Raw genomic sequence first — 70968 nt, forward strand, 5'->3', positions numbered from 1 at the left:
AGTTGCGAGTGGCCGACGGTGTTAGGGTCCTGAGTGGAGGTCCATCTAGGTATGGGACTGGGTTAGACATAGCCTTGTACAGTACATGTTTAAAGGGCCTTGCCTAATACGCTCCATTAGGCCTGGGGCTTTTGGCGTATTGATAAAGTACCTAACACTTGGTATCAGAGCAGCCATCGCGTCCCGTGTTTGAGTCACGGAAAGGGTGACCTGTGGAGAGGACTACCTGGAAAGGGGTACCTGGTAAAAAGCTAGGGTGAAAGTCGTTAAAGTGAAGTTGCCACATAATGGGCCATCGCGAAAGGGGCGACCTGTGGAAAGGGCTACCTTGAAAAAAAGGCAAGCGTGAAAACCGTCATAGAGTCGGTCGCCGAGGACTGCGGATTCAGAAGTGTTGTGGTATGTTACGGTCCTGAGTGGAGGCCCACCTAGGTATATGACTGGGTCAGACCCAACCTTGTATGGGACATGTTTATAGGGCCTTGCATAAAGTGTACCTTATAGGCGGAGATTCGAAAGAGTAGCACTCTTTCGAAAATACCTGAGGAGCCAATACATGATATTTTATATGGGGTCGCCCTAATAGTCAACTTTATTGACCACAACGAAAATAGGTTGTGCCCCATAAATCATTTTCATAAGACTATCCCAACCCTCTAATCAATAGGGGTTTCCACAGTTCCTCTATGGATCGGAGGGCTAGGATCATCCAGTGGAATTGATTTTTTTGGACACAACCTGTTTACGTTGTGGCCCATCGAATGGATGCGTTCGATCATCCTATAGTCAAGCCCCACAATACATTTGGAAAATACTGGATTGTGCGACATTACACCATGTAAAACAAGCCAATACAGTGTGAAATCAAGGGCAGCCTGCCAGAAAGCGCTTGACTAGGGGTACAACTCAGGTGAACCCGTCGGGTTCAACCTGAAAACAAAAAGTTGGCTTGGGTTGGGTTCAAGTTGAGTTTTCCCAATTCGAGTTGGAAATTGGGTCGGGTTGCCGGTTGAGGGTTTGGGGCAACCTGACCCGAGTGAAACCCGACATTTTTAATCAATTTTTTTTTTTTTGTAAGCTTAAAAACTCAGGTTGGGTCGGGTTGGGAAAAAAGCTCCCTTGGTTCGGGTCGGGTCGGGTCAGGTCAAGTCGAAGCTCACCGGGTTGGAAATCGGGTTCGGGATGGAAAATGGGTTCCTTGGACCCAACCCAACCCGAGTTGCATGCAAAACAGGTCCCTAGGGGTGCAAATCGGTCGGGTTGCGGCCAACCCTAACCCAACCCGAGATAGCATTTCCTCAACCCTAACCTAACCCAACTTCCTCGTCAACCCTAACCCAATCTCCATCCAAATTGGGTTGGATTGGGTTCGGGTTGAGTCGGGTTCATCTAGGGCCAAACAAAAAAACACAAGAAAACAAATATAATCTTAAGAAAATCATGAAAAAAGATGAGGGAGGTCGGGTCGGGTCGGATTGCCAAGGCCTCAACCCTAACCCAACCTGATAATAAATCGGGTTGGTTTTCCCCAACCCAACCCAACCCAAACCGAGCCAAAATCGGGTTGAACCCGTCGGGTTCCGGTTGAGCCAGAGCCAAGTTGCACCCCTAGGCGGTCCCTATAAATAGTAACTGCTCTTCTCATTCTCTAGTCTGGGCGTGTGGCGTGTGGCGTGTGGCGTGTTCGCAACCACTATAAAACGTTTATATCCTGTTTACCGCTTTCCCCCGTGGAAACGAACTACAAACTCTCTTCTGCATCTCACTGCAAACTCTCTTCGACATCTCGCCGGTTGATGAAGCATCGTCCTTCATACTTGATGATGCTCGTATCCCTGCCCGTCTCACCATCTCATCTCCGTCTTTTCAAACCTATCTAAACCCTAGCTTTAGTATTCGTCTCTCTGACGCAAAAGCCAAATCTTTTATCAGTCCTTTCTGTTATTTCTAGGGTTTTAATCGAATCCTTTCTCTTCCATGGCGGAAGAGACTGAATCTAGGGTTTTTGAAGAGGCATCGGCCTCTTGCACTGCGGATGCCGAAAGAGAGGTCGAGATAGAGGACGGGGATGAAGAAGATGACGAGGAAGAAGAGGAGGATCTAGATGAAGGAGAATACACTCTACGATTCGAAGGTGAAATGGATCCCTTAGATTTCGCACAGGACGATGCTTATCAACAATTCGAGCGTCTCGAGTACGAAGCTCTGGCCGAGAGAAAGCGCAAAGCAATTAAGGAGCGCAACCGGTAATATTCTGCCCGTTAATTTATTCAATTCATTTTTTTTTTTCAAATTCTGCTTTGTCGAGATTGGGATTCAAATGCAAAACCTAATGAGAGAGCCACAGTGCTTTTAAATGTTACTCTATGTTACTCAACCAAGGAAATCATCATCATCATCATCATCATTCTTGGATTTCATTCTGTGTCTTCGATGTTGCTGGAAAAGTGGCTATGTATCCATGGATTTTGAATTTTTGAAACAACCAATTACTCAAAAAGCTTAAGCTGTTGGAGATGGTGTTATTTAATCTTTTATACTTCAACACTCCCCCTCACGTGTGGCCCCTCCTTTTAGGGTTGGCCTACACATGGCACATGTGATGTGGCCCCTCTTTTGGGTTGGCCATTACATGTGGATCAAGGAGTTGTGACCCAGGACCTTTACTCTGATACCATGTGATACCATGTGAAACAACCAATTACTCCAAAAGCTTAAGCTGTTGGAGCTGGTGTTATTTAATTGTTTACACTTCAACACTTTCCCTCATGTGTGGCCCCTCTTTTTTGGGTTGGCCTTACATGTGGACTTTTAATATCATGGAGTTGTGAGTTTTAAACCTAGAACCTGTAGCTCTAGCTCGGATACCAAGTGAAACAACCAATTACTCCAAAAACTTAAGCTGTTTTAGATGGCGTTATTTAATCTTTTATACTTTAACAGAATTGGATCTTCTCTCTCTCTCTCTCTCTCTCTCTCTCTCCATGTTTTTTTTATTGAGACGCTGAAGGTGAATGCTGTATTAAGGGAATAATTCTCTTGATTCCCAAAGATCTTCTGATTCTGTAAATTGATGACTCATGTCTAAATAGAAGTCAACACTCTTGACAGAAAGAAAACACCTTGTAAAAGGTGTAAATATAGAGGTGGTCTAAGTTCCTTTGCACTGGAGATCTATTGCAGCAGAATCAAGTATTCAGTTTATGTGAGAGGCTGAAATTAGCATCGAAGAACAGATATGGCTGTCATCAGCTACACAAACTAGAATACCAACTACAAGTTCTGAACTTAGTTCAAACCCAAAATAAACCCAAGCACCTACCTTAACGAATGAAAGAAGGGGACTAGGATATAAATATGATGCCACCAGCCACCTTAAAGAGAAAAAAACAGAGAAAAGAGTAAAACTCCTTGCATTAACTTTGAATTTTCTTATCTAATCAGAAGTCAGAACTACCCCAAAAGAGTGCAGCATACAAATATGTATTTTTTCACCTCCAAAACACGTTCGTTAATTGACACAACTATCCTATACATTTCTTACACACTTTCTGACTTGCTAGAATTATTTCATACCAAAAATAGAAAATTCCCAAATAAGACAAAATCAAACCCCTCTAATCACTTTCTATCTTAATTTGTTTCTAATTATAGACCACTCTTAATTCAACCTTTCTACTTTAACTTTAACATCCTAAGTTCAAAATAGAAGCCCTGGAAGCTTCAACAAACTTCTTTTTCTCCCAAAACATGGACTTTCTAAACCTAACTAAAGTATTTAGAAAATTTAAATAGAATCACCAAAATTCGTAAAAAATTCTTTGTTCAAACATCCTTCTTTATCCAAAATTTGGTCCAAAGAACATATGGATTTGCATTGCATCATTGATTCCCTGGCTTTTCTTCTTATTTCTTATTACTATTGATAAATTTTTTAGATATGCTTTAGTTTCATAAAATAGGAAGGGAAATGATTTTAGCACCCCACTCTTTTGATATGTCGTGAAAGCTCCTTGTCTTTTACTTTTTAATTGGTGTTGTCAGAGCTTTTTGGGAAATGTAAATAACCTTTTCACAGCCCTTTAAACGCTATAAGACAAGAAGCTTTCGCTACATATCAAAAGAGTGGAGTGCTAAAATCATTTGCCAATGGGAATTCTGTTTTTGATGGAGTTTCTTGATGTATTTAGATTGGTAAGGTGACTAACTAGTTGAGTTGCTTGGGCAGTGATGAGTCTGCAAAAAAGCCGAGACAAGAAGATGTTTTCGGCGCAAGCATTTGTGAAATAATGGAAGTGATGAACTTTGGTTCAAGGAGAAAATCCCGAAAGGTAAGGTTCATATTTGAGATCTCTCTTATTTGTTTCTTTGGGTATCTTGTGCTATGCTTATTTTTAGTTTGCGAAGCCAAAAGAAAAAGGAAAAAAATATCTTGTGTCACGCTTATCACCTTGAGCACATGTTGGACTCCCTCGGAATAGAATTCTCAGTAGCGCTTTTCTACTTGAAGCATTAGAGGCTAGTATCCCTTTTGTGGCAGTACTTAATTGGTTTGCATGTCACTTTTGAATTTGTGTGTAATAGGTTGAGATTTTGGGAGGATTAAGTGGATAGGAATGTGTTCCCTTTGCAAAGCTTTCCTGGTCCTCTATAGGCCAGTTATGAATAGAGGTAATTGTGTCTAGCTTTTATGAGAGTGGGGGGAAGGTTGGTTTTGGGTTGGGTTTTTCGTTGTATATTTGAGATGAAGAGCTTATTTCTGTTCTTAACCTTATATTATATGCCACTTAGAAGATGCGTTTGTATAGCAGATAGAACAGATTGAAAACTAGGGAATCAGATTGCTATTAAAAAGCACAATGGTGAAGTTATGCTGTACAAAGCACAAAATGATGAAGTTATGTCAATTAGAAGATGCGTTTGTATCGCAGGTAGAATAGATAGAAAACCAGGGAATTGGATTTCTATTAAAAATCACAAAATGATGAAGTTATGCCTTGCAAAGTACAATGGAACTCATAAGGAGTTGCTATTGACTGCTGACTCCACAACTTTATTATTTTTCTACGTTAATACATGGTTGATAAAATATGAGAAAATCAATTTAGAAGTCCATCAGTCTTGCGACTTGCTTCCCGATGTATGTGAGATATCCACTGAATGTTTTAAAAACGTGGATACAGCGCGGAACGCAGCCGGAAAAAATCATAGCCGACTTGGCATGATGAGGTCGAGTACTCGGTTGATGCGGTTGAGTACTTGGTTGACGCGGTCATAATTCGAGAGAGTCAAAGGAGTTTTTATCGACACTGTAGGGCAAAACGTGCGGCTGAGTCATACTCGGTTGATGCGGTCATAATTCGAGATAGGCAGAGGAATTTTTATCGACTCTTTAGGGCAAAATGTGGAACAGGGTCGCAAAACATAGAACACAGCCATGGTAAAAGGGAGTCGACTCGGGGGAGTTCACGCTGACGTGGGGGAGGTTTAAATCTATGATCTACTCCATCAACACGCAAGAAAGAAAATGCTAAACTTTTAAAATCTTGTGAAGTGCCAAGGGGTGGTGGATTTTCCTTAAGCTATTAATGAATTTTAAAGTTACTTAATGTCCAAAATGTCGGCCAACGAACTTTTGGTTCAAAGAAATCTCCACCTTAGGTATTGTCTTGGTCCCACTTTGGCTTGTTGAGACTGGAATTACTTGTCTCTTCTTGCTAGAGGGTCTAATCCCACATTGCCCATTTCACTTGTTGAACTCCATCTGAATAGAATTCTTTACCCTTTTCTACTTGAGGTATTAGCGGCTAGTATCCATTTTGTGGCAGTACTTAATTGGTTTGCAGGTAGGGGTGAAACTTGGGTCGGGTTGAGGCCAACCCGACCCAAGCCGAGGAACCCATTTTTCTAACCCAACCTGACCCAACCTGAGTTCCAACCCGGCGGGGTTCAACCCGACCCAACCTGAGGAACAATTTCCTCAACCCGACCCGACCCATCCCGACCCGATTTCCATATTGAATCATGTTTTAGACCATCTAAATATGTTGGCCCCACTTGTACTTCTTCTGCCAGTATTTTTCCTCAGAAAATATGCACGGATGTCATATAAGTCATCTAATTAAGACACTAATGGATCCAATATTGAAAGTTAGAAATGAAGGGTCAATGATATAGTGATGCACTAGTTTCTAGTGAAGACACTAATGGATCTAGTATAGAAAGTCAGAAATTAGGTGCATAAATGTAGATTGACCAGAATCATTTTATAGAAAGTCAGAAAGTAGGTGCATAAATGTAGAAAGTCAGAAAATGGTTGGGTTACAATTCGGGTCGGGTTGCCCGATACCCCAACCCGACCCAACCCGATTTTCAGTCAGGTTATAAATTCCCAACCCGCAACCCAACCCAACCCGAAAAAATTCAACCCAACCTGCCCAAAAATCGAAGAATCCAAATTGGAATGAATGTAGACTCTATATATGCAATCCGTACGAAATTAGCAACTTGATGTACTTTCTAAAGTTGACTTATAAACTGCTAGAACTCTCTCTAATTCAAAAGAAATCCTTTTAGACTTGACCTTACTTAGAACCATCTTCAATCATGCTGATTATATTCAAATATCCCAACTTCCCTCAGTGTAAACTTCCTTTCCAAATTGGAAAAGCTCTAGGTCCTCCAATTTATTGGACCATTATCTATCCTAAGTGGGCTCTTTCCAAACCCATTAAAATTGCCTTAAATGTTTTAAATTTCAGTTTCGGTTGGCATGAAGACAGAAATATTTTAGTTTTGGTGGAAATTTCGGTAGAAATCTTGTAAAATCATGAAAACGTATGGAAACTTTGCAAATGATGAAAGTTTAAGATGGCACTTTGGTAAAATCTAGAATACGCACAGATACATACTTAGAAACTATCGCTTAAAGCAAGAAAGCCACCCATAATGTCTTAATCACATCGAACTAGTGACATGCGTTGTTGCACATGTCTGGAACATTTCCAGTAAATTCAATAAAGAAGTACAATGTAATGAAGTATAAGAAAGTACAATGACCTGTCTCCCCCCTAAGGATCCCAACTCTATGATAATACCACATAGAGATTGGGCTGATCTGGCCCTCCCAATGAGATTGACTGATATGTTGGATTGCTGGTTCTTTGCACCGTGGCGGAGAGCCGGAGAGAAGGTAAAACCTATGACACGCCTGGGAACGCTATCATATGCTTTCTCTAAATCAATGAAAACCATATGAAGTTCCTTTTTATTTTCTCTAAATCTCTCCATTAACCGCCTAATCAAGAAGATAGCTTCCATAGTTGATCATTCAGGCATGAAGCCAAACTGATTCTCTGACACCTTAGTCTCTTTTCGTAGTCTATGCTTAATTACCCTCTCCGAAAGCTTCATGGTGTGATTCATTAGCTTAATTCCCAGGCAATTGGTGCAACTCCGACTACTCCAACTTCATGGTGTGAGTCATTCTCTCCAGACCACCTGCTCCTATTACTCCATCATTCCCATCATCACCAACCTCAGTGCATCATACTCCTCCAACGCTTCAAAGTACTTCATTGGAGTTCGCACAAATGCGCGTCTTTAGAAGGCACGAGGAAAGAGGGCACGAAAATTAAGATGATTAGAAAATTACTGCTTTTTTTATGTACTTACATTTTGGAAGATATATATGAAGATGGGTTAGACATTACTATTTTTTGATATACTTTAATTTTGAAAGACATATAAAGAAAATATTACATAAACGTTCCTATGGTGCTCCCAACCTTAGACTTTTCTAAACCTCACGCTTCCGCTTCTCCTCTCTTGCACCCATGCTGGGTTATCGCATTTAGCGGGAGTGGAACCTATAGATGAGACTCCTCAAGAAGGTCTCGAACTCATCTATTTTTATTTTTTTATGACATAGGGTAAGGTCTCGAACTCATCTTGTTCTTTAAATTTAATTGAAATTGAAAAGAAAAGAAAAATACAACTAAAATAAACTAGTAAAAAAGGACGGCCCATTGCACGAGGCCCCAGGCATTGTGGGGTCTGGGGAGGGCTAGATGTACGCAGCCTTACCCCTGCTTTGCAGAGAGGCTGCTTCCGTGACTCAAACCCATGACCACTAGGTCACAATGGAGCAACCTTACCGTTTTGCCAGAAAATAATAAGATCCAAATGGTCAAAAAATAAAAATAGTTGCTAGTGGTATTTTTGTCAATTTTAGAATATACATTTTCTGGCGAAATAGGGCGAACACTCTATTTTGTCTGAAACAAACGAATCAGAAGGAAATAGTCCGGTACACAACTAAATCCGGATCAGAATGTTTCATTCTTGTCATCTGTACAAGTTTGCTTATTGGTACGAATCATTTCTTCCATTTCTGATGAAACGAAACAATATTGACAAGTATGATATGTAACTTCATAACACTTTCATAATTCTTCGGATGTTTTTATTTTGTGTGTGTGTATATATATATATATTAGTTAATTAAATATAATGAATTAATAGATGAATCATGGATAGTTATTTTAGATTTGAGAATTTGATGACATGTATTGACATGTCATTTAGAATTTCGGATGTATATATATCTTTCATTTTTTTTTCAGATGTATAGATTGCAATACATGTCATTTAGAATTTTGGCATAGACCGAGTCACGCTTGTTATTTATATTGACATTTTTCTTTCGTTTGTGTATGTGATTGTTGAATATTATTTCTATGTGCAGCTTAAGAAAAGGGGAAGAAGGAAAGGATCAAAAAATAAACTTAGCCCTGAAGTCACTAGGAAACTTGGGGATGCTACTCTACATTATGCATTTGGCCGCTATGATGAGGTGAGATATTTAAGTAATTATTATTCTTTTTTCTTATTAATACGAATCTTATGATTCTAAGTTGGATAAACCTTCTTATCATATTTTCCATTAAATTATGTTGCTCCTATTTTCCATTTTGGTTAGTCTAGTTGTTTTTTAGAATTAAAAGTTCCTGTGGATAGCTGTGTGAGTTTGTTGGTTTGGGCTGGATCAGTCAGCTCTTGCCTTTTAATTGGCCCCATATAAATAAGGAAAAGAGGAAATATTAAAGTAGAAAGTTTCAAACATGGTAATTTCTAATTTTAGAGAAACTGTAATACTAAAATTGTGGTTTTCTAGAAAGTAATTACTACATGAAGTAGACAGTCTCGAACGTAAACATAAACAAGGAAAGGAAGAAAGAATGACAACTTATTTAAAACAATATTATCTAGAAGATAAGAATGGTCATAGAACTATACATAGGTTAATTTAATAATAGAAATCCACAACACCGGGGGGCGAGGGGAACCATTGGGCATCTGCTTTATATGATAGTACGGAGTCCGTAGGATGACAACCTATTGGCACTTACAGGAACAGCTAGGTGTCAGTATATTTTAGACACGAAAATGGTTTTTCTAAATCCTGTATTTATCTAAGGGTGGGTTTGCTTTACATGTTAGTATATATCATATACTTATGTTATATCCAATTAAGTCAGAACTAATACATATATTCTATTATGGCTGGCCTAGCGCTCCTCTTCATTTTCTGCTGGCTTAAAAGGTTGAACTCTGTTCTTCCCCATTTGCTGGTTGTTCAAGCTCCAACCTAATTCAGCCTGAGCTTGAACATAAAATCCGATTGTGTTACCTTCCCATTTGCAAATTTGACATTTTTTTTTGTGGTACTTATCAATAAAGTTGTCCAACAGCAATGAGTAAAGTTAACTACTTATAGCATAAGGAGTGTAGTTGAGACTTGTGAGGATCTACTACTCTGTGAATGCGAAATGGGGGGAATTTTGGCAACTAACAGTCTAACCCTTTTCTAGGTTATTAGGGATATGCCTTCGACCATAGGGAGCACGGCTTCTAGAGTTTCTGCATTTAAGCATAGTATCGAGTGTGATGAGATGAATGGTATTTGCTAAATTAATTATGTGATTTATATTTCTCTCAAGCTAATGCACTGTGATGGAACTTTCTAGAATTGTCTTTTTATATGATGCCACCAGGACTCCTTGTAGGCTTCATTCTGAGGATCACAATAGTGATGTTTCAGAAAGGTGTTGATATCTACGGTTAATTTGGCAGTTTTTAGGGACGACTAATAGGTGTAGAAAAGGTTCCATCCAACACCTTCTCCATGTTTGGTTACTCTTTTGGAACTTGGGAGGTTCTTAATGGTTGGAGGCCTCACCAGGCCTGCCACTTTTTTTGGGTTATATATCGCTACCAAATTTTCTAACTAACATTAACGGGAAGTATAAATTAGTTAGAGAGATCTCCTTTTCACTTTCTTAAGCATCCTCCCAAGGATAACGAGTAGATACTATTTAGATGTTGCTGAGACATGCAACCTTTGTCTTAAGACAATTTTTGGGCAAAAAAGGTCACCTCTTTTTTCCTGGCTCAGTCAGTAAGGCCATGAAATATTTCAACTTTTTTTGATCTCGTTTTTTACACTTAATGGATTTACGTGGACCAATAAATGATATTCTTTTAGTCTTTCTGGGATCAGGTCTTATATTATATTAGGAGAACTAACAGATAATACATGGCTGCTTTTGTCTTTTCCATGAGAATGTTGGTTTTGAAGCACAAATGTAGATTATACTCTTTCTTAATCGATAAGGCCTCTCCTATATACAGAAGAAACACAACTAGTTTGATGACCAAAATGCCTCTTGGGCATTTTTTTTGAATGGTGAAGCACTTTATTGAAAAATAAGAGCAAAAGAAAAACCCCAAAGGAGATTGTCAAATACAAAATACAATGTAGGAACAAAATCAAAACAGGCCAAAGACTCCCCTCAAGGGGGAAGATGATCATATACAACCGAAGAATCTTTATCAGCCACACTATGAGCTAGAGAATCCACCTCTCCATTAACCGAGTATAAAATGTACTGAAACGAGACCAAGCACTCCTCCACAACATTCAAAACCTCCTCTAAAGCATCCACTAATCTCCAAAGACATCCTCGCTGTTCGTGACCTAATATTTGACAGTAAGGGAGTCCCTTCCACCACAAGAGAATCAAGAAGAGCTCGGTAAACCAAAAAAATCCCGTTCTAGAGAGCATCTCCACCTCATTGGAGTCAGCCTAGGAAGCACGGGCACTCTCCCGGGGCTCCCGCACCCGCACCCGCACCCGACACGTATGGGGTGCGGGTACGTCCGGGGTACGTACCCCCTTTTGTTTTTAAAAGAAGCAGGCCGTGTGTCTTTACTATTTTATTGTCCATTTACTTAAAATTTACATGTAAATAACGGAATACCCCCCTTTTGGATTTATTAAAAATAGTTTCAACACCCAAATCTAAAAGGAAAGAAAGTCAACTCTCCAGTTCTAGTACAAAATTCAAAGAAAAAGGGTCGGGTCAAAATTTTAACTTTCTTAACTTCCAAACGGTGGGGTATTTTTCAAATTTTAAAAATTCATAAAGTCTATTTTGTCCAAACATTATTAAACCCCAAAAGTCCGGTAAAAAAAATCTCATAATTTGGTGTCTAAAAATTATTCATCTTGTCAGGCACTGGTCAACACACTGGTGACAGACTTTTTTTTTCTAATGAATGATGTATTGATGCCTCATGTTATGAAATATGGAACTTAATCACTTATGAAATGAAGAGTAATATTAGAATTTTCCATTTTGGTGTTGTTATTGTTATTTGATTGCTCTACAATTTTATTTTTTTAATTTTTATAAATATATAATAAAATATTAAAATATATTATTATATTCGGCGTACCCGAACGTACTCGCACCCGGTTTTTTTGGCAAATCACGTACCCACGTACCCGTGTCGTGTCGTACCCGTGCTTCATAGGAGTCAGCCACCCCAATGGGCCCAGAGCAGGGCTGCATGATAGCGCTGTCCGTACATCTATGAATGCCCCCAATACAAGTAGGACCGGGATTCCCTAAGCTAGAACCGTCAAAGTCAAGCTTAAGGAATCCAAGACGAGGAGGGGGGGCCATCTAGTAGATGTCCTTCCTTGGAGGCCACACTCAATCGGATCATATTTCAAGAAAAGTGAAGAGCCAACTTGGAGATGCCATTGAACTCAGCCAAATCAATCACCCAATTGGTCACGAAAGAGAAAATCTATTTTTGGGCTTGCACATTCAAGAAAAGCGAAGAACTGACTTGGAGATGCCATTGAACCTAGCCAAAGCAATCACCTACCTGATCGCGAACTTAGAAGAAGGAATCTTCCCTCATGGGTGCTGCTCCCGCCTCGGAACCGTGATTCGACACTCCTTATGAAGGAGCTTCTAGGGAGCGCTACCCCGAAGAAACGGAAATCGCACCCATGACGCTCCCAACCTGCTCAAATTACTCCATCAGTCCCACGATCACCAACTTTCTTGAATCAAACTTTTTTTTTCTTGAATCAAAACTCCTCCAACTCTTTAAAGTACTTCATTGGAGCAAGCACAAAGTCATATTCAGAAGGCACGGGGAAAGAGGGTACGAAAGTGATGTACTTAAATTTTGAAAGATATATATGAAGATGGTTCGAAATTACTATATTTTGATGTACTTGAATTTCGAAAGATATATAAAGAAAATATTACACACAAGCTCCCATGGCATTCCCAAACTTAGACTCTTCTATACCCCCTCGCTTCCCCGCCCCTGCCCGTGCTTCTAAGATTGCAAAAGAGAAAGTCTAATTTTCGGCATGCTCAATTTTCGCTGACCCTTAAAAATCCTACGATTCCTCTCCTGAACCAATGTGATTACATGAGAGAATTTTCTGAAGTCTATGAAATTTATATTTTTTCAAAGTTAAATGGGCTGCGATGAATCTTTCTAGAATTGTATGTCTACATATCACCATGACTCTTTGGAGGCTTCATATGAGGGTCACAGTACGACTGTGTATCAGGATTGAGGTGTGATTCTGATGTTCTCCAAGGTTAATTTGGTAGTTTTTAGGGTGAATTGGGACGGGTATAAAAGGTTCAATCCAACGCCGTATCCATGTTTGGTTACTTTGTTAAAACTTAGGAGGTGCTTAATGGGATTGATACTGTTTTTGTGTCTATGGTGGAGCATATTTTGTCATTTGGTTATATATTGTTACCAAATTGTAGAACTAGCTATATGGGAAGTAGATAGTGGTTAAATAGATGTCCTTTTCACATTTTTAGCATCCCACTAAGGAGAATGAATAGATGTTAACGAGACATGCAACCTTTGTCTTAAGCTAAGATTTGATCTCAAGTAATAGTTAATACATTCCTGCTTTTGTGCTTTTAACAATAATGTTGATTTTGTAGCACAAATGTCCGCATAAATGCCATTGATACTCTTTCTTAATCATGCATACCTCCCACACACACACACACACACACACACACACACACGCACACACACACACACACACACACACACACACACACAAGTGCAATTACTTAAGTGACTAAAATTCCTCCTGGGCAATTGTTTTTTTTTGAATGGTGAAGCACTTTATTAAAAAAAGAGAGAAAAAGAAAACCTCAACCAATTTTGAGCTAAGTTTTGTTCCAAAAAATGAAAAAGTAGTGTACTTTGGAAAAAACAAAATTGGTTGCACACCTATGATGAAGTTAAAAAGGAGATCTCTAAATACAAGGAAACATAACTCAACTAATTCAACTCAACTAAGCCTTTGTCCCAAACTAGTTGGGGTCGGCTGAAAAAACCTAAAAAAAAGCCTTTAATAAAAAGAAAAAAGTAGCTGAAAAACCTAGGGCCTCCCATCCTCGAAGTGAAGAAAGAGGATGACAAAAGTTAAGGGGAATCCTACATTTAAATAAAAGTAAAAGGTTTTAAAGAAACTTTTGCGTGGGAAAAGAAATGAGCCATCTCTATTTCATAAAAGGAAAGCTATGTAACTTCCAATGAAGGAGAAAGTGGAGGGACAAGGATCTAAAAGTAAGGGAGCTGGTGACAATAGCCAACTAAAAAATTCTATAAATAGGAAGGGGGGTCTTTTCAGCGACTAGATCTTAAAAGAAAGGCTACGTCTAAGTTGAGGAAGAAGAGAAAGTAGAATCAAATAAAGAAAAGGTGAGAAAAGATTTTGGCTAACTTGTTTTGAAGTCTTCACACATAGAGACTCTTCTCTCCTGTGGGAGATGCAAGAAGGAAAAGGACTTCGTTCGAGAAGAAGATATGTTGGACTTCCTCCAGGAAAAAAGGAGATATATCCTTAAAGTTTTATCCTCTAGAAAATTCAAAAGAAGAGATCTAAAAGAAGGGCTTCCCTTGATTTTCAAAAAACAAAAAAAAAGAAAAAGAAAAAAAAGAAAAAAAAGAAAAAAGAAGGGCTTCCCTTGGGAACAAGGCATGTTCTCAAAATTTCTCACCTTCGGAAGATGCATGAAAAAAGAGATTTTCTCCAAGCAAAAGGAAATATTTTCTAAAAAGGCGACAAGGATTTCCTCCGAAAAGATCTTGGAAGATGGATATTTACGACATTATTTCTCTTCAGAATAATATCTCAAATGAATTTTTCTGCAGACACTCTAAGCAATTTCTGACTTGCTTCAGCGGGTTTTCATGTAGTCATTTCTACAAAACAATGGATGCCAATCACGTTGCAAGTCCACACACGGAGTGACTTCTAGATCATCACACCATAAGATGTGCGTGTGATCTCGCCAATAGAAGGCCAAATCGCTACCTCGATCAATCTTCATATTGTTTAAACGGTAGACACTCAATCGATCGCTATGTCGTCACAACTCACGACGAGATCCTAAAGATGGATTAGCAAAGATTCTCCTATGAAAACAGATATTGAAAGAGTCTTTCCACAAGGATTCTAAAAATATAAGTGATCAAAATGACTCGAGGGGCTTCTTCTAGAAAAATTCCTTTACAAAATAGTGTCAAATTTGTCATATGACTCGAGATTTTCTTCTATGGGAATGCTCTTACAAAAAGGGAAAAATAAATGCTTGTTAGATTCTTTACAACTCAAAATAGTTCTTCCACCGAGAAGACCTTTTTACAAAATGAGTTTGTTAGAGAGATATTAACTTGTCAAAATAGTTCTTCTACCGAGAGATATTTACTTGTCAATTGCTTGTTTATATTTAGTTTGGGAATCTCTCGATGAATAATCGAAAGAGACTAAAAATAGAAGTGATCAAGATGACTCGAGGGGCTTCTTCTTGAAAAAAGTCCTTTACAAAAACAATGTCAAATTACTTGATGCTTTATAGATGTTTGCAAAGCTGTTTCTACCTAATAACTTTGTTCTTTTATTCTTTGGCTCTTAGATGTTCTTTTTGTTTTTTGAATGGTGGCTCTTAGATGTTCTTATATTTTAGAAAATTGCTTCTTAATGCTTTATATCCTCTGTTGCATCTTTTTAATTCTGCTTTCGTGGGGTTGGGTTGTGTAGCCTAGAGGGTAATATTCAAGAGTCTCAACTTTTGATATTCACCTTTGATCCCAGTTTATCCACTAAATAAACAAATTTACTTTTGTGATTTTTGTAATTTATTTTAATTTATTTTTTGCTTCAGGCGATACAAGTACTGAAAGAGGTTGTGCAGCTTGCACCAAATTTGCCAGATCCATACCATACCCTTGGTCTCGTTTATAATGCAATTGGGGATAAAAAAAAAGCTCTAAATTTTTATATGATTGCCGCACATTTGACTCCAAAAGATCCATCTCTGTGGAAACTCCTTGTAACCTGGTCCATGTGAGCTTTATCGATTTTGTTGGTCTTCAGTCTTGTAGCTGATGCTTATGCATGAAATTATAGCTCTCAACATTTAGTCACATCATAGCTCTGAACATTTCAATAAAATTCTCTACCCTCTATCAGTTTTTTATCATTATTGGTATACTCTATACTAATGGTGCAATCAACTGTTAGTTTGTTTCTTTCAGTATGTGTTTTACAGTCAATTCTCAACATTTAGTCATATCATAGCTCTGAACATTTCAATAAAATGCTCTACCCTCTATCAGTTTTTTATCATTATTGGTATACTCTATGCTAATGGTGGCATCGACTGTTAGTTTCTTTCTTTCAGTATGTGTTTTACAGTCAATTGCTCAGTAATTTCATAGAATTGTGCTTTATATCACTTATATATCACACCCTATTCGAAAGAAAATTCAAGTTACAAAATGCAGCGTTGATAATCCTTCTTTTTTCTCTGAACAAGTTTGATAGTACTGTTTGTCTCTCTGTGTTCCGATTGGACAAATTTTACCTCTGATCTGTTGTCTGTAATGCCTGACAATTATAAAAAAAATCTTTGTTCCGATTGGGCAATTTTACCTCTGATCTATTTTCTGTAATGCCTGACAGTTATCAAAAAATTCTTTTTTTTTTGAAATGTTCCTCTGAACTGATGAACTTGTCTATTTCTTGGCTGAAACCACAAGTAAATACTGTTATCTGCAGTTTTAATGAATAATGATCTTAGTAGAATTCTCTTGGGAACCATTAAAAAATAAATAAAAAAAAGAGTAGAATTCTCTTGGGATTTTGTGGCCTGCTCATTGAAGATCATCTCTGCCTATGATACACCCCTTCAATACTTATTTTAAGAGGTCATCTATAGTTATTTGAATAGTCCTATGATCCAGCTGCTTTGTTCTAAAAAGACAGTACGACTGGTGGAATTTTTCTTTTTTTTAGATGAAAAATAAATTCAAGATTGGGTAGGGTTTTAGCCTTTAGGAATTAATGAAATTCTCAAAGTGAAAAAAATGAGGCGGTTTTGTTGTTTTTTAGCTCTCCTGTTTGTTTGGGAGAGTCAAAAGACATGAAATGCTCCTCAAGTGGCAATAAAATGATCACCAAAAAGGGGAAAGGTGGAATCTCAGAAAAATTGCTGCCGGAAACCCATTTCTGGGTTTTTTTTAACTGAACCCATTTCTGGGGTTTTTCCCCGAAAATTGGGCACTGGTGCAGGCAGAATTGACTGCTCCGGCCAGAACGGACTGAAATTCTTTCCATTCCGTTTGGTTTTGTGTTTTGTTTTCCATTCTAATCTGGATTGTTCCAACTGTTTAGGATGAAACAAAGCGACATTGATAACTCGACTTGGCTTCTTTTGGTGATTAATTGGTGTTCTGGACTCTCTTTTTGCAGTTCTTAGCCTGGGAAACATTTGACATCTTGGGTGAGCTGTCCCACGTGTATACCTAAAAATGGTATGCTGTGTCTAGGCTCAAACTTCCTTCCTGGATGGGAAATATCTAATTATCCATCCTGTGTTAAGCTGGGCAATTTTCTTTGGATAGAAGATAGGGAATTTTCCCTCTTTCTAATCATATAAGTCAACACTCTAATCATAGCATGACTGGATTAAAATAAATGATAGGAATGAGTTTCTTGTTTCAAAGATATATGCCTGTTTGGCTTTAAGGATCATGATTCAGAAATTTGTCATGGAACTCCAACCTTTAAAGGCGGGAAGACATTTTATCACGAAAATTTAGGTCGATGGAATGACCTTTGATGGCGAGATGAAGATGTTACAACTACTTATTCACTTTTGGGTGGCGAGCTTGTCCTTAGATTTATGGATTTTTTTTGTTCTTGCAGATTGAGGATAAGAATTTTTTTGAATGGTAACAAGATAAAACTGTCATAAAAGGGAAACTATCAAATAGAGTGTTTTTATCCTTCAAAAGGATCAAGTTTCTTTCCCTTATGGTTTCTTTGGTGTTTTATTCTGAGAATTATTGAAACTCACAGAGAAGTAAATATGGAAGTCATGGAGGAAGGATAATATTTATGTTAGCATTCTGCTAAATCTTTAAATGCATTTTCCATTACTTTTGATTCCTAAAGTTATAAGCCCAATGAATATTTAAGTATTTAGACCAATTGGTTTGTTAGGTGGAATGCATAAGATTATGTCTATGGTGTTGCCACTTAGAATCACGAGACCGTGGCTTTATCTTTGGGTGCCAATTTATGGCATAATTACTACTATTGAAGCTCTAAACTCGGTTAATAGGTATGGTTTAAGTGGCCTTTGACTATCTCGTCATTGTGTGAACTTTGCAGACAATGGGTTTTGGTTTGAAATGGTGAATGTGGAAGCATTGGTGTTTCGTGGTCTGATGTTTTGTCTGCAATACGTGGATGGGTTAATTATTTAAGCCTTTGTTTTTTTTTGAGGAATAGAAAATCAGTATTGGCATTCTAATTGCTTTAATTGAGGAATCCATCAAACAAAGAAATAATAGTGAAAAATCATCTCCAAGTGTGGAATAAGCATTGACAAGGAGCTTGAAACTACGATGGCCTATATTTGGGTTGCATGATCTCTCTTTCCCAATTAGATACTTTGGTCTCCCTCTAAAAGAGATTGACCTCATGGTGTGACTAGGATTAGACGGTGGAACGAATAGAGTCTAGGCTGGATTCTTGTAAATGAAAGTCTAAGCTGGATTCTTGGAAATGAAAATATCTTTCCTTCTTCATAGGACATTCTTCTTAAGGGTACCTTAGCCAACATCTCGAGGTTTTTTGTCTCCTTGTTTATAATTTCCCTTGTCAATCTGAAAAGTTAGGCAGGGATTTTCTTTGGAATGATGAGTGATGACTGTTCATATGGCTGACTCATCCCAAGTGTGCTAAATGATAACTAACTAAATGGTGGTGGAGACTCTTTCCCAGTCCCGAGGATCTTTGACCAAAATCCTTTCTACCAAATGCCACTGAAAGTCTATGGACCTCCGCATGGAGGGTGGATCTTCAAATGTTAGTCTGGATGGAATTTTTGTATGTGAGAGTTCAAAACTCCAGAGAAAGTTTTAGACATCAGTCTGGAGTTCGTTTGGCTTGTTAAGTGGTTTAGGGATGATACTCTTTTCGAGTATTATCCCAATGTATTTAGGAAGACAAAGACAAAGACTGATTTTTGACTAGAACTATGTGTTCCAGACATCGCTTTTCAAAGAGCCTCAGAAGGGATTGAATTTTCATTCGCTAATCTTCAAGAGTTTTTTATTTCCTGTGTTGCTACCAGATATAAATTTATTTTGCTATTGATAATATCTTAATATAGCAAATAGTTATGTGAAAGCGTTTAGTTCAAGTATAGGTCTCCTAGTCAAACTATGCTCTTCCCGTTTGTTTGGAACAATAAGTCATCACCTAGGGGTGTAATGTTCCTATGGCGTACCACCACTGGAAAAAAAAACCTTTTCTTTAAATGGCAGTGTCTTTTAGAAGAAATGAAAAGAAGAAACAAACTGCTCTCCGATCGATCTAATCACATGAATAGCAATACAATGCAGTGCTCACTTAAGGTGAATCAACAAAAAAACAATGGAAGTGACCATAGAGGATTTGGCGACCTTCTTTCTGGAGAGGGAGTCTGCATCCTCATTAATAGAGGGGCGAGTGGGTTGAAACATCACATGGTGCACACCCAAGTGGTTGATAATCCCTTCAAAGTATTCTATGTAGGGTGGACTCATTATCTTGGATCCTCTTGATCACTTTTGTGAATCATACTCTATGATCAGGTTATCAGAATCAATGGAAAAATCTTAATAGGTAACCAACTCAAGAAAAGAAGGATTTTCCAAACAAATGGCTGCAAATTATGTGGTCATTAGTTTGAGAATCCCATATATATTTCCTCTAGTATCTCTGATCTTCTCAAATTGTTTTTTTTTGGGCTCATTTAATGAATTATGGATGGCTTCAGTCTCAATAGTATTGGTTACTTATGGAAATGAACATGGACAATTGCAGATGCATAAGTCTTTGGTGATCCTCTTTCTTCTTGTGTTTGAGTTAATCTAGACATAAAGGATGCCTAGTCTTCTTTGGTACCTATTGCAGCCAAAACCCAAAAGGGGCTTCATCAGTTTTCAGTATATTTGAAGTCTTTGTAAGAGTTATTTATTTGGATTTATTTAAAGGAATTTCTTTTAATGTTCTATTTTGTGTTTGGGCATGAGTTTTCCCCATTGGAATTTGATTAGTGGTGCATGCCTTTCATTGGATATTTGAATTTGAATTTGCATTTATAATGGCACTGAAAAATGTAAAAGTAAAGAAATAATAAATGTGTATTGGTGATGTGGATCCAAGGACGGCGCCCTTGCGGCTGGTTTTTCAAGGGCACCCTTCAGTTTAGCATTTCTCATATATACACACACGCGTGCGCACACACACGCATACACACAAATGATCTCAGCACTCCCTTATTAGGTGACATGGATCCAAGGACGGCGCCCTTGCGGCTGGTTTTTCAAGGGCACCCTTCAGTTTGGCATTCCTCATATATACACACACGTGTGCGCACACGCACTCACACACATACACACAAATGATCTCAGCACTCCCTTATTAGGTGACATGGATCCAAGGACGGCGCCCTTGCGGCTGGTTTATCCAAGGGCACCCTTCAGTTTAGCATTCCTCATATACACACACACGCGCAAGTGATCTCAGCACTCCCTTATTCTTCAATAATAAATGTGTGTTGGTAACGTGGATCCAATGGAGGCGCCCTTGCGGCTGGTTTTTGCAAGGGTGCGCTTCAGTTTAGCATTCCTCATGTATATTATATGCAAATGATATCAGCACTCCCTTATTCTTCAATAATAAATGTGTGTTGGTGATGTGGATCCGATGAAGTCGCCCTTGCGACTCGTTTTTCAAGGGTGTCTTTCATTTAGCATTCCACACACACACACACACACACACACACACACATATATATATATATATATATATATATATATATTTGCAAATGATATCAGCACTCCCTTATTCTTCTAATCGTAATGGTCACTTTATAAAATATTTTTGATACACTGTTGATGGCGTTTTGGGAATTGTAACAACTTTTGACTCTTAGGAAAGTGTAAAATGGAGGGTTCCATTATTAAAACAATGGAATATGGATTCCATTTCTCTGTATAAATTATATTATATACGGGATGCTAACACTTTTATAACTTATAATGCTACTGGGAATAATGTGGTATTCCTTCTGACTTGTCTTATTTTCTTATGTAGAGAACAAGGAAATACTGGCCAGGTTATGTATTGTCTTTCTAAAGCAATAACAGCAGATCCAAAAGATATAAGCCTTAGGTTGGATCGCGCATCACTTTATATTGAGCTTGGGTCTTATCATAAGGCTCAAGAATCCTATGATCAAATATTAGGACTGTTTCCTGCAAATGTTGAAGCACGCATGATGGCAGCTAAGGTTTTGTTTTTATTTCTATTAAATTTTTTTTTGTAATCGCATTCTTTTCCATTGCTTATAACTTCGATTAATATGCGTCATGCACAGATTTTTTCTTATCTTCTTTCTGTGTATGTGGATGTGACATGTTGATTCTATCTTGTTCTTTTTTTATACTTTGCCTGAGCTAATAACCATGTTGTGAACTTCGTTCAAAGTAATAGTGAGCTTTTCTTATCAACTGAAAGCTAATCTTTTTCTCTGTTACAGATAGTTAAATTGGTTTGTAATTGTCAAACCCACAAGTTGTGGGTGGTTGGGGGGTTAGCACCATAATGCTGGAGTGCAACACTACAAACCTCAGCTCAAATTCTAAACATTGGCACTAGGGAAGATGGAATCAATGGGGCAAACTAGAAGGGAGCTTAGGCTATGGTTTCAATTACCGTCGAGGTTGGAGCTTGATAGAATGGGGAAAGATAAGAAGAGAAGAAAAGTGAAGAGAAGGAGAAGAGTTTGTGCGAGAATATTGTGTGTGGAACACCGCACACACGACGCATGTATTAAGGGATTTACAAAGAGAAATAAAAGAGTATAAGTACGCCCTTTATAAATAAAAGAAATAAACAAGTACAAGTATGACCTTGATACATAAACGAAATGACAAAATAGGTAATTATTAAGCTATCATAAATAAACGTGCACGCTTGAACCTTAACTCTATCACTCACCCTCAAGTTGCAGAATAGATATCTATCATACCCAGCTCGGATACAAGGTTACACATTTTGGCTTTTCCAAGGGCCTTTGTTAGGAGATTTGCCAATTGGTCTTGAGCCTTCATTTGGGTGGCAATAACTTTTGAAGCCACCTTGTCATAAATAAAGTGACAATCGAGTTTTATGTGCAATGGTAAACGCGGTTGTCTGTTTAGAAGTTTATTAGAAAGGGGAATTTAAATCCCTAACTCAGAGATAGTAAGGTGCAAATCCATAGCGCTTTACAAGTACCATTAGTCATAGCCCTATATTCTGCTTGGCAGTAGATCTAGCAACCGTATTCTGCTTCTTTCTCTTCTATGTAACCCAATTGCCACCTACAAAGACTAAATAACCGGTGATCAATATTCTATCATCAGGTGATCCCAGCCCAATCTGCATTTGTAAAGATCTCCACCTTTGAGTGATCATGATTATTGTATGCTATCCCCTTTCCCAGACTAGACTTTATATAGCAAGAAATCTTGTAACTCCTGTCAAGATTACTGATCCTAAGAGACTGCATGAACTGACTAACTATGCTGACTTCATAGGATATGTCTAGGTGAGTCATGGTCATGTAAATCGGTTTCCCATCAAGCTGATGATATATGCCTTTATTCTTAAGACTTCCACACTAAGATGATAATTTTGTTCCACAGGAGACACAACTTGTCTAGCCCCTAACATTTGAGTCTAATCTAGAAGGTCCAGAGTCTATTTTTTTTGAAAGTTGACTAGTTTCATTAATATTTAGAAAGCATTTGGGACCAGAAGTCCCATCCTGCAATACAAGATATTAACATGTTTTTGCATGGGCATACCCAAGAGTTAAGAGATAGCCAAAAAGATGAAGTACAACATTTCTTTCCGCTATTCCGTAGTATTCTCCTATCCAAATCCCATTATGATCTATCCCAAAATCAGCTACATATAGTTAAAGTGTCCTTTCAACAAGTCATAGCCAAGTTCTATACAAAGCCCCCGATGTTCTTACGTCTTGCTAAACCTACGAGCTTTGATCTCCTAACAAAAGCCTCCAAAATCAGGGGCATATGACTTCAGAAGCATCCAACCCAAAACCCTTATCACTGAATCCATTGTAAGAACCAATAGTGCGCTTTGGCCATGCATGGGTGGGCATCAACTCAACACCTCGGGTGGAAATGGCGATGAGTGGTTGTGGTGGGTGGAGTAGCAAAGTGGAGAGAGAGAGAGAGAGAGAGAGAGAGAGAGAGAGAGAGAGAGAGAGAGAGAGAGAGAGGATGTGTATCCTGATGAAACAATCTTTATCTTTTGGAGCGAGAAGAAGTAGCTCCAAAAAATAGACCCAAAAAATCAGGTTTGTTCTTTTGGATATGTTAGCAGAGTCGTAAAGAACGTGATACTGGAACAATATCCTTCCTACAGAGCGAAAAAACCGAAAATTAGTTCCGGAAAATATAGTTAAAGAACGTGCCCTTAATTACTGAATCACTTCCCCATGGCAATCTAGCAATGACAGACGGACTTAGAGTTTGGTTGTGTAGCACTGGTCGGTCATGATCCTTGATTAAGAAAGATTGGTTACAAGGAATTTTCCAGACAATAGAACTAGAAGTTCTTCTATTTTTACTTGCTCCCCCACTATGATCGAATGAGAATTGATAAGAGGCTCGTGGGATTGACGTGAGAGGGATTTTGAAAAGTGCTGATTTTCAAGAACGGGAATCTTATGATATGTTGGGAATCTCCTATGAAAATCATCAATGCCTGACATGTATCTTAATGCCTGAAAGTTGGATAGGCTCATTTCCTTACTGCTATTAGCAAAGAGCTGCATCTTGTACCTTACACCCGATGGCTAACTTTGCTTCTTGTAAAAGTATAAAAGAATAAATAACGCCTTCTCCAACAGCTGTTACAGCTTAAGCTTTTGGAGTAACTGTTGTTTCACTTGGCATCAAAGCAAAGGTCCTCGGTTCAAACCTCCTTGTTAGTAAAAATCCACATGCAATGGCCAACCCAAAAGTGGGACCGCATGTGCCACGTGTAGGCCAACCCAAAGAAAGAGGGGCCACAAGTGAGGGGAGTGTTAAAGTATAAAAGAATAAATGACGCCTTCTCCAACAGCTTAAGCTTTTGGAGTAACTGGTTGTTTCACACTTCTCATGCATTTGTATCACCATCTTATCATGCTTTTGTTGTGACCTTATAATTTGTAATTTCCAAGACTGTTATTACATCCTTGTCTGAGCCTTATAGAAAGTGCTCTTCAGAGTAATCACACACGGGATCTTATTACCCTCACTCCTAGAAAGAAGTTGCTTGGCTGTCGTTGGGTTTATATTGTCAAGGACTACTTCAGCGGGCATAATGACCACTATAAGGCCCGGTTGGTGGCGTGAGGGTTCACTCGAACCCATGATGTTCACTATCATTGCTAAGATGACTACTAATCACATATTTTGTAGATCACAATGAAGCATGAATCTCTACTCATAATGGGGAATCTCGATTCCCCGAAAATCTATTCAGAAATGGGAATCTTCTCGATTCCCCGATTTTTGGGAATCCTGATTCAGAAACGTGGGAAACATGATTCCCACTATGGGAAATTCGATTCCCACCCTATGGGAAGCATGTTTCCTATCTATGCTCCTTGTCTCCTGCTAGTCCTCTTCTTAGTATTTACATGTGAAGTTATTTAAGCACTTAAGATTTACATGTAAATAAGGGTAACCCCCATTTGAATCTATTAAAAATGGTTTCAAGACCCAAATCTAAAAGGATAAAAAGTCAACTTTCTGGTTCTAGTACAAATTTCGAAAAAAACGGGCTGGTTCAAATCTTAACTTCCAAACGATGGGGTATTTTTCCAATTTTAAAAATTCATAAATTCTATCATGTCCAAATATTATTAAATCTCAAAAGTCTGGTAAAAAATCTCATAATTTGGTTTCTAAAATTTTTTCTTGTCAGGCACTGGTCACTGCACTAATCAACAGACTGTGACCAGAGGCATTTCAGCTGAGAGTGATTTTCCTTTAAGTAAATGTTGGATCTTTTAATAAAAAGTATTTTTTAAATATTTGGTTATATTTTTTAGTAATTTTTAATTTTTTTTAAAAATATTTAACTATTAAAAAAATTCTCCGACCCTTCCCACTCCCCGCTTCCCACCTTCCTGAGAGCCTTCGCTTCCCGCTTTGGCAACCTTGGTTGATCAACATTCTTGGACTCTCCAACAACTCGATGTGAAGAATGCCTTCCTACATGGTGATTTCCATTAAGAGGTATATATGACCACCACCACTTTTCCCCCAGGTTTTCCTACCGAGGAGGGAAAAAGGTCTTGTTTGTAAGCTTCGGAAAGCTCTCTATGGTTTCAAACAATCACCAAGAGCTTGGTTTGAAAATTTGCACCACTATTCAAGCCATAGAGTATACCAAGAGCTCCTCGGATCATACATTCTTCGTTAGAAAGGGTGAGCTGATTACTATCCTTATTGCATATGTTGACGATATTGTTGTTACATGCAATGATCATCAAGAGATTGCCAAGCTAAAGCTCTACTTGAAGAAGGTTTTTGATATAGAAGATTTGTAGTAGTTGAAGTACTTTTTAGGCATTGAAGTTGTCATATCCAAGAAAGGGATCACTATATCACAACGAAAATAGACTCTAGACTAGCAGCTCAGGGCATAAATTAGGGTTTCACGTGAAAGGTTCTTCAGAAATGGGGTCATTGCAGAGGCAGGGGGACTGGTTTTGCCCTTCCTGCGCTTATCACAACTTCAAATGGAGGACAAGGTGTCGATGGTGCCCCCAGAGGAAGAAGATTTCATCACCCTCAGCCTATCGTCCTATGCTTAGGGTCTATTTTATATTTGGTGTAGAGACATGTTTCTAGGTTGCAAAGGATGGTAAGGAAGTGATGATACCTGCGATGGGGAGGACGGATGAGATCCCTCTCCATGGTTGACTGGGTGAGTCAACGAGTTAGCAACTACACATGTGCATTGGGCGTGTTGATCGGGATGAGTCAGAACCTGGTAGGGGTAGCAATGTGGCAGGGTGGGGCCGCCCCGTCCCCGCTTCGGGGATGGTCGGGAATCCTCGTCCCTACCACACAGGGAAAATCTAACCCCCGTCCCCGCGGGGAAATCTAAGATTCTTCTTCTTCTTTGAAACTAAGTTAGGGTTTTTTTCCTGATGGAAGGCAAAGCCGTGCAAACGAAATAAAAAAGAGATGCTTTTTTTATTTGAGGAGAGAAAAGGGTTTATATGGCTTATATAGGGGCCCACCTCTCAAAACAGAACATTATGTATTGAATGGTGGCAGGGCATGACGGGGCGGGGCCAGAGCCTTAACCATCCCTGCCCGTCCCCTCTTCGGGGAATTTTTTTAATCCCTTTCCCTGCCCCCGCTTAAATTGGGGAATCTCCGGACGGATCCCCATTTTTGTGGGGTTAATTACCAGCCCTAGAACCAGGATGGTTCGATGATGTGTAGCTGGTACTTCGGAAGGCTAGTGGTGGTTTGCGGTGACAACGGACCGGGGGAGACATCAAAGGAAAAATATTCAGGTGGCTGGGAAATAAGCCGGGGGGGGGGGGGATTTTTGGCAAAATTGCATGATTACCCACAATTTGTTGTGGGAAGGCAGAAAAAAAAGAAAGTTGATTTTTAGGTTCTACGTAAACCTAGCTACAAGGAGGCTCTCGGTTTTTTTCTTCAGAGTGTGGAGGCAGACTCATGGAGGGATAGAGAAAATGAGAGAGAGAGAGAGAGAGAAGAGAGAAGGGAAGAGAGAGAAAGAATTTCTCTTGTGTCTTTTTGCATTTTCTCGAGTTCCTATTGGATCTTATTCTCTTGGATTTTTTGTGGGGTTTTTCTTGTCTGTATCGTCTTGGTTGATAAGCAAGGAAAGGGTTTTGGATTTGTGGGTTTTGGGTTAATCCATTGTAATCCTTGTATATTGTTTTTCTCATAGTTGAAGATCGTGTTTCTCACTCGTGGACGTAGGTATCTTGGCCGAATCCCCTAAAATCTCAGTGTTCATCTTTTGTCTTGTGTTTTTTTTGAAAGATGACAAATTTTATTAATATTCAGATCGCAATCGGGACCAGGAGTCCCATCCTGCTTTACAGAATATTAACAAGTAGCGACCCAGGCATACCCGAGCCAATTCGAAATATTGAAACTGAAATAACCTAACCTACTACTCTCTTCCTTTCCATCACCTTTTGTCTTTACAACTCCCATAACGATTTTGTACTGTAACATCTGTAACTTTTTAAGACCTACCGGTAAAACAACTTTTCTGACATGGACCAAAGTTGCACCCTAAGCTTCTAAACTTCTAGATCTAGCGCAACCCTCCAGGAGGGACTAGTAACTAGGATATCCAGACAAGAAAGTCTAAGCGAAAGACAGAATCTCTCAAGCCATGACCTTTGAATATTGTTCTGGGAATAAGCAAATAATTTTCATTGCTATTAGACATATTAGCTAACTCGGGTGTTCGTTAACAGGATTTGCCATCTACGAATTTTATCAGTGACCTTCCATGCTTAGGATCTTTCGATGGATTCTACCCCCTCCCCTATTCCTCCTTTAAATCCTAATGCTCTGTTTGGTTGTCCATTTTGGGAGGATTGTAGGAGTTTCAAATGCTTGAGATCTTCCAAAGATCTCCCAAAAGCATGTTTGGTTGCCATTTAGAACTTTGACCACTAGACAACTTCTAGACATCATATTACATTTTATCCTACGTGGCGCCTACGTGGTGGAGATGTTCCCCCCTAATCTTCTCCCCAAATTTCATAGATCTCAAGAAGTTCTTGTCTCTCTCTCTCTCTCTCTCTCTCTCTCTCTCTCTCTCTCTCTCCCCCCCCCATTTTGCTAATGGCACCCCTACATCTTCCGCTAATTTTCTCGCGGATTGCTGCGCAACCAAACACACTCAGTCAATCTTCCACTATTCTTCTCCCAATCTAATCTTCTTATCTTCTCCCCTTTGACTTCTTCTTCTCCTAATCCCCCACCCAATTTCCAGCAACCAAACAGAGCATAACTGATCAAAACAACAATAATCCTCCTTGTAAACCTGAGCCCTCCTCATACGAGAGCTATTACTCATGCTTCGTCCCTAACTTTCTTCCCCGCCTCTTTTTCTCTAATCTCCTTTTCTTCGTTTTCTCTTTCCGCCATTGCAAGAAACATATCTTTGGTTGCTTCCAAGTTCTCGTTATAATTAATCTAAAAAATATCTCCCATTGATAAGAAATCAGCAAATTCATTTGGGACTGGTGCTTCATTCAATATTCTTCTGGATTAGCATCAACCCGCTTTTCTTTACCTTTGGGGACCCCACCAATCCTTTGAGGTTCCTCCGAGAGATGATCTTCTTTCTGCCCTACAAAGTCCGGGATAGGATCCGCCTGAGACTGGTTGATCTCCAGTTCCTTGATAATTTCTTCCCTCCTCCCATAGGCGCCGACGAGTGCGCCTTTCCTTTTCTAGTACTTTGCTAAACATGGGGAGCTCAACGAGGGGTAGGTGCAATTCCATATCACTCGTAGATTCATAGTGATTAAGATTGATCCTGGCAGAACTGGAAGAAGTTCTCTTTAGCTTAGCCCAACTCTTCTTTAGCGGACTAATTGAAGCCTCATAGGGGGTGGGAGATTTCTTCCTAGCTAGCTTTTCATTATAACGCAGATCCTTTAAAAGCTCAATATCTCCAGCCTCAAAAGAGAATTCCTGGGCACTAGGTGTATCTCCACCCCGACTCGGACCCTTTGCTGACATGGCAGGCGAAGAGATGTTATCAAAATTTCGGAGAAGCTTATGAGAGTCTTTGAGAAGTCTCCTCTTTATGTGATCCTCTTTCCTAAAAATGCCTTTCAATTTTCTTGTGAACACAGATAGACCACCTCGAGTTGCCAGCACCTGAGATTACGAAATAGTATTTTTACACGGTAGGCTACTTTTTCCTAAACGCGAGCGCTGTTCCTTAGGATTTTTACTTCCAGAATTAAATCTGTTTTTTATTTTTAGGGCTCTTTTCTCCTTAGTTGAATTTAGTATACAGCTGCCAGCGATATCTTTCCGAAGGGCCTTTCCTTTCACGCCTCGAGCTGCAACATTTAATGTATTCGGAGCTGATTTGCCTTCAGACTGATCCTACCTTCCGGATGCAACAACCACTCTGCTTTCTGACATTCTAGGCGACATGATGGATGCAGGGCCAGGCAAGGGTTTTTCAAAATTCAAACCTGGGCCCACCAGCGGCACCCTGGCCGTATCGCCAACCTCGGGATTATTGTTCGACACCATTTCCGGTGGGACTGCCCTCGCCGGAGACCGAATAACGGAACTCTGCTCAGGGCCCTCACAAACAACTAAATTATCCTTACTGCTGGACTCCCCCATTACCGACATCGCCTGACTATTAATGCTATCCTCAGTAATCACCTCAACTCCCACAGAGTAAATGCTGGATTCAACTCTTAGGTTAATGGATGAGGGGATAGACTTCCAAAGTGAAGTTAAGATCAGAGCCGAGGCGTAGGTCATACAATGATCATGATTACCCGAAAGTTGAGACTGAATCACCTGGCCCAGGTGCTGTCCAAGGGTCTCCACAGTTGTCAAAGACCATGCGTGAAGAGGGATGTCATAAAATCTGACCCTAATGGTTCTAGCACTCGTGTTATATGCCGGAAACCAGGGTTGAAGGGCATAAAGATACCCCTGCAAAGCATCGCCTCCACGCCTAAAAATGGCGGACGCTTACAACTCTGTCTCAAAGCAAAAGAGGATATCCACTGAGTTGATGGAGTAAGGCTTTGGCAGATCCTGAATGCCCTAACATTTTTTAGCCCACTCCCATACGTCTTCTAACAACCATGATCCAGTTTTCAAACTCCCAATAAGACATCTCTTAAGACTCTTCTTTCTCTCCTCCACTAGGGTAATCGGGACCACAAGTGCCAAAGGTTCTGCATGAATATCTGCTTGAGAGGGGCTGACATTAGGCTTCCAGACCATGGCCGGAGCCAGTTTGGTCTTAGGCTCCGAGCATTTTCTACAGACATCCCGCGAACCGAAGTTTTTGTATTGACATTTCATGCACATCCAATCGTTGCCATTGGAGTGCAAGTGTCTGTTAGATTCAATGGGACGATGACCAGGGATTCTTCTGGCCCCGAACTCCAACCGCCTTGTTCTAGTGTCCCTATCCTCGATGCTTCCCAGGGGCTTCGAGTGGGATCTGGGGGAAGCCCATTGGGGCCGATCCAAGTTATCTCCTTGCCCAACCAAACTTAAAGTCCTTCGACAGCAAATGTTGAGTATCCCTAGAGATTCAAATGTTTCTAAAGCGGGATATTTTGACTATAAAGTTAAAAAAATGAACTACTGTATGATCAAGGTTGGAACCACACGAGCATATAATAGGATCCCCCAGAAATCCAGAGCCAGCAGTCGCCGGAGGAAGAATCCGACGGCTTCTAAAAACATCTCTAATAGCCACCTTTTTTTTTCTATAACAGTCTCTCTCTACCAAAGCCCCTCGCCCTCAAACAACGGTCACCGGAGGAACCATGTTTCCTTCTAGTGGCTGTTTAGTGACATTGTTGAATTAGATCTCATGTTGGTTGAAGGAGAACTCTAGGTCACGGACCATCTTGTGTTTACTTTTATCTTTTCCGTTTATTTGTGCATGATCGGATTGGATATGCCCAGTGGATTTTCTCAACATATAGATTAATGCAATTGACATTATTTATGTCAATTGGCCTATATGCTTGAGCAGATTCTGTGGTAGCATGAAATCTCCATACAGCTTTTGTTTGTTGTATCTTTCAAAGCAAACTAGAGTTGACTACCGTTTTTTCAGAAATGCTAAACTGAGGATTAGAGTAATTAGACCCTATATGGGAAGTAAATTTCACTTAGTCTACATATCAACCATGGTATCATGATTCCCGAATTGTGATGTTTAATTTTCAATAGTTATGACCTGGTTGGCTAAATTTCAGCCTAGCTTGAGGGGGAATGTAACTTCTGGTTAAGTTTATGCATCTTTGCCTTTCTGAGACATTTCCTTTATTGCATGAGAAATTTTTTGTTTTTGTATATAAGGGTGTATAAAAGTGAACCGCCCTGTACCCGTGGTTTTTACTTTGTCTGCATGTGCAAATGTGTGCTGTTTTCCTTCATATCAGTGCAAATTGTTAGGAGTATGCCTTATAGAAATTAAGCCCTAGTATACTTCTCTAAGATATGACATGCAGTAGTTTTTTATTTTTAGTGTGACTAACCAGCAGTGAATTTTGTCTTGGCTTCTTTCAGATGTACCAAAAATGGGGCCAGGTTGAGCAGGCAATCAACATTCTGGAAGAATATATTAAAGATCACCAAGCAGATGCTGATTTGAGTGTAGTTAGTCTTGTAGCTTCCATGCACATGGAAAACAAATCATATATTAAAGCACTTGAGCACATTGAGAATGCACTCTCAACTTACTGCTCTGGTGAGGAATTGCCATTATATCTAACTATTAAGGCTGGAATTTGCCAAGCTCATCTTGGGAATATGGAAAAGGCCAAGGTTTGAGCCTCCTTTTTGTTTTTTATATGACTGCTATAACTAATTTGGTACCAGCACTGAATTTGCATTATTACCTTCTGCCTCTCTCGTGCTTATTTAACATTGTGATGTTGCTTGCCCAAGTGTCTCTATGTATAGATGGTGATGACATCAAAATGCTAAACTTGTGTTTGAAGAGTCATATTTTTTTAAGTATAAAACATTAAATAACGCCATCTCCAACAGCTTAAGCTTTTGGAGTAATTGGTTGCTTGACATGGTATCCGAGCAAAGGTCCTGGGTTGAAAACTCCTTGATATTAAAAATCCACATGTAATGGCCAACCCAAAAGAGGGGCCACATTTGCCTTGTGTACGGCACTACGCCAACCCTAAAATGAGGGGCCACATGTGAGGGGGAGTGTTAAAGTATAAAAGATTAAATACTGCCATCTCCAGTGGCTTACGCTTTTGGACTAATTGGTTGTTTGACAATATTTAATGCATTTCTACACATATTTTTTAGATATTCCTCAAACATTGCTAGCATTCATCCTTGATCATGCATTTACTTTCATGCGTTGCTGATTGCTTATGTTCTTGCGTGCTCAAGTGTGTCTACATTTTGATGATTAAGGACGTGAATATCTTAAAAATGATTGAAGAATTGGATTTTACTAAACAAGTGACTGAAGAATTGGATTTAAGGAAAACACTTTGAAAACGGGATTCCTTATTGAAAATAAAATCGGGAGTGACATCACCGTTGATGCCACCCTTTTCAAAGTGTATTTATTGCTTTTATGGGGATTTGAGCCTCCTACTTTGTCTTCTAGTGGACGTGGCACTAGTGGTTGATGCCCGTTTTTTTTCCCACAAAATGGGGTCCCGTTTTCCTAGCAGTGCTCTAGATTTAATATTGGATATTACTGCTGCATTGGTTTGTGAATGCTTTTTTCATTGTTAATGAACACTTCCAAATGTTTTCCAGATTCTCTTCACGGATTTGAAAATGGAGAAAGTTGAAGATCATGGGGACTTATTTATTGAAGTTGCGGATTCTTTTTTGAATCTTGGGCATTATGAATCTGCATTGAAGTATTATGTTATTTTAGAGGGGACTTCTGGACATGCCAATGTAAGGTGAATTCAGCATGTTTATTTTCTTTATGTTCCCCCTGAGGTGATAATATCACATAAATTATTGGAGATTTTCATCATTAGTAACCACAAACTTTTCTTTTTTAAAGTAGATTAATTTGTTCATTAAGGTCCATTTCTACATTTTTTTTGATGAAATCTATTATGCATATGTAGATAATAGACTGGTCAACACTGTCTTTTCGAAATGAAATCTGTTATGCATGGGTAGACAATAGAGAAGTCAACAGTCTCTTCTCGAAGTTGGTCTTTGTCTCAGATTTCCCATCGTAGGTGCTGCTTGTTGGATTATTCTTTAAGTTCATGCTAGGTATATCTGTTTGCCACAAAGCAAGATGTTTAGTGGATTATTTTTCAGATGACCTTGAAGCAACATATTATAGTATAACTGTCCATCTCCTTTCCTCTCATTTTCTTGATGGGAGAGGCAAGAGAATGTGAGGCATATATACTTCAAGACCTGCAGTGCTCACCTTTTTTTTTTTCCTAAATTAGGAGAGCCTCCAAAAGAACCGTTTTTCGAATGGAAAGAACCCTTTTTGTGAGGTTTTATGATGGCCATAGGGCCAATCACTCTTATATGGTTCTAATCTGTGGTGACCCACAAGATCAATGGTCCCAATCACTGGACCCACATGGCTAGTGTATTTTGGGCTCACGACTAGAGAAACTAAGCCTGTTTACTCAGCCAGGCTTAGTGATACTTCTGTATTTTTTTTTGAAAATTAATACCTCTTTAATTTTTGGCAAAGGTATTTCTTTTTTAGTTTCCTTTTTTATTGTATTTATGAATTTTAGGATTTTTTTCGAACTTCTAAAAATTTACCATGTTACTTAAAAGTTTGGTGCATTTCAACTTTGTCCAGGGCCTTTTACATATAAAGATCGCTCAGTGTTATTTATCTTTGAAGGAAAGATCAAAAGCTATTCCATTTTTCTATAAAGGTATTTTCCATTTAGTGACTGAGTCAACTTAGTTACTGCATTTGATGTTTTTGGACATGGTCTGCTCATTGCTGGAATTGGAAACGATTCTGATGGTTATAAATTTAAGCAAAATTGATTTCCTTTAATTTTATTTAAATGTATAACCATCGGAATCATATGTGGCAATAAACATTGTAGTTTGTACGGACTGTATGTATGCCAGTAGCTGTTTAAATGGGTTTTGTCGGAACGCGGTTTTGTGTTCTCTTAATTAGGTTCTGTAAATTCAACCATTGATTTTCATGTAACAAGTGTAGGGGAAAACCGATCTTCATTTGGAGGGTTTATAGTATTTTCCTTCTCCATTTGTGCATCATTTGTGTATGAAGTGTTTAATCCTGGTAGATGATAATGGACAGTAATCAAGATGATAAACATTGTAGTTTGTACAGTAATCAAGATGATAAGCATTGAATTTACAAAATCTCTTAATTAGGTTGTGTAAATTCAACCATTGACTTTCATGTAATGAGTGTAGGGGAAAACCGATCTTCATTTAGAGGGTGTATGGTATTTTCCTTCTCCATTTGTGCATCATTTGCGTATGATGTGTTTAATCCTAGTAGATGATAATGGATGGTAATCAAGATGATAAAATTAATTTCCGTTAATTTTATTTAAATGTTTAACCATCGGAATCATATGTGGCAATAAACATTGTAGTTTGTATGGACTGTATGCTAGTAACTGTTTAAAAGGGTTTTCCCCATCCTCGCATACTCTCTAATAATAGGAACGCGGTTTTGTGTTCTCTTAATTAGATTGTGTAAATTCAACCATTGACTTTCATGTAACGAGTGTAGGGGAAAAACGATCTTCATTTGGAGGGTGTATAGTATTTTCCTTTCCTTTTTACTTGTTGTGGTTATGTTATGTTCACACATATGCAGCTATCCATACAGGGATCTTTCTCTTGCAATAATGTTTCCTAGCCTTTCTTTGTTCTCCCTATTGTTCAATAACTATTGAAGTCTTGTTGTGGAGACTATCTGATTTTATGTTCTGCAATTTTCCACAGTGGAGAAACTGGCAACATTGTGAAAGGATTTTTTGAATTAATTTACGGTGTCAATGTGAGCTATTATTTGACTTATATTGTTCAGCAGTCTCTGGATCCTTCTTCTCGGGTATGATGCTCCAGGGAGTGGAGTGTCGAACGATGTTCCTCTGAGTTATCTGTGTTTGCGTTCCTTGATCAGTAATTAATCTATCATGGTGCTTCACTTGCATTATCATCTTGATTACTTTCCATTATCATCTACCAGGATTAAACACTTCATACACAATACCATCTTGGTTTTGTAATCAATCAGTGCGAGTTACCACCTCATCACCTAAAGGATCATCTGATAACGTCTTATATGTCATGGTGGTCAATATTGTGCGAATAGATTGGTTATATTTAACGAACTGTTCTTGTTCCATGCATGTAACACGCACGGATAATACAAATAACAACAATATATAAAAACATGAATCATAGTATACTTTCTCCAAAAATTAACATATGTGCAAACATCAATATGGAATGACTAAATGGCCATGCAAATGTTTATTAGCAGTTTTAGGTTCATGAACCTTCATCTATTTTAATGAAATAATTTTATGAGTGACAATCTTAGGGCTTCTATTAATTGGGGAGAGCTTTTTCACATTAAACACTTGGTATTTTAAAGTACCTTTTGGGCATTGAGATAGCAGGATCCAATAGAGGGAATCATTATTTTCGCAACACAATGATGTTCTTGACTTGCTTTGTGAGGCTGGTAAATTCGGGTGCAACCACTTTATACTCCAACGGAACAACAACATTGGCTTCATAGGTGGGAATGAACTTCTTAGAAGATGGGGTGATCTATTAGAGGGTTGTTTGTTTGTATTTATTTTCAAAAGGCGGATGGGGCCAAAATGCGGCCAAAGCAAATCCTAGTTGACTCCGGGTGACACGATTGAGTACTTGGTTGATGCGGTGAGTACTTGGTTGACACGGTCATAACTCGGGCTTTTGCACTGTGCTTAGTTGGTCAATTTGCTCGTGCTTCTTAGGATTCTCATCTTCAAACCATCCATAGAATTTTTAATGAACCTTAGAGCTTCTCCTATGTAGGTTTCTTATAATATGAGAATGTGCATTTGCTTGTGAAAACTTCCTGTAATGCAGATTATAAAAACTTATGTGTGGATATTCCACTGCTGTCTAAGTCATTCTTGCCACTTTAACAAGCAAGAAGCAAGCAATAGTCAACATGTGAAATGATTTGGTCGAGGATTCTATTGATTTAATTGGATTCTCAATGGAGTCCAATGAAATTATAATCTGATAATCAGATTGACGCTTGCCACTTCAAGGGAAAAGAAAAGGTGAAGGGGTGGATTCTCCGCCATTTTATCCGAATTGCACACATGTGGGTGAGATGTAGGAAGGACAAAAAGATGATCAATTAGAGAATGTTATTACAAAAAATACACTTGAATTACATATATATGAATAATACATTGCCCTGTTGGAAAGCGTTGTCGTCATTGGATCAGATCATGTCGTCGTGCATCTATGCAAGCTTTGGGACCTTTGTTAGTGACCTACCCCATGGTCATCGGGATCTTTGCTGCAGAAATGACATTGTCAAAAATTATGGCGGTCCGCTAGAGTGCCGGGAATGAGATGAAAATGATAAATAAAAAGACTAAGGTTAAAATGAGGTGGCTTATAAGTTCATCTTAGAACGATCTAATGAGATCCTTTTACCTGAAGAGGGAAGGCCTTTATAGAGGCAAAACCTTGTGTGTTGTCGCCTCTAACACGAGGCTTGAGGTGTTAGGAAAGCCTGTGTCACCTGAATGCAACCCACATTATTGGCAAGGAGTTTCCTTCTCTTGAGAATTGATGGCAGCGGGTTGGAGATGAGTGGGCCAGATGCAAATCGATCTCAAGGGCCTCTTCTAGTCCTCAATGTGTCAATTACAAGAAGAGAAGAGGAAGGAGCTAGGCCTAGCAATTGGGTTTGTACACATACATAGATTTTGATAAGCTTCCCAATGGAAATGTGGGCCCATAGCTCAAAACGGAGAGAAAATGGTGGACCCTCGTCTAAAGGATGCCTATGGTTCTTCATGCCCATGACTAGTTTTTTACATTCGTAAACACATTACTTCTAATTTTGTATCACGACTTCATGAGAGCGTGAAGCCCATCAAGGTTGATTCCCACTTTGTTAGGGAGGTGGCTGTGAAAAAGATAACTATGCCATATTATATCTTGGAGATCAAACTTCCAGACATTCTCACAAAGGCACTTGGCAAAGGAAGGCTTTATTGTCTTTTTCTAAGTTAGGCATGATGGATATCTATTCACCAGCTTGAGGAGAGTGTTGATAAGTAAATATTAACTACCTTTTCCCTAAATTATGATTTCTTCTTTTCGTCGTCTTGTTCTATTTCATCTCCAGTGCATCCCATTAACCTCCATGGCCGCTTTTAAGAACCTTGTTGAAGATTATATGATGTCTCCTAGTCCTTGGTTGCTTTTAAAAAACTTTCGCCAAACTAATATTTGAACTTCATTCACCTCTTTTGTTCATTTTAAAGTCCAACATGACTGTTCTCAAATATCAGTTCCTCTACTATTATTTTGATTCTCATGTAAAGGAACGCCATTTTAAAAACTGTTCAAGGAAAGCTAGAGCGGCGTAATTAACTTTTAGTCCGTTACCAATGCTTTTGCAATTTTAGAACTGATTTTTATTCATCTCAGCTTCATATTTAGCTACTAAATTTTTTTTAGTAGTCCTAGAAAGATTGCATCATTTTGAAGCTAACATATTTGTCCATCCAGCTTTATATTCAATGAAGGACAGCGTTGATACTCGTGTGACTCTTGCTTCTCTTCTTGTTGAAGAGGGAAAACAAGATGAAGCCATTTCCTTGTTATCTCCTCCTAAAAATTTAGGTATGTTGTTTTGAAGTTTTATATTTTGTTGGAACTTTAATGATTTTTATCAAAGAAGCTGTTTCTTTCTTTGCCATTTCTTTTTCCAGAATCAGCAACCGACTCACATTCTGTGGGACCTACATCATGGTGGCTAAGCGGAAAAGTTAGGATGCAACTTGCCCAAATATATCATTCTAAAGGCATGCTTGAGGACTTTGTTGATGCAATTTTTTCATCTGTTCGTGAGACTTTGTTTATTGAAAGCATGAACCAAAAGGTAATTGTACTGGGGAGATCATTATTAAGATTGATAGGTTTTTCACCGCCCTCTTTTCTCTCTCTCTCTCTCTCTCTCTCTCTCTCTCTCTCTTGTTACAACTTTGATCAAATATTATTTCATGTGTAATTTCTGGAAAATGTTAAGCATAGAAAAAATTTGACAGATTCATTAAAGTGCTGCTTTATCATATTCATTACAGTGCTCCTTCATTATATTCCTTACAGTGCTGCTTCCAATTTTAGCCAGTTTCCTATTTGTAGTCAACTACAGTTATTGAGAGAAAAGCTAAACTCTATATATAAACCATGGAAAGTCGATTGCTTCATGAACACTAACAGATCAAAATTATGTTGTAAATCACGAAATACCCATTCATTGACCAGGAACAAGTGTTTTTGTCATGCTCTTACATGAGTGGGGATGCAAACAAAAACGTTGCAGTCATTTCGTGTTGGTTTCAGTGGAATTTAAAACTATGTTGAGGATGTTGCTCCTCAAAACGTCGATATTATGTGGAATTGGATCAAAGTGGATGGTCTTCCCAAAATTTTTTGATCGAGGACAATCTTGAAGCACCCTTTATGCTGATTGTAGCCCCAATAAGAGGCATATTTGCTCATTTATTTCGATGTTATTTAGTTTTTAGGATTTTTATTTCCATGCTATTAGTTTTAGGGCTTTTATTTTCGATTTTATTTAGAGTTAGGGTATTTATTTATTTTCGATGGAATTTTATTTCAATTGCCTATGTATAAGCCTCATGTATTAGAGATTATTAGTTTTTGATGATTAACTAGATGCAGATTTTGGCAGGCAAGTAAAATAGTTACTCGACATGATGGCAGCCCATGGAAGTGTGGTCCTCACCGGAACAGTGTATGAGCAATATTGAATTAATCTAATCAAGCATGAATAACAATACTACATTTTATGTGTAAATAAAAAGAAAGATAATCCGATTAAAAAAAAATTACTAATTCCATTAAAAAATAAAAAAGAAAGATAATTAATATGTAATTTAAGTTACATTTATTTTTTTGAGCAATATTGAATTAATTTTATCAAGCATGAGTAGCAATGCTACATTTTATGTGTAAATAAAAAGATTGATAATTAAAATGTAGTTTAAGTTACATTGTCTTTCAGTCTAGATTTTTATAGACACTATGGTATCTAATCAATAAGTTGAGTTAGTTATCCAATGGATCATTAGTTCAAGTTACATATTGAACATAAATTGTTTCAGTAATACCAACTTATGTTCAAAAATATTATTAGACTAATTTCAAAAAAGAGTCCTCTGGTTGGACTATTCCAAAGTAAAGCCATCTATCGAGAGCTTGAATCAAAGTGTCCCACTTTTGAAAGGAATCTTTCAAAAAAATTTATAGTTTAAATGCTGTGACCTAAAGAGTCCCTCTCCTTGGATAAATGTCCAAAGTTCTGTGAACCAAAGAGTCCCACTTCTGGGAAGACTCTTCGCAAAGGTTCTATGATCAAATCTATGTAAATTACGGAGTGACTTGTTCTAGAAGACTCTTCCAAAAGGTTCCACAATCAAAGTTATGTCAATAGAAGAATCCCTCTTTTGGGAGAACTCTTCTCAAGGGTAATACAAAAATAACGTAGTTAGACAAAGAACCTATTTTCATAGTTGGGTGTATAATTTGATGATGCATACATTCCTGGTTTGGGTTGAGGCATCCTAATTTAAATTTCTCTGTCTTATTATTTTCAAATTTGAGCATTTCTTTATCTGCTTGGAGGCAAATACACTTGCTAGAGAAGGTATAATTAGATCAGAAGTTTCCATCGGGCAATCTTTGATATCCTGTATTGTGATACCCATATATGTATCAGATACAATAGGTGAGACATAACATTTTGCATATTCAAAATCCAAAACACGGTTATAAATACTGGTTTCGCATACCTTGAGATGAGGGTATGACATAAATAAATTAATTAGAAAATTTTCTGGATCTAAATTAGAAATGGAAACTAATATTATTGATTATAGTATCTACAAGATTCGCATTTTAAATAAAAAATCTATCAAACAAGAACTATAGTTCCAGTCATTAGAATCATGATAGTTAATTCCTAAAATGTATCCATGAATCATCCATTTCAAATATTAGTATTCAACCATGTTGGACATGATATATTGGGCCTTTAAAATCTGCACCTCATTAGAAGCCTGATAGTTAATTCCTAAAATGTATCCATGAATCATCCATTTCAAATATTAGTATTCAACCATGTTGGACATGATATGTTGGGCCTTTAAAATCTGCACCTTACTGATGATTGTATTACTTGACATAGGTTAGAATAAAGAAAAAGCTTTCAACAAGTGTTCTCTTTGAAAGGATCAAGGTCTTGGATGATCATCAGACTGATAATGTATTTTGTGGATTTAGACCAATTGCAATTGCATCAGATTTGTGAGTATTGCTTTCTTCCTGTAATATTTTCTATCACAACATTTTGGGTTTTGTATCATATAAAAGTACACCTCTAATTCTTGAGGAAGGTTTAGCTTGATGAATGCTATGTATTGTTTTGCTATATTATGATTTTCTAGTTTACTCATTGAATTTAAATCTTTCATTTGATCTTGTGTCAACCAGGCCATCTTTTAAAATGAGAGAAGCCGGCATCTCTACAAAAAGAGTCTTAGGCATGAATAGTACCTTGGCTAGTAATGATTCGTCTCATGTTTAAACACTTATTGCCAATTATTGATTTGTCCGAGTTGACTTGGTTTGGACCTACCGAGTCAGTCAAGAATCTCTTTTGGCTCTTCCAAGTCAGTAAAGAAACTTCTCGCGCCAATCATTGAATTGCACGAGTCAACTTGGTTTTACCTTGGGCCAAGGTTTTAAATTTCAGTTTCGGTTTCGGTTGGCACGAAAATGGAAACATTTTGGTTTCGGTGGAAATCTTGTAAAATCATGAAAACATGTGGAAACATATGCAAATGAAGAAATTTTAAGAAGAATTTTGGGAAATGATAGAATAAGCACAAATACATAAAAACCATCACATATGCATTTAAGTCATCCATAATGGCTTGATCACATCGAACACCTACTGACATGCGTTGTTGCACATGTTTGGAACAGTAAAGTCAATAAAGAAATACAACATAATGAAATATAAGAAAGTACAAATATCAGTCTCCCTTCGAAGGAACCCGACTCGATGTCATTGCCACACAGAGTTATGAGGTATTATTGGTCCCATGCTGATATGACATCCCATGCATAAGATACGGTTACTTTGATGTGGAGTTCAATAATGTTGCCTACCAAAGAACACCTACTGAAATGCGTTGTTGCACATGTTTGGAACAGTAAAGTCAATAAAGAAGTACAACATAATGAAATATAAGCCTTTTAAAAAAAATATAATGAAATATAAGAAAGTACAAATATCAGTCTCCCTTCCAAGGATCCCGACTCTATCATTGCCACACAGAGTTACGAGGTATTATTGGTCCCATGCTGATATGACATCCCATGCATAAGATATGGTTACTTTGATATGGAGTTCAATAATGTTGCCTACCAAATATCATTCTCTACATTAATGAGACGAAATAATATTCAACGTAAACCATTCAAAAATAAAATAAAATTCAAAGTAAAATTGCTTACAGAAAAACGTTTCCCCTTTCAGTGCATAGTCTAGACTCACTATTTAGTCCTTGACTCACTATTTGTATGATCCTTAGGTTTTGAAATTTGAAATTCCTGCGACTCTTCACATTGAAATGAAAAGTGGGCCCACCTTCGATTAAGCTAGGGTAAATTCACAAAACAAGTTGACAAAGATTAAAAATCTTAAATGTTTCCTATAGGATTGGAAAAAGTAGTAAAAAAATGTGTTTCTTTGATTTGCAATGTTTTTCGATTTACAGCGTATTCAAGCATGATTTTTTTGTTTGTTTTGAGAAAAAATATCTTTCTCAACTCAACTCAACAAAGCCTTTGTCCCAAACTAGTTGGGGTCGGCTAAATGAATCCTTTAGAAAAATTTCATGAAGAATGTGAAAGGAATCTATGCGGCTCTAATCCTGGCTCAAGTCGGGTTCTTCTACGTGGACCATTTTCTTCCATTCTATCCTATCCAAGGTCATGTTCTCTGTTATGTTCCTAGCTATCAAGTCTTTCCTCACTGTTTCTACCCAAGTCGTTTTCGGTCTGCCCCTATCTATTTTTACTCCATCAATTTGGCACGAGTCGCCTCTTCTCATCGGAGCATCCAAAGGCCTACGCTGGATATGTCCAAACCATCTTAAGCAGTGCTCTCTCATCTTCTCATCAATTGGTGCCACCCCCACCTTTTTACGGACGTCTTCATTTTTAATTCTATCTAACCTTGTGTGGCCGCACATCCATCTAAGCATTCGCATCTCCGCTACGCTCATCTTATACACATGCTGCTTCTTGGTGGCCCAACATTCTGAGCCGTATAGTACACTGGCCTCACAGCTGTCTTATAAAACTTTCCCTTCAACTTGACAGGGATTTTACAGTCGCACAGAACTCCTGAGGCAAGCTTCGACTTCATCCAACCTGCTCTTATTCTATGGTTAACATTCTCTTCAATCTCTCATTCCTTACGTAGAATTGAACCAAGATAGCGAAAAACTGTGATCGCCTGAAGAAAAGACATTTCATCCTAGCAAGTATGTGCGTCCTCTGTCGGCAACATGAGGAGACGTTTGATCATCTTATGCTGCACTGCCCATATTCATACCATCTGTGGGTAAGAGCGGTAGGTATTTTCGGTATATGTTGGGTATGTCCCGAAACTATTAGCTCTCTTCTCCTTCTGGTCCCTTTAGTGACACAGGTAAAGCATTATGGTCGACCTTTTCCTACGCCATAACTTGGAATATCTGGAAGGAACATAACAGACGGATATTTGAGGAAAAAAGTAGCTTCTGATCGCCTGGCATCGGACATTAAAGTGGAATTAGTCTCATGGACAAAGACTAAGAAACGAATTTCGTATGGGATGGGAGATCTTATAAGGAATTGGTGGTCAGTTATATGGGACAGAACAATCAGAGCCAAGCCTAAACCTAAATGGGTACTACCACTACTGGGGTGGCTGAAACTTAACTTTGACGGCTGCTCCCTCGATAATCCAGGGAGGGCTGGTATAGGGGAGTCATTAAAAATTCTAGCGCATCGATGGTTATGACATTTTCCGGACCGGCTGGTATCTGTGACGCAAACGAAGCGGAAATCAGGGCTCTCCTCTTCGGATTACGGTGGGCAATCGAGAACAACCAACGTCCCTTAATTGTTGAAGGTGACTCTACAAATGCCGTAGCCTGGGCCTCTGGTTCCTCAAAAGGACTTTGGACGCTACATGAATTGGTTGTGGAAATATTGGATCTGATAAGTGTGCTTGATCCGCGGATTGAACATCGTAGGCAATCGGCGAATGAGGTGGCTGATAGCCTAGCAAAGGCTGGAGCCCAAAGGGAAGAAATAGAAATAGCATTTTTTCTGTAAGCCCGCTTCAGGGCATCTACTATGAAATAGTATTTGTAACCTTTTGGGGACGCCTTGTCCCAACCATATTATAATAAATGATCATTTTTCAACAAAAAAAGAAGAAGATAGCGAAAGATATCCCTCTTAGGTACCTCCTGTCCAGTCATATTTACTACATCATCATCCCGCCTCTTTACATTACTAAAGTTGCCTTCCATATATTATGTCTTAGTCTTACTCAGTCTAAAACCTTTGGATTCCAAAGTAGTTCTTCATAACTCTAACTTAGCATTTACCCCTGCTTTGGTTTCGTCGATCAATACTATGTCATCTGCAACTAACATACACCACGGAACCTCATCCTGGATACCCTCCGTAAGCTCATCCATAACTAGCGTAAAAAGATAAGGGCTTAGAGCTAATCCTTGGTGCAGTCCTATTGTAACTGGAAACTCACTAGACGTGCTATCCGTGGTTCTGACACTAGTTACTGCTCCATCGTACATGTCCTTAATCACATCAACATATTTAGTAGGCACTTTTTTTCCTTTTTAGGACCCACCACATAACATTCCTGGGAACCTTATCATACGCTTTCTCCAAATCAATGAAAACCATATGAAGGTCCTTTTTATTTTCTCTAAATCTCTCCTTTAACCACCTAATTAAGAAGATAGCTTCCATACGATATAAATTATAACATCTTTCCATTTTTTATTGTTCCGTCCATTTCGGTCTAACTTCAAAAATTTCGGAAATTTTAGTCGAATTTCGGGAATTTCGGTCGGGAATAATGACGCGGAAGGAATTCATTGAGATTTGTTTTGGTGGGGATGGAATCGGAAACAATTCTGTTGTTTTGTGGAAATTTAAAAACATGCCTTGGGCAAGTTCTAGTATGAGTAGGAGTTTCAAACACTGATTTCTTCTTTAATAAGGGTCTTGGTGGAGCCATCATTTTCGTTTTTTTTAATGGTGAGCCGTCATTTTCGTTAAAATATCTTTTAGAGGTTCTTGTGTGGAAAAATGTACTAAAGGTCTCATGTTTGCTGAAATCAATAGTGATTGCTCAAGTGACAACAATCGTAAAATATGTTGTGGGTTAATTTGTTCAGGGTTGGTTTTATTGCTGATTTGTAGTACTTGTCCCTTCATCAAATTTCTAGATTTTATTTTTTCACTTGGTAATCTAGTCTGGAAATAAACCAATACTGGAATCTTGGACTATTTATGTGATATCATATGAAAAAGAATAGGATGAAATGTGTTGAAAACTAAGGGATCTCTATTCTCTCAAAACAAGATCAAAATTGATGTGCAGCCAACGACGAGATGGGATGAAAGAAACACGAAAACACAAAGCAAAAAAAAAATAAATTGCGAGATTTATGTGGTTTGGCGGTGTACCTACGAATACGGGAGAAGAAAGTTTTTTTTTTTAATTTCCTCCCACCTTGACAGTTGTATGTACGCCCACCCCCCCCCCCCCCCCCCCCCCCCCCCCCCCCCCCCAACCACCACCACACACACACACACACACACTCACTTGTATTGACCAGCTTGGTTGCGTGGTGGTTTTGTATTGTGCTCCCTTTTTCTTAATATAATTCTCCATCTTTCAAGAAGAAAAAAAAAACAGGAGGAGAGTTTTATTATTTCGATTAGGGTTGCAAACCCTCGTTTCTATCTTTTCTCTTAACCAAGAAAAACACCTCCAAAAGAGCTCACGCCGGTAAGCGTAATAGGTGGCTTATATATTGATGCAACTATATCAAGAATTACCGAAATAGCCTTATAGAGTAAACTGAAATACTCGTGTATGCGCTGCACACATTAGACCGTCAGGGTGATGGATCACTGCCGGAAAGGGGTGTTCTGGATATTTCTTTTGGTAGATTTTTTTTCGAATGGCAAAAGCTTCAATAAAAAACCAAAAGAAGACTGAGATGGTCAAATACAGCGGAAGAAGAGGATAAAAAAAATACACAAATATAGAAAAGGCCTGCCAAAAGGAGAGAAGAAAAAACTCCAAGAGGGAGGAAGTCAAACAGCTCCAAGCCCTCCTTGGAGACCCCTGCCCTGGCTAGCCTATCAACTTCTCTCCATTGGCAGATCGCCTAACATGCTGGATCCGTCGAATCTCCCACTCGATCTTAAATCTCGTCAAAGAGCAGGGCAAATCTCCACGGATAGGCATGAGAACCCGTTATCCAATGGATGACATTCAAGGAGTCACCTTCCACCACCATTTTGTCCATGGTATCTCTCTCTAGTAGTTTAATGCCCTGATATACTGCTCGCACCTCCGCCTCACTAGAGTCTGTGATCCCTATGAGAATTGAAAACACCCATCTTACTGTCCCCAACTCATCCCTTAGAACACCACCAATTCCCGCTGGGCTCGGGTTCCCAAAACTGGAACCATCGAAGTTAAGCTTTAAGAGGCCTTGAGCAGGAGGCTCCCACTCCTGCACTATATTGGGCCTTTGCTCTGAGCCTTTGCCGCATGGATGGGTGGGACTGAAAATTTTCCTTACTACAGTTCATGTATAATGTATAGTTTTTGGTATAATTCTCATCTGCAACACATTGATTGATGGTGTGAGGTCTTGTTCTTTTGCTATAGGCTCAAAGCTGCAAGAGCAAAGAAGTTGCTTCGAAAAAGGGCAGCTATGAAGGAAGAAAGAAAGGCTGCAATACTGGCCGCTGGGCTGGACTGGCGAAGTGATGATTCGGATGACGAGACTCCGGTAAAGCAATCATATTTGATGACTTGCTAAATCCTCTTTTATTTTTCCTTGTACCTCTTATGGTTCTGACTTCTGACATGACACCCTTCATATGGTTTCCTGGCGGACATTATTAGCGGAAAGGACCAAGAGAACCTCCCTTGCCAAATCTTCTAAAGGAAGAGAAGCATTATCGGATTATTTTAGATGTTAGTATTCTTTTCCTCTGATGTACTATCTCTAATTCTTTTGATTGTTATGTGCATTCTTTTTTGTTGAACTGCAGCTCCATATGCCAAGAATTAGTTTGTGACTTTCACATCAATTATTATTTGCCATATCGGTTTTTAATAAGGTCAACATAGTCTTATAAATCTGGGAAGTGATAAAATTCTATCTCTCTAATCGTTCGTGAACTAATGAAATCTATTGATCTTTCATGAATGATTTGAACGTTATTGATTACTCTCATCAATAACATTATTTGGCCTTTTGGCAGTTGCCAAGATGGAAGATCTTTCAAAACATCTACAGACACCAAAATAGGTTAAAATATTCTAATAGTTTATTCCAAACTCTGCAGCTTGCAAACTGTTCTTAGACATGGCCGGACTTCAGTTTGGGACATGGAAAGAATGCATCTGAAATGGGGTTCCTGGAAATTCCTACCTGCGCTTGCATCTTTACAATTGTATTAGAATGTCAAAAATATTTTATTATATGAATATTACTTCATATAATTATAATGTATCAGAAAATTTGATTCATAAACAGAAATATGCTAAAACTATAGAAATTATGGCAAAAAACAAGATAAGTTTTGGGTTTCATGTATTGGTTGACTGTCTTGGTCGCCCTCTCATTCTTTTTAATAAAAGTTTTACCACCATTCAAAATAAAAAAAAGTTTTGGATTTCACTTATCAGCTTAAGTATTTGTTCAACACCGATAGGATATCAAAACTGAAAATAAGAAGATCAGTACTATAACTGGATGCCTTGTCAGTTCACATAACCCAGTTTTGTCCTGGATGGAAACTCTGATAGTTTTATGTATTCTTGTTATGTAGCTTTTGATAATCTGATATCCAACCATTCTATTAACCCAGTGCGTTCATTAAGAAAATAAAAAATAAAAAATGAATACATAAAGTTAACCAAAGCCCGAGTTACCATATCTAATAGTATGGGATATTTTGAACTTGTTACTGGAAATTAAATTTTCATTTCAGTTCACCTGTATGTCTATAAACGAAACCTATGTGTGACTTCTCTCTTCATTGTATATCATCTGTAGTTATGCAAGGCATTGGCATCCTTGAGGCGATATTGGGAAGCATTAGAGATTATTAATAACACTTTGAGATTGGGATACAACTCACTTTCTGTTGAGAAGAAAGAGGAGCTCCGATCGCTTGGTGCTCGTAAGTATGGATCTCTATGGCTTTATTTTCTGTTATCTTTCTTTTTTCAACATTGACAGGGAATTAGAAATTACTGCTGTTTTTTTAAGTGAAACTCTATAAGCTCAAAAGCTTCATAAATTTCAAAAGCAACCTTTCTTTTAATTGAAGAACAAACTATGGTGTCTGTTGTTTTTGCTGGCAAGTAAACTAACTGTATGTTTTATTTTTTATTTTTTTCTCTTATTTTTTTTTGTTCCCAAAACTATCATAATTTTTCCTCTCTTATTAATCCACAGAAATATCATACAACACTACCGATCCGACACATGGATATGACTGTGCACGGTACATAGTTCAGCAGCATCCTTACAATTTGGCTGCTTGGAATTGTTACTATGAAGTGGTTTCGAGGTAGGTACATTGTTCTTTTAGAATTGGCATACACCATATGTGTTACCCAGTTGGTTTAAACAATGGCGCTATCATGCAATCAGTTGCCCCTTCTGAAAAATTATTTTCTGTGATTCTAGAAATTTCTGTCAATTTGAGTATGCGTTTGAACTTTTAACTGTGATTTTTAACAATTTATGAAGATCTCGCACATGAAAAACATTCATATTTACCCACCATGACCTGGAGTGTACAAAATGCAAAATTTGGTTAGATTCTCCTTTTTGCAGTTTCATATTTAGGTTTAAATTTCTACTAACTATTTACCTCTGAAATTATTTATTATACCAATGATGTAAATGTTGACTTTCCTGTTTTTATTGATTTTTTTTCTTCAAGCGAATAATTAATTAACTAAGAAAAGGAAGACAAGCTATGACAATAAGGAAAAAGGAAAAACAGCAAAAAGGAAAAAAAATACAAATTCAGTATTCACCCCTTTTCCACCTTGAATATCATAGTTTGCTAGTGTACCCAGTATCTTAAGTCACTTATAGATGAGTACAAGCGGTCACATCCATGGAAGATCCAAGGGATTCAATATCCTGAAATAATGTTGATAAATTCCAAGGAAGTTGTGGGTATTTTCTGTTGTATCTCCTCTCATTATTCTTTACAATAGCAACCTCAACTCCCGAATTAAATATCCCGAATTAACAATTTTTTCGTACAGCAAAATTTGTTGATAGTTGAGACACATTTGATCTCTGAGTTAGAATGGTCATCCAATATTTTCTTGCAATTCAGTTGAAATTTGTTTAATGAAAAGATTGAAAATAAAAAAATCACTATTTAGTCCTCTCATTTTAATGGAAAATTTTGCAGCTGTCTCTCAAAGTAAAGACAATTTTCTTCATCATATGTTTGCATTGGAACCATATTCTCATCTCTTTCGTTATGCTTCGTTTTTTTTTTCTGCAAATATTTTCTATTTACTGTCTGACTGTTATGTTTCTATTATGGTGTCCTACATCTGTTTCTATATTTAGCTATTAAGTCTTTTGAATTAACAGCTGTGTATGGCCCTTAAGTTATCAAGAATTATGATACTCATACATATTATGGCGAATCATAGTTGTCAACCCGTGATTCGACCGGTGACTTGACTTCTTAATTTTATGACTCGTGACTCATAAGAGTTTTTGACAAGAACAGAAATTTAGTTAGAAAAAATATAATTATATATCAAAAGATGAAGCATGTAAAAAATAAAACCCAATAGCACATAGATAAAGCACTAAGCTAAAAATATAAATAACTATATGCTTGTAACTTGCATGCACAAAAATATTTAAGTTCTAAGTTCCAATTTCAAAGTTCTCAACCATCAAAATAAGAAAGCCGAGGCCCAAGGACTTGACTCGACTCAACTCGTAAGAATCTTATTTTTTCGAGTCGACTCCCAACAACTCGTTTGAGTCACCAGACGACTTGGACAAGACTTCAGGCGAGTCACCCGTGTGACTCGCCTAAAAATCCCAGCGACTCGACTCGTACGATTCGTAAGAGTTTGACAACTACGTGGTGAATATTGATTCTAATATAACTAAAAATATTTGGTCTCGCCATTGTAGATTGGAGAACAGGTTATCAAAGCATGGTAAGTTTTTGCATCGTATGAGGGTGAGATACACAGATTGTGTGCCCCCTATGATCATTACTGGCCACCAGCTTACTATGATTTGCCAGCATCAAGCGGCGGCTAAGGAGTATCTAGAAGCTTATAAAGTGCAGCCAGAGAATCCATTGGTCAATCTCTGCGTGGGTATGAAATTTTTAGACTCAATTGTTGCTTTCTTTCACAATTGGATCTTGCAGATTAATATCATTTCCCATTCTGCAGGCACGGCTTTAATCAACTTAGCTCTTGGATTTAGAGTTCAGAACAAACAACACCAGTGTGTTGTACAAGGCTTTGCTTTCCTGTACAATTATCTACGTCTTTGCCAAAACAGTCAGGTTTGGATATTCATTGAAATGTTGGAAGATATTTTACTATAATTAGAAAGGATTAAACACTAGATAATGGAATTACCCCTTATTTCTTGAAACAATGAAAATACTTCATCAATATTCTAGTTAGTTTAATGTTATTTTCTTCTTTTATTGAACCCGTAGATGGTAAAAGCTCTCTCTCTCTCTCTGTTTGTGGGAATGGAATTTAGGTCAAGTTATATTAATATCTGTATTATTTCAAGTAATGTTGGCGTGCTGTGCAGGAAGCCCTGTATAACGTAGCCCGGGCATATCATCATGTTGGCCTCGTTACTCTGGCAGTTACATATTATGAAAAGGTCCTTGCAGTTTGTGAGAAGGATTATCCCATCCCAAAGCTTCCTAATGAGGCTTCAAGTGTTCCAGAAAGTCAGAACCCAGGTTACTGCAGCCTTCACAAGGAGGCTGCATACAATCTACACTTAATCTACAAAAAGAGCGGAGCTATTGATATTGCTAGGCAGATCTTGAAAGATTACTGCAATCCTTGAGGATACCCAGTTTTAGCATTTAAAGGTATGTTCCAAACATATGAATGGCTTAGTTCTATGCTTTTGTTTCCCCTGTGATAAAATTGATGGAAGTCTCTTATTGTTGGTGAGACCACAGAAATATAGAACTGCTCTTTAACAAACCCTAAATTCGGGAATCTACTTGAAACTTTCCTTTTTTTACAGGCAGATAGATTCATTCCTTAGCGTCATATAGAATAAGAAAAACACGTAAAAAGCCTAAGCGATCAAGCCTTGATGCCTAGGGGATCAACAGTAGGTAGGGGAAGCACGAATGGACATGACATTGTGAAAGTAAGGCACGTGGAACAGAATTCTTCATTTAGCTATTAAATATGGTAGACTTAAATCTCTGTGTCCTGCAACATAAAATACCTATGTTGCATCAGTACGGGTACGAGTCTTTGAATCCAACATTGGTTATCATGTGTCGAATTCGGCAAGCCTCAAGAAGAACTATTCGTGGATTCACCAAATTACTCAAATCAATTTTCAGATTCTAACTTTTTACCTAATAATATGGTTATAACGACTAGTATATTGAAAATTTTATAGATTAACTTGATATAATATTGTATTTCCATTTAAGGAACTTACTATTAGGATGGGAAAAACTCTAGACATTCGATAATTGTAAAGTTGTGTGGTATACAGAAAAATGTATAGAAACGTTCTAGAAGTGTCTCAGGGAATCATGCAGTATTGGAATTAGAGATGGTATTTGATGTGAAGGCCATGCTGCCTTGCCTTGCCTCAGAGATGCGAAGATGTGCATGTGATAATTCATGTCTTAGAGAATCATGAAGGACATGCTGTCTTGCCTCAACCCCCAAAGAAAAAAAATGAAAGAATCAATTGAATTGAATACCAAGAATGTGCAATGAATCGCATCTCATAGCCCCAGCACATCTTGGAGGTCCTTCCATGTCCAAAACTTATTATTTCTCTCAAAACCATGGTTTTAAATTTCCACCGAAACTGACATGAAAAGACCGAAAATATTTTTGTTTCCATCCCCACAGAAACCGAAACGACCAAAATGCATAACCAAAATCATGTGTAATGGCGGTATACTATATTAGTATGTATTACATAATACCTGATGACTTAACTTTAGAGATTTTTGGTGTGAATTTTTAAATTTCCACCGAAACTGACACGAATTGTTTTTTTTTTTATAGGAATATGGGGAAAGTTCCCATCATGCAACAGCGGTTCTGCCTGACCCTACTCAAAGCATGCATATTATGTCAGAAAAGACTTGGTGTGAAGCCTTGGAGACAACGTACCCGGGACTAGGGTGAGCTGAGGGGGGGGGGGGGGGGGGGGGCAGCGTAAGCGAGCGAATGTGTGTAATAGTGGTATACTATATTAGTATGTATTGCATAGCTATATTTATATGAATTGCATAATTGCATGCAAATTGTGGTGCATGTATTATTTATAAATATTCATATGAATTACATGTGAAATTTGGTGTGAATATACCTGATGACTTAACTTTAGAGATTTTTGGTGCAAATATTTTTTGTTTTCGACAATCTTAGAAATTTGTCGCTATTTTAAGCTAAACAATAAAAACCTGACCCGAGCCGAATTGACCTGAGAATCTATGTCAGGTAGATCGGGTTTATACCTGACCTACTCGACATGAGTTGCAACCCTATAATGCTAGAAATGTCTTTTGAGAATCATGAAGTATTGGAATCAAAGATGTGTCTGACGCTGGTACTGTCTATTTAGAATAATCCATGTAACATGGTTAAATACATATAGCTGTGACACAAAACATTCGATATTTTCTCTATATATTATGTCACATCAGTACATTTTGAGTGTGTCCTCCACCACTGGAAGGATCAAAACTTAAAATGACCTTGAGGAACCATGATCCCTCCACAACTGAATGATCAGCATCTCTTGTGATAATCTGGTTGGTAATAACGAGAAAATTTTGTAGGAAATACAACATTAATTCTACCCTTGGGGCAGATTTACATTATATAAAGTGCCCGTGAGAAGTTACCCAAATACAGAAACAGGATATTTAGTAAAAACAGGTCCTATAGTTGGTTTTCTATAACACTTCCCCTCAAAATTGCTGCTGAAGAAATCATTGGACATTAGCTTGAAAAAGGAAAATTAATGTTGTCTAGTCATTGTGTTGGTGAAAAAACTGCTAAACTGTGTTCTCAGAATGGAGATGGTAGGGGTCGATCCCGAGATTACACGTTTGGAAAGGTCCCTGTAAATAAAACTTAACTGCGGTGGTTCAAGTTCCTTTTTTCATGTGTAACCAAACAATGGAAAAACATGCAATTTTGGAAAAAAAAAAAAATTCTTCTCCAATCCCTCGATTCAAATGCTCCTAAGTTTTATTTAAAAATTCCTAATAAAGTGAGAATGTTCTACACCATTGGATTTCATCCGAGTACATCTTACACAGACAGCATATAATTTCCTCCTTGCACATGACTAGAAAGAGATCAATCAATATGAAAAGAAAGACAAAATAGCAAAAAATATAATGAAGTAAGTACCATCTTATACAAGTAATTTTTCAGTAATTATCAAATACCTTGTAGATATAAATTCCATTTCTATGCTCTGCCTAGTAAATACCTTATAGATATAAATTTTCTTTAAGGCTCCGTCGAAAGTAAAAATGGATGTAAAATGAACATAAAACAAATTTTACTTTCATTTTTACGTCGAAAGGAACAGAGCCTAACTGGTAAATATCTTATAAATTTAATTTTCTTAGCAATAAAGGCACATTCTTTTGCATAAATAACACTCACGAATTAGGATATGTCGTTTACTTGTTCATTTTTAGTTAATGTTATATACTTGCATGAACTTACCAGTGTAATTAGAAAGTAAATGAGATCATTAAAATGCTCAAGAAGCTCTGAAAGTACTCAACAAGTGTGCATAAAAATCACTAAAAGAGCTCTATAAAAACCAGACATCATTCAAAGATCTCATTCAATTTACAGGACAAGGGTCTTGTTGAGACTGATTAGAATTACAGGGTGGGAGCTCGTTCGCCCGAAATGACAGTGAGCAAATTGTTTCCGAAGGGGTCACTGAGATGCTTTGCAAGGTTTTCTACCGGACCTTCGCCTGTAACATAAGCCTGGATGAAGAAACCCAGCATGGAGAACATAGCTAGCCTTCCATTCTTAATCTCCTTCACCTTCAACAATGCTGCCTGGTCAGGGTCATTCGCCAGTCCCAACGGATCAAAGGGCCCACCCGGATGAAGCTTGTTCTCCAAATTCTACACAAACACACAATCAAAGCTTTGTTATTACCATTGATATTGTTATTGTTGCTGCTACTGTTATTTTATTTGTAATTATATAATCGATTTATGTTATGCTCATGTCTTGAATTCTCTATCCTATATATTCGTATAATGTTATATTGGATTCTGAAGCAAAATATAAGGATATTTTTGTCAACAGATGAACCACGTAAATCTCGTGTTCTTATGGGTGCAACTCGGGTTGATTTTTGGGAATTCGTGTTGAGCTTTTACCATATAATCGGATCGGGTTCGAGTTCACTCCAATATATTTTTTTTAAGCAAAAGCTCAACCCAACCCGACCCAAGTTGCACCATTGCTGCTCAACTAATAATTATTGCGTATTTTGTGTTTTGTGAGCTGATATGATCAATAATTTTGTGATGCATCAGCTGATATAACCAATAAACTGGTGATCTAAATGATTATTATGAATGAATGGAGAGTGTGATTACCAGGCCATTGGTGAGTCTGTAATATTCAGCACCGCCGAGGAGAACTACTTCGGCAATCACGGCGGCTATGAGATTGATCGGAATGTTCTTTCCAAAATAATTCAGTGTATTCCCATCGAGGAGAAGTGCTCCCGTCTGCATTTTGTACAAATTACAAAATTTTCAGGGTAATCAAGATATAAAAACCAATAAAAATGGAAATATGCATTCTCTTAAGACTCCCTACTAGCCCCTGAAAATTATTTTTTCCAAGTAAATTTTTATTTTCGATAGATTCAAATGAAATGGCCCATAGGTGGAAGGTTAGCATTTTTCTCGAAACATCGATTAGATCGCACACCTTGAACCAGACGGCTTCTGGGCCGCACGATGCACCGAATTTGTTGAAGGCCTCCGGGATTATAAAACCGGCAGCCCCGAGCATGGCCCACCGTCCATGGATGAGCTCGTAAGCTTGATATCTGTAAGCAGGTCAGTAAGAGTCTCAGTGGTGGGAAGGGTATTTTGGTCATCTCGATCATGAAAATGACCAGAATCCCGTTGGGTTGGATAAATGAGTTTTGTTTGGGTCTTTGATATTGAGTACATGTAGGATTCAAACTTTGGAAAAGACCAAAATGCCCTTGTTATTTAGTTTCCTTTTAGAATAGATGTTGGGTCTTTGTACAGCAGCCATAATAAATGAAAAAAGGTTGAGAAAGAGAGGAGGTTGAGCCCTACTTGGTGAAATCTGCTGGTTTCTTGCTGAGGCGAAAGGGATCATAGCCATAACTGCAAGAGAAAAACATGAGCAGGCCGGTTTGTCATAATCAAATTTATGCAATTTCGCATAGCATAAGTTAGCATAGCATGAAGATAGTGTGTCTTACTCTCCGGGAACTTCTCCGGTGAGGTACTCGGGGATTTCCGATGGGTCCAAGAGGCCGGAAGGCAAGTAAATTCTTCTATCTGGACCTGTAACAACCATGTATCAAAATTAGAGCAACTGGTGTCTCTTCTGTTTGAAAAGCACCTTCCCATGGCACCTGATCTAACCGTTAGATCGGGCCAGATCGCATTTCAACGGTTTAGATCACTTTTGGAGTCTTATCTAACCCCTTAACATTCAGATTGCACCCGCTTGGAAATAGATAAATAAAATTGACTTACCATACCACTTGGCGAGCTCTTCATCCACCGGAGACGCAACGGGCTTTGATTTGGGAGGGGCCGCCTTCTTCTTGGAGAAGAGGGCGACGGTCTTGAAGGTTGCGGGGTTGGACGGGGACGGAGGAGCCACTCGGGAGGAGGCGCTCGTAAAATTGAGGGGGCTTCCGAGCATTTCCGAGACGCCTAATGTGGCCGGAGCCTTTGCTGCGGCAAGAGAGGCCATGGGGATTGGATTTACCGGAGAAAGTATGAGGAGGGGAGTGTGGAGAGGGATAGACTAAATGGTTGATGTGGTGGCTGTGGTGGTGCCAAGTAGGATAGAGGTTTTGAGGATTCTGATTGGTTGGTTTTCGGAACTCGTAATCTTGTAGAAGGATCTCATTGGGTTGGTTCACTTGACGTGGCAGATGATGGTGCTGACGTGGATGGATCCTCTCCTCTAGGTTAATTTCGTTTGGATAAAACCAACGTAGAAATAGGAGATTTTGGTCCTATTTATGAAATGACGTAAACGACCCCTCGTCCCGTAATATCAGCCAACTTATCCTGAGAATAACTCAGGATTGAGTTTCGCAGCGTAGAGTTTCTAAATGTACAAAATAAAAAAGGGCAATCAAGAGGGTCAAAACATAGAGAAAGCGTTCTTGCGCTCTACAGTAGGGAGCTTAACTTCGCTTTAGTGGTTTATAAATCCTTCCATTGGTTCGTACAGCAGGTTCCCTTTGAAACACGTAGCGGGTTCACAAGAAAGGAACCAATGGGTAAAGTGCAGTTAAGCTCCCTACGTTGCAGCGCATGAACGCTTTTCTCCAAAACATAATATAGCATTGACCTTAGGTCAAGACATAATATAGTATTGGATTCGCCACAACGAGCTCTACATCATATCAACTGCCAAATCATCACTTAAAAGGCCCGCCTAAAAACCCTACTAATCCTGGGATTAACTAAGGGTTTTGCTAACGAGTGCCCTAAGGGCACCTGTTAAGCATCATTTAATTGCCTTTGGATCTTGAATTTACACATACTTTGAGAAAAAAAAATCTCAAAACATGGGTAAAATCTTAAAAGTATGTGTAAATTCAAGATCCCAATGGCAATTAAATGATGTTTCACAGGTGCCCTTAGGGCACACGTTAGCAAAACCCATTAACTAAAGATCAAGTTTTGCGGCGAAGAGTTTTGAAACATACCAAATCGAAAAAAGGCAATTAAGAGGGTCAAACCTTCGAACGGCCAATCTTTTGATTAGATCAAGACATAATATGCTATTGGATTCACCTCTACGAGATTTACATCATATCAATGACCAAATCATCATTTAAAAAGGCCCGATGAGCTCTACATCAGTAAATTCGGAGGAAAATATGTGCATGGAATTCAGAAGCATAGAATTTACATAAACATAAAGATTCTTCACTTATATGTCTGGTTCTATCATACCTTGCCTATACAGTGTAGCCTAGAGCACTTCATCTTCAGGGTTTCAACAGAACCCGTCAAAATCATGGCACCAATTGCAACAGAAATCAAGGTTTGTTAAAAGGAAGTTAAGATCATATGCGTAAATTAATGAATCATGGCACCAATTGCAACTCCACCCTTTATGCATCTGTGTGTGCTGTGCATATACATACGCTATTATATAATACTAAAGGTTTCAAGACTCACATTTTAGTTCAGAGTTCAAACTCACTTCATCTTCTCCACTTATCAATCTCCCTTGAAGTTGTTTTTATCAGTGTTTTTGTAATTATGACTAGTTCATCAATCAGGACGCCGATCTGATCCCTGTAAAAAGAAAATTCAGAGGGATAAAAAATTTCATTTAGATAGGGAATTAATGAATAAAATGGTGATAATGGTGACAATGACAATGGCATAAATGATAACCAATAACACATAACAAAACATTAGCAACTATATTACCAATGCACAAAACCCATTTCTGCCCATATATTTCACTAGACAGTTCTGATCATATTAACTAAGATGAAACAGACTATGCATTAGAAATGATTAACTGATAATCAAATGTTATCAGATGTTTTATTGCTTCATGTGACATTTGGTATTTCTCTGTCTAGTGAAACAGTGAGGAAAGACTTGAGGGCTAGGAACATAACAGAGAACATGACCTTAGATAGGATAGAATGGAAGAAAATGATCCATGTAGACGAACCCAATTAGTATCAAGAGTAGACTTAGTCAATTTGAGCTGGGTAGATCCTTTCACCTTCTTCATGAAAATTTCTAAAGGATTCATTAGCCGACCCCAACTAGTTTGGGACAATGGCTTAGTTGAGTTGAGTTGAGTTGAGTTGAGAAGAGTTACATCACGGAAGAGTGAAACTGGAGTATGGCCGGTTTCTGGCATCCATTTACAGCATATGGGAGATCAAGAAAAAGTGAAAAACCAATCCAAGATCAGAGCTCGAATGTTTAGTATATGTTCTAAAAGTATAGGAAGTTAATGGGTTGTGTGTAAAGAACTCTCTCAGATGCTAGTGCAGAGCAATAAGTTGGGAAAGCTACTCTGGTAAGTTCTAGAAAAACAAGATATGGGATGGCCTGGACGGGTGAATGGCCAAGCTAAGCTACCAAACTTAAAAAGCGTTTTAACTTCATGGGTCAATCCAAATTCATCCAAAACAGAGCCATAAAGTTTTAAGAATTGAGGTTTTAGAAGTTTGAGATTTTAATGGGGTACGTATGGAAAGTTGAGAGTGCAGTCAGATACTTGAGAAGAGAAATGAGTATAGCTAAGTTCTAAAATTGTAAGTCAAAGAGGTTCGATAATGGGAAACGAGTGCAAAAACCCCTCCCTTGTGCGTGCGCGCGCGCGCGCGTGTGTGTGTGTGTGTGTGTGTGTGTGTGTGTGTGTGTGTGTATGTGTGTGTGTGTGTGTGTGTGTGTGTGACTGTTATTTAAGGAGCTAAGATTTGCTTCATTAGCTTCACATCAATAATGAATCTCAATTTCCTTGTTAAATATTTCTTTAATGGCTGATTATTACTGACCTTTGACTATGACTTCAGATGGACAAATGGGGTTGTGGATGCGGCAGTCTAGAAGAAAAGAGATTGTTCCATTATTTCTAGGTGGGGAAAACTTATTAAAGGCTTGCTTGTATGAGACTTAAAAGCTAGATGACATCAACTAGCATAAGAACCTCACCATTATGCAAAGAACAAAATATAAGGATGTCAACAAATTTACTCACTGCGAAGGCAGCTTCTGTACATCATGAAATATCCTTCCCACGATCGAGTACCTATGATTCTCATCGTATGCAACACCCCTTCCAATGCCATAGCCAAATCCTAAACCAATCCCGCATCCGGTGCCCATTCCAAATCTGAATTGTAAGCCCGGAATGCCAGGACCTAAACCCACACCTGATGCCAAACAATACAAAGTCAGTTAGACATCCACTCTGCTTATTCAACTTTTTTTTTTTTTTGGAAAGGTAAAAAAAGGTAACACCTAGAAGATTCATATTAAAACAAAATACATGTTGAGTGAATCCCAGAACCGGTTTGCTATCATATGTTCAGTATCTTATTTTTGTTGATTAGGGCATGAATATTCATTCATGATTATCCTGCTCTCCCTCATATGTACATCAGATTATAAAGCTTACTTGTATGGTAAGGTATACACCTAAACTCATGAAATATTTGCTTGATTTATTTGTTTGGCTACTAAGCATGTCCATTTGTACCTTAGTTACTAGAAGTGGTAGGAAGTGAAAGTGGGAGCAGCAACAATAGTGGAGTTTAACATACCTTGGTTCCTGAAGAATCAAGGAATCACAAGATTCCAATGTTGAATTTTCAGTAAGTTTCCCTTGGGCCCTGAAGCATCAAGGAATCACTAGATTCTAAAGTGAAATTGTCATTAAATTTCCAGAACATCATTTATAATAGGTAACCAGGCCTAAACAAGCAGATGTGGTGCATCAATTAAACACCATCACAGACAATTATTTAGGTGATGGCTTTCAAGATTAGTCTCATCTAAACACCTCAAAGATATATTTAGAACCAAGAAAAGCATTTCCAATCTATGATTATGTAGCTCAATGAAAAATAAAACCAAAGCACAAGCAACTGAGAAGTAGATCTCTCAGTTGAAATTAAACTTAATACACTAACTTTAATTTATACTAGGTCTATCCTTTTTATAATCAGAAGTGTAATGATAAAATAGGGTACAAAGACTACCAACACTGACCCTTATGCTGTGTTTATGTCCCACACAAAAAAAAGGGGGAAGCTTGACTATTAGCTAAACTATCAACCAAGAAATTTTCTTCCTGAAGAGCTGCACTACCCTATCATTCCCCAATCCATCTAACATGTCAAAGTTTTCAGAAAAAGAGTCATCAATTTCCCCATTTCCTAGATTTATATACATTCTCCTCTGGTCGATTCCTAAGATTTAGTTCATGGAAAATTGGTCTATACAGACTGAAACACTGGAAAAGGCTTGGAATTGGATGTAACATTTTGCATTGAGGAGTATACCTTAAGTTTTTGAGACGAGAGCTCTCCATTTTTGTGGTTGCACGACTTCAAGGCATCAACCGACAATATAGTTTCTATTCGATTTTTCTACACTTTTGTCAATTCATAATCAATACAACCAACATCAGTGTCAGAGCCCACTGGATTATTGCCCACTATAGCATATCTGTATATTCACATGATATAAAATGTACCAACTTACACACACACACACACACACGATCCAATAGCTTAGCTCATTTTCATGTACCAACTTACAAACACACATGATCCAATAGCTTAGCTCATTTTCTAGTACACCCACGCACGCACAATGCTCGACTAACTACCCTTCTGCATCCATAACAAAACTCTCTCTCTCTCTCTCTCTCTCTCTCTCTCTCTCTCTCTCTCTCTCTCTCTCTCACACACACACACACACACACACACACACACACACTGCTCGCTACCAACTACCCTTCTGCATCCATAACAAAACTCTCAAGGTGTCAATACACTGATAATGACAAACTTGGTTGATATGACTAGGTTCTTGGGATATCCATTCGTTATCAGAAGCAGTAGAAAGTAGAGCCGGAGCATGAACAAAAAGTAGTAAAGAAGATGTTTAAGACCTGAAGAACTGGGAATTATGCGATTCTGAGTTGCTATCATTGTATGAAGATTCATGAGAATATATGATATTGTCATAAAAAGTAATTTACCCACACACTGCCAAGATTATTTATCCCAAAATTCTCCACATGGATGAAGCCAAACGGGTCATAATTCCCACAACCTACCCAATTAGGAGTGGGTTACAATGATCACTGTTATAAATCACTGGAGAGAGTATGAAACACAAAATTCCCTAGCTCAACAAAACAATACATACATGGACGTCGTCTACAAGAAATAACATACGAAAATTACCTTCAAAGCCAAAAAGGCCTCAGATGTTACTACTACCTAAAGTAACTTGGGCATGGGCATGTGTGTCAGTACAACACTTCAACTTTAAGGGGCTGTTTGGATACGTGGATTTTAGAGTGGTGTAAAATTCTGGATTCTACAGTCCATTATCCTGGATTTTAAGTAAGAAATCCAGGTTTTAGAAATCTCTCCCCCATCCTGAGATTTCTAAAGCCTGGAAACATGGGACGATCTCCTACTCTCTCACTCGACACATATGTGTAGAGAGTTCTCTACACACTAGCTTAAAATACAGTGGGGGGCCACATTGTTTGGGTGATCCAAGCCATCAATTTTAAAGGCCCTCACATAGATAGGGTGTCTACAAAAAATAAGATCCATAGGATCATCCCAACCCTACGATTTGTGGAGGTAAAATGGATGTCTTTAAACCTTCACAAATTAGTCCATTTTTTGTGTCCACAGTTCGAATGGTTAGGATGATCCTCTGGATCTGATTTTTTGTGGACACCCTATCTATGTGAGGGCCTTAAAAATGAATGGTTTGGATCACCCAAATAATGTGGCCCCCACTGTATTTTAAGTTAGAGTGTAGATAACTTATCTACACATGTGTGTAGGAACCGTTTTCTCATATATATATATATATATATATATATATATAGGGAATTGCTAGCGTCCATCGAAAAAGGCATTTCGTGGCTGGTCTGTTTCATTTCGGACCAGCCACCTCGTGAATGGAGAGATGTGTACATGCATTTCAGACCATATATAGTGAAATTATATGGTGTGCATGTGTACCGCCCACATCATCAAACCAATTGCATGAACCATATTCTCATAGACCCATTTGAGAGGATCTTCTACCCTCTCCTAATATGTGGTGATCACTAACATATAACACACTTAACAACCCTTATCCCTGCCTTACGTAGGTTTTTTTTTTTTTTTTTTTTGAAAAGGTAACGAAATTTTATTAGAGTAAAATATGCAAGTGCTAGGAACAAGACGTCCCCGAAAACACCGCGAGGATACAAAGGGCAACAAGTGCTCTGGTAAGATTACAAAGATTGATCCCCCACCAAGACCCCGCTTCCGATAATGGTATTTGTGCGGTCCGCCCCAGCCTTAGCCACTCCGATTCGAAGCCCATGCGATAACATTGGTAGAGTCACCTTCCACTATCAGCGGCCCCTAACTGTGATCTTCATACCATTTTAAACCAAACAGCAGTGCCATTGTCTCAGCTTCGTTCGCATCGCAAATCCCAGCTGGACCTGAATCCCTACCTTATGTAGTCCTTAGCATGTTTAAAGCCTCAGACTCTATTCAAGAAAATCTTTTGACCTGTCATGTTATATCCCTTTTTCCTCTAATGGCGTGAAGACTGTTATCACATATGATATATCACATCCAATGTTTCCATCTTCATCTTAACCCCTAACAAAGTGATGCAATCCTGGTAGGGATCACAGCGAAACCACAGGATGAAAAGCGAATTAGTCTTGGATGAGGTAGGAAATACTTTGGCAAATCTAGTAAAACATTAGATTTCTCCAAATATATTCAAAAACTGAAACAAACAATGAAACAATGAAGCAAACCACGATCAATACGTGCTTAGATCCTTAGTAGGATATTAAGAGATCAAGCCAAAGAAAATTCACACGAGATCCTACTCAAACTCAAAAGCATAAAGCCAAATTTCCATTCAATAATTCAAGAAAGTCCCTTACAATGATTTCATAACATCTATTTATAGTAAAAGAAACCCTAAAAGCTAACTTAAGCCCTAAGCAACTAATCTCAACCATTCATCTAAGGTAAGCTAAATAAAAGTTAAAACTTACCTAAAATAGTAATCCCGTAATAGGCATATACCATATCCGTAAAATGCCCGCTCAAATCACATCCAAATTGCCTAATTTTGGGCTTGTTGCATAGGTAATTGAACTAATAATACCAATTACTGGGCCGGGCAGCCTCCAAAATGCCCGCAGCCGGCTCCCAAGCCAAAAGCTAGGCCGGGCAGCCTCCAAATCAACGCTCTCTCTCCATCCCCATCTTCTTTTTTTCTTTTCTCCCTTTTTCTCTCTTCAGAATCAAGAAGAAAAACGTAAAAATTGGTTCTTTGGATTGATCTTATATAATTATAAGACCTATTCGTTTTTGGCAATTGATTGTAAGTACTTGGACCCAATTGAAAACCAATTATTGGACTCAATAATTGGATTTGGACTCACAATTGATTTTCATAATCTTAAACGATCCGTTTATTTTAGATTGTGGCAACCAATTGTGCCCCAAACCGATTATTGGACTCAAATTTACATTTAGGGCACATGCTTTGCTAGCATGAAGTTTTTTTCTGGGAGAGGGAAAGAATGAAGAGAGGGAAAGAAATGCATGAAAAACGGGGAAACGAAAAACTCTATCGAAAATATGATTGACTTTTTCCTTGTTTTTTAGCCAAATCTCACCTTCTACTCATTCGTGCCTTCTCAAGTCTCTCCTTCGCCCACCTACACTACCCATCTCATGGTTGCCGGACATGGCTAAAAAAATTGATGGTTGCTAGACATGGCCTTAATTTCGAGTCCAATGATCAGTTCGGGGGCTCTCAACCGATTGTCACATTCTAAAAGGGACAGGCCCTTGTCAAGGTAATTTTAATGACAATTCACCTAAATTGCTCATTAAAAGCTACAGAGACACTGGCCCAAAGATTATTCCTTGTGTGTAAAGCTACATTAACTGGTTCATCGCTTGTTTTGGATTCGTGTTCATGGTAAGCAACTATTATGCCGTCCTCATTCTTGGCTGGGCTTCTTTTGTTCTTTTATATTTACCAAGATTGGTGTAGTATTCCACATTGTATGTGAAATGATACTTCTACCTGCTATTCACTATTTTCTTTGTTCTTTTAGCGAATGTATTACCCTTTTTCTTGAGATTGTTTCACCTCCGTGCGACTAGGTGTGTCGCCCAAGAATCAGCCTAGTGAAGGGCAGAAATGAAAAATAAAAAAATAAAAAATACATGCTTAATTTTCCATATCACCCCTTCACAAAAAGGTGAGAGGCCGATTCTTGGACAAAGCATTTAGTCGCGATGGAGGTGAAATAACCTCTTTTTTCTTGCCTTTTTATGGTAATGACTTCATTTTTAGGGATATACAAATATCATTGCCAACCTTGTATTTAGGTCCTCAAATCCCTTAATACACACATGGGAGGTGAGAACTAGATATTCATAGGTAAATTATAAGAATTGGCAATTCAAAAGAAGGCAAAATTGGCCATTGGTTTGAAATTTAACCCTTAGAGTAGGGGTGTTTTGTCTCACATTGGAAGCCTATTTCACCCAAAAAGGTTTGGCATCCTTTCTTCTCTTTTGACCTTCTTGTTTTTAGGGAAGCATATTAATTTCAAACTTCCTAAATCCTTCTTTGGGAGTAAACAATGGGAGGTGTAAAGAGGCAAGAAATGAGTTTTATAATTATAAGGGGTTTGCTAGGGAATTTCGCACAAAGGCATTTCGCCGCTGACTTTTGCACGAGAGAACAACCACAGTCTCACTTTTCATCAGATTTTGTCTTATTCATTTAATGCAACTGGCTGTTCTCTTATGCAAAAGTCAGCAATGAAATGCCTATCTGCAAAACTCCCTAGCAAATACCTAATTATAAATTAGGATACTAAGATTTATTAAGTGAACTCCTAACAATCAATATTATGTATGTAATCACGAGCAGTGATTTGTTGGAACATCAAGAGGAAAACTACAGTCTTTGTCCAATGCGGAAACGGATATCCATCCATTGGATCAAGACATGCAAAAAAATCGAAGCTTCAGCTTCTCTTGATGAAACCCTAACTGTTAGAATATGTGTGTGAGATCCAACGGTTGGATTGGATTAAGACCTCACCGTTGGATCATCTTAGAGGTAGATTGGGTAAGTTGGCTAAATGAAGCAACTAAATAAATTAGCCAAGAGGCAAGCAAGAGAGATTAGGAAAGTAGATTTGAGTAGGATTATTTCCTTTTATAATTATCTTAATTCCATTCTATGTTTATCATGTAAGTGCTCTATATAACCACACCTTGAGGTTATTCTAAAGGATCCAAGACATCCAAGATTAGTGAAATTCTCTGGAACTTAACATGGTATCAGAGCAAGCGATCCCCTTGGCCTGAGCAAAACCCTAGAAATTCTGTTCTCCGGCGGACGGCAGATCTAGCCGTCCGCCCGGCCCCATTAGATCTAGGAAACCATTGTTTCCTGCTGCAAACTTCAACCTCTTTTCCATGTGTACATCTTTCTTAGACCCGCCTACAAATACCTTGTGGCGTCTCACGCCCATCTCTTCTCTTCCTCCCAGACCAAGCTCCCTTTGTCTTCACTTTGTTTCCCTGTTCTTCTTGTAAAACTGTAGCAACGAGGCACGTTAGGCTGCAGCCCATCCTTCTTGGTGGTGCTATCTTTGTTGGCTTTGGTATTGTGGGCATGAGAACTCACCATCGACATTACTATTGCCGGCAATGGAATCCGGCATAGGTTTCGGAGTGCCGTTCTTGGTCATGCCCAAACCTTTCCTAACCGAGGAAAAGAAAGTAAATGAGCCCTTTGGTGAAGAAGGCATTTAATGCCTTTGAAGCAGAGAAGTGTTGGTTTTTTACTTGTTTGCCAAAAGAGAAAAAAAGGGGTGAAAAATTTATCATCCCTCATTTTTAGTCCATACACCCCCTTCTCTTTTAAAGAGCCTTCTGGTATCTGCACTCTCTTAGCTTCATTGTTTTCCATTCAAGTTATTTTTTTATTACGACAAAATGCCAAGGGCTTTCTTACACGTGGAAGGAGGAAGTTGGAATTTGCACTCCATTGTTTGCCTTTTACAAATTATCTACCCTTGAATTGATATCAGCACTCATCTTTCCATTTTTAGATTTCCCCTTTCAAGCTTTAGAGGAATCACATCTCTTGGTATTGTTATTGGCACCCCTCTTCATTTTATCACCCCATTATTGATACTTACACCCCTACATTTTGCACACTATCTAATTTCTCAAGGTCTCGTTCGATGTTTGCCACTAATTGTTGTCCTTAAGCCGCTAGTTGCCGTTCTTCTCTATCTTCTTTTTCTTCCATTTTTTTCCTAACTATTTCAGTTGAGGTGCTTCAGTCTATTAAGGTATATGCCTCGGACCCTTGGGGTGCGTGCTGTACTCGGTTGAGGTGCCTCGGTTTGAGGTGCGTGCCCGAGAGTAGTTTCGAATTCCCATGAGGATCGGTATTCTAAAACCGACCCATGTTGTCTTGCCCATTGTGGCCATTTCTTGCCCATTCCGGCATCGGTCCATAGTGACCCATATCTACTTGCCCACCAAGGCTTGAGTATCCTCTAGCCACATCGAGGCTATGATCTAATGGCTTTTAAGCCCTCTTCGTGACAAAATGTCAAGCGGCATCTTCTTTGGCAACCATCATCAATCATCATTGGCAGCAACATCAATCTTTACCAGAGGATCTTCGTCATCGACTTCTGGAAGTGTGCATCAAATCGGTTGATTTTGATTACATTTGTAATTTGGGGAATTCTATTGTATTGCGATTTTTTTATTATTATTGTCAAACGTATATTGATTTTCAATCCATATACGTTTGAGGGGGCATGCTAGAATATGTGTGTGAGATCCAACGGTTGGATTGGGTTAAGACCTCACCGTTGGATCATCTTAGAGGTAGATTGGGTAAGTTGGCTAAATGAAGCAACTAAATAAATTAGCCAAGTGGTTAGAAGAGGCAAGCAAGAGAGATTAGGAAAGTAGATTTGATTAGGATTATTTCCTTCTATAATTATCTTAATTCCATTCTATGTTTATCATGTAAGTGCTCTATATAAGCACACCTTGAGATTATTGTAAAGTATCAAGACATCCAAGAATTAGTGAAAATCTCCAAAATTCTTCACTAACCAAGCTCTAATACATCAATGAGTTAGCATCAAGGTGGGGCCAACGGCAATGGACCGGAATTAAGTTAGTTTGTTGGATGAATGGACCCGATAATGTGAGGGAGCAAAAATGATGCCTAATGGTCGCTGCAGTTTTACCATGTTTATGCTAATTTAGGAATCAAAGTCATGAACTATGAACTCTCATACCATATTAAAAAAAGAAAGAAACAAAGACAAGCAAACATATTGCAAAGGAGATGAAAGAACTCTTTTAAAAGCGGTCAGTCTTGCAAAGGAGATGAAAGAACTCTTTTAAAAGCGGTCAGTCTGGCTTTAAAGATTTTGAGAATTAAGAAAGCTGAGGAATGAATAGACGTGAAAATGAACGTTGAAAGCTAGTTAGAAAACTTGAAAGGGTGGGAATCACGTCCAGATTATATATATTATGAAAATGATATTTGTGTTAAAACTAGGATCATGGTATTCAATGAACATACATCTGGAATAAGCCATAATCACAACAATAGATCTAATAGAAACTATACTTCAGATCTGTCAATATAATCTATAATCTGATCTAATCATGCAAATACAAAGAAAAGATTAAGAAACTTATCTCGATCGGTCATGACGATGATTGATCAGGCTAGCTGGGTATGCTACTTCCTCTTTGGTTTGCCTGATCTTTAGTGGGGGAGATCTCCTCTGGTTAGCTTAGATGATAGCGGAGACCATATTTATAGAAAATGTCTCCTAGAGTTGAATAGAGCTTTATTTGGCTAATATGTTTAACCAACTACACTATCCATACTTAGCTGATGTGGTTGAAATGTGCTACATTAACCATTCAAGTATCAAAATTATAAGATGTACTGATTACCCTTATACCCTTCAATGATCATTGTGGTCAATGGGTAACTACAGTAGTTTCACTCTTAATCTCATTTTTCAATCTAGATCGTCGATCTTAGTTCAATGATTACACACATAAGATCTTACATTCTCCCACTTGGCCCAACATTGAGCATAAGACTAACATGGTTGTGCAATAGCCTAGATATTTAGGCCATGTTTAGCAACCACGAAAAAATATGCCATGGAATATTTATGGGCCCAACTTTGTGAGAGAGGCTGAGAATTGGGTGGACAGGAGTAGAGTTAGAATAAAAAAAATGGGAAGTGATATTTACGCCCCTTTTGATCACCAGGGACACCCAGCGCTAGTGTACGTGGCAATCAAACCCATTGGATTCTTCTGACGTCAAGTATGTTATCCCCCGTTAGTCATTGTTACACTGGCACTCAAAAGGGGCGTAAAGCCGGTGTGGACCGTCCTCTTAGTGTTTTTTTTTGGGTTCTCTCGACCTCCCTGGTTGTGAGATCGTTTCTTTCCATTAACAAAATTCTGTCATTTCAAAAAAAAAGAAAAAAGAAAAAAATACCTATTTAGAATTGGTTTAATGTTTTCCTATTTTTAGGAGCCCTTCATGCTCCCTTCGCTCCCACCCTCTTAAGTCTCTCCATCTCCCCCATCTCTTACAACTGGTCCCACAAATATTCCAATATGGAATAATTTTTCATGGTGACTGTTGCGGCTCATATCTGACTGTGTGTACGAATGATCACTGTGTATCTGGGTCTCGCCTTCTGCCTAGATGGGGATGGAAGGGAGGTTGTCTTGACCCTTGACCTGCGCTCATAGACAAACGGTAGGGACACCCAGTTTGGGAACTCTTCGACACTCAAGTCAGACATGAGGCAACAAAATGACAGCTGAATACCAAGGTGGTGGATAGTGAGGGACTCAATGGTTCGAATAGGATAAACGCATATGAGGGTGAAAGGGTAATTGCGCATTGCCTCTAGAATAGAGTGGAGGGTTCCCTTTTATTGGCAGGGGCTCCATGTCTCGTGGGTGTAATGTGAGAACAACATGTTTCTGTGGGATAGTAGATATGCAGGATGGCACTGGGCAAGTACGGTTTTCGGGGATGTCAGGTTTGTGATGTGACATATCAAGAGACAGGCAGCCACTGATAGCATGGTTGAAATTTCGAATTCTGTATGCATTTCGGCCGAAATCGGATACTCCATTAAAAAATAATCTTTTATTTAATACCGAATTTCGGGGAAATTGCTATATAAATAAAAGGTTAGAGTTTTTTGGGCTGGGTTTCTCAAATTTTCGATTGAAATTATAAAAGAACGAAATTTCGGCCGAAATCTGGTACCGTTTCGGGTGTTTGCAATTTCAGTTACGGTGTTGACTGAAATCCAAAACCATGGCTGATACTAATGGGTCAGGAGTCGGTGATAGATAGGACCGTACGACTTCTGACAAAAATGAGGACTTGTGAATGACAAGCCTTGTACGGCTCTGGGGAGATCGGGTGTTGGAACTGGATGGTTGTTGGAATGGTGTTGTATGGTTCTCGGAAGTGACAAACAGGCGAGTCGGCAGGTTCCGTGGTGCCATGCGGTCCTTGGTCGTGGGCTGCGGGGGCTTTAACATGACAGCCTTTGGACCTGCCACATGGGGGGAGGGGTTGGCTGTGAGTGGTCAGGCACCGGTTGACCGCAAGAGGGGGTGGGGGGTGGGGGGGTGTCAGGTACCAGTCGACTGAGGGCTCTCCTCTTGGCCAGGCTCTCGTGGTTTTGGATTCTTTGGGGCTGAGTGACGGGCGGCACTCGGCGAGAGGTCGTGAAGAGGCCTGGCCTGCTTAGGTGCTTGTGGGCCTCCTGCCATGTGGCATCAAAATGTTGGGGAACCCGATTTTACTCCCAACAGTGACCAAGCATGGCCAACCTATTTTGCTATTGCATGTTTACTTGAATTTTATTTTTGAGACTTTCAATTTACTCTACATGTGGCAGGTCTTCATTTCTCCAACAATCTCATCAATACAGATGGCTACCTTCATATGATGCACTAGCAATAGTGGAGTAGCAAGTGTCGAGAACTTTGTTGCCGCCCATTAATTTTTTTGGTTTAAAATTTTCTCTCTTCAATAAAGTTATTATCAACCATGATGACAAAACCAGGTCTCAATGAGTTACACGCGGACAACGAAGCAATCCACTGTAATTGTGAGTGGTGGATGCTTACACTGATATGACAAGAGACAAGTAATTGGGTCCAAAGTCTCTCAACTGATATCATACAATAAGGCTACATTGCATGAGTGGCTGAAAAGGGAAGATTTTGTTTTGGCATCAGTTGAATTTACATTTAATCGTGTCTCAAAAGACAAATCTGGCCATCTGGGGTTGCTTATTGCACCACAACAATTTTCTATCTGTGAGCCTCTTTTGGCATGAGTTGAATTTACATTCAATTGGGCCTCAAAAGACAAATTAATCTGAGGTTGCTTATTGTACCACAATAATCTTCTAGCCCACTAAAATAAGTTGGTCGGCCACAAGAACTTGCTTGATGCCCGCAACAATCTCTCTCTCTCTCCCCCCCCCACCCCACCCCCCACATATACACAAAGAATACAGCTCTATATGATAGATCTCACAGAAATTTCCACGTGTATTCTGCACTTACAAACAAGCTTATGGAAGCTCACGCGTTTACTCAACTTTTAGAACCCCCACTTGAAAACGATAAGAGAGAGAGAGAGAGTTTGGATATGGGAAACAGCTGCATTACCGAGTTTGGATAGGGGAAACAGCTGCATTACCCCATTTCCTTTGACTTTTTTCAATCATAGTCCACCAAACTCTCTTTTTTTTATCAAATTTTAAGTGAAATCAAAATCAAGTTGAATTACAATTTGGGTTTTTTCTAATACTTGTATTACTGTTTAAGTTGAATTTTTTGGTATATATTTATTGTCGCTATTCTTTTATTAAGCTTTAATCGAACACATGACCTGGATGTCGTGATAGTTTAATCTTAATGACTTTATGTGGGACGGATTTAACCACTAAAAATCCATCCATTATTCATTGAAATATCTTTCATAAAATCCTTAAACTAAAAATTTATAGTGCAAGAATAGATTGAATATTTATGGTATATATAGGGAAAGGGATTTGCTAGGCAATTTCAAGGGAAGCCATTTCACGGCTCACTTTTGCAGGAGAGAGCATCCACTTTTAGCAGATT

At 38.5% G+C, this 70968-nt stretch overlaps 2 protein-coding genes across 2 annotated transcripts; one reads left to right on the top strand and one right to left on the bottom strand.

Moving 5' to 3' along the window:
• The first annotated feature begins 1666 nt into the window (after positions 1-1666).
• On the top strand, positions 1667-52026 carry LOC143864718 (tetratricopeptide repeat (TPR)-containing protein). The gene is made up of 19 exons (XM_077375503.1): positions 1667-2246; positions 4229-4331; positions 8747-8854; positions 15577-15758; positions 21066-21261; positions 31343-31600; positions 32570-32716; positions 33606-33684; positions 37559-37672; positions 37762-37931; positions 40263-40381; positions 46077-46200; positions 46317-46388; positions 47476-47602; positions 47881-47995; positions 49609-49799; positions 49878-49993; positions 50254-50545; positions 51723-52026. Exons 1-18 carry the CDS (start codon positions 1978-1980, stop codon positions 50518-50520), a joined length of 2757 nt encoding a protein of 918 aa, XP_077231618.1. The 5' UTR covers positions 1667-1977; the 3' UTR covers positions 50521-50545; positions 51723-52026.
• A 1433-nt stretch (positions 52027-53459) lies between these two features.
• On the bottom strand, positions 53460-55715 carry LHCB5 (light harvesting complex of photosystem II 5). Its single transcript, XM_077375504.1, has 6 exons — positions 55457-55715; positions 55177-55261; positions 55028-55078; positions 54648-54768; positions 54308-54442; positions 53460-53824 (listed from the first exon to the last, which is right to left on the bottom strand). The coding sequence occupies exons 1-6, from the start codon at positions 55677-55679 to the stop codon at positions 53570-53572; spliced, it is 870 nt and encodes a 289-aa protein (XP_077231619.1). The 5' UTR covers positions 55680-55715; the 3' UTR covers positions 53460-53569.
• Between the last annotated feature and the right edge of the window lie 15253 nt (positions 55716-70968).

This window comes from Tasmannia lanceolata, unplaced genomic scaffold (genome assembly GCF_043159265.1).
Source record: "Tasmannia lanceolata isolate RefF3 unplaced genomic scaffold, GAP_Taslan_0.1 ptg000054l, whole genome shotgun sequence".
Classification (NCBI taxonomy): domain Eukaryota; kingdom Viridiplantae; phylum Streptophyta; class Magnoliopsida; order Canellales; family Winteraceae; genus Tasmannia; species Tasmannia lanceolata.

Bases quoted from the DNA above. Each gene is read 5' to 3' on its own strand.
- LOC143864718 (XM_077375503.1), top strand. From the start codon at position 1,978: ATGGCGGAAGAGACTGAATCTAGGGTTTTTGAAGAGGCATCGGCCTCT. The intron at 21,262-31,342 runs GTTTTGTTTTTA...GGCTTCTTTCAG, and splicing joins CACGCATGATGGCAGCTAAG to ATGTACCAAAAATGGGGCCA. The intron at 49,800-49,877 runs GTATGAAATTTT...CCCATTCTGCAG, and splicing joins ATTGGTCAATCTCTGCGTGG to GCACGGCTTTAATCAACTTA.
- LHCB5 (XM_077375504.1), bottom strand. From the start codon at position 55,679: ATGGCCTCTCTTGCCGCAGCAAAGGCTCCGGCCACATTAGGCGTCTCG. The intron at 55,079-55,176 runs GTAAGACACACT...TTTCTCTTGCAG, and splicing joins ACCGGAGAAGTTCCCGGAGA to TTATGGCTATGATCCCTTTC. The intron at 54,769-55,027 runs GTAGGGCTCAAC...ACCTGCTTACAG, and splicing joins AAACCAGCAGATTTCACCAA to ATATCAAGCTTACGAGCTCA.